A 72,089-nucleotide genomic window follows, 5' to 3' on the forward strand; every position below is an offset into this window, starting at 1 on the left:
TCACAAGAAAATCCCTTTTCTAAACCGAAGTATGTTAGAAAAGTTTTATGTTTGCATGTTAGTGCTTGTTATGAACAATTACAATACCAGTAAGATATATTTGTTGAATAAGAAAAATTAAAGATGAAGGCCAGAAGTAAATTGACTTGAATATTTCACAGTGTATTACACAATATGCTAGTCCCATAAAAATCCACAATATGACATTTGGCGTTATACTTTTAAGTTAACTATATCAATTAATGTACAAAAAAATAACACTAAACATTATTATTATGATATAATGTCAGTGTCTTAAGCCATGCGATTGACTGCATGGATGACAAAGGAATTTAAAGGTTAATGTATGTAATACAATGCTTTGTCACTTGGCCATGTCCGTCAAGAAGGCTCGGTTGGTCATTGTAGGTTTGTGGACAACTTAAAAGTACACCGGACACTCTTAAGTATACTACACTGTAACCCGGGTACAGAAAATACGCTTAAAGGGACCCGACCAATATTAGACTGTACCCTTGTTTTATTCCCTCCCTAGATAAAAAGCCGTAAAAAGCGCTAACAAAAACGAAAACACAATTCATTTTTAGTATAAGTTTTGATAATATACAGGCCATGTTTACAGAATATGGACATAAATATAAACATAATTTATTTGAAAGAATAAGCTGACAAAGACCTATGTGTTGCTAGTATTCCCTTGTATGTTTTCTGTACCCTGTATACATTCCTTATGAGTACCGAGGGTACATTTTATAAGTTCCGAACAGACCAATCGAGCGTCACTTAGACTGAAAACATCTTGGGAGGCATCTGTTATATGTGCAGATCAAGGAAAATCAATGGTATTAAATAAAAATAACCTAATCATATAATTATAAGTAAAATAATAAAGAAAACACATATCTTCCTTGATTACAGTTATTTCGGTTTGATATAAAAGACTGTATACATGCCTTAGCTGTAAATTGAATATTAAGTCTTGAAGAAAAAGCTAAATAACTCACATCTCGCGCATAGCATTTGTTGCTCTCTGTTATCGAAGTGCCATCTGTTATCAAATTGTCACCATAAACAGCTTGAGACTACACTATATTATACAGTGTTGTTAAAAGCAGTTTGCCTAACACAGATCCAGCTAAAACGGATTGGGAAAAATTACATGTATGTGAACATAGGAAGTTGCAAAATTACAACAGCTTGGGCAACAACTTTGTGTGAAGCGTGGCGTCAGCATGACACTAACAAAGATACTAATTGCCTTCATTTATTTTAATGATAATTTAATGAGATACTGCCATAATTGCTCAACAATTAACTACATTAAAATTGACAATTAATTGAATTCATATTGTTCACAGATTTTTTACTGAAATACTGCCACATCTGCTTAGCAGATACACTCATTCTCACAAAATCCATACAAATAGCTTCGCTTATACTCAAACTACATTAACTTTATTATTAATGTTCGCATATATACAAATACGCTTGCTATCAAAGTGAAACAAATATAATGTACATATGTATACATATAGGATCTGATATGTTCCTGTTGATAACACTGACGGATATTGTGTCTTTGATAGCACATGCATATGGATAAAATAGCATATGAAACTATTTAAGAAGCATCATAATGCATTGCAAACATATGGATGACAACTTGTATAATTATTTTGAAGTCGGCCATTTGATACATATACATTTTTATTACTGAATTGAAGCGGCATCTCATAACAAAACACTTATTCTCTATAAGCAATCGGGTTATCAAAAAAATAATTGTAGGTTCCCAAAAACCTACAGTAATGACGGTATTCAAAGAAAAACTGGACAATGTCCCAGCGGACAATGATATCATTAAATAAAGATTAATGAGAAAACGGAAAGGTGATACAGATACAGAGTGAAGGAAGGAATGGAAGTCTTGAGTGTATGGAGCAATCGACAAAAGAAACTATACCCGCCCAGCTCTCGAATAAATCCAGCATGTTGATTGGAATATAAACGATGAAAAACAGCTTAAACACTGTAGTTAAGTGTGTGGTTCAGAGATATTGAGCAAGATCTCAACTATGGTCATTAACACAATTACAAAATATCAGAATCAACAATGGGCACTGATATAATATACACAATAGTAAAGCGCATTGTTTAAAATGTAAGCCATTCACACTTTTTGACACGTCTTATTATCTTATCATAGTGATATTCGATTTAGTGAGTAGATGTAACAGCCGTTAGATTTGACCGCATCATGGCACTACTCTGAATGTGGCCATTACAAAGGCTCAGGCTATAACGAATTTGGAACCATAAAGACCAATGCAGGTAATGCCGTGAAACAAGGAATAGTTCTGATCAGAGACACACATTTGTTCTTTGTCTGGTGTGCTTTGCTTCACCCCATGGCAGTGCAATTAATTACGAATTGATGACAGACGGGGATGTTGGGACCAATAAAGATACAGTTGACCAAAAGAACCTGCCAAAGGTCCCATGAAGCTAAATGCTGTACTTGGGGCAGATTCGGGTAACAATGTATGGGTGCGCAATTCAAGTTGTGCTGGTACTGACTGTTTTGACGTATGATTTTTTAATGTCACATCAAACTGTACTTGGGAAAAACAATTATCGAAAAACAAACCGATACTGATCATTCCGATGATTTCACAATAGAAGCCGGAGAAAAACTTAATGTTGAGATAACCAAATATGGGCAATATCAACAGAGACACATACGGAATTAGAAAAATATTGATTAGATCAGTGTAGCTCAGCACACAGAAGCATTATATATAGGCTTGTGAAATTCATGATAATGGCAATATTTACCATACATGCAACCGTCATTATCAACAGTTGGAAATGTACTGATCGGTTGAACTGACCAATAAAGCAGAATAATAAGATTGGATAGAGCCTGAAGATATCATAAAACTAATTGTTGCCCCACAACCAACACGGAAAACCAACAGATGTTCTCTATTCCAAATGGCATGCTTGCCATGCTTAATGACTGAATATCTTTTTGAACATCATGATAAAATCAGTCTTTTAAAATTGTGTTATTGTATCGTTCCGGCTCAGCAAGCGCAGGTAATGCATTCTAATCAGGCAGGTCACTACTCATTAAGCGGGCTCCTTTCTAAATATTCATTGAATTATCATTCAACCGTACTTAAAGTCGAGAGGTATTTACTCTGACCAACATCTACATTAAACGCTTTTTGATATGTCGATACTTCACATGCATCCAAAAAAGATGTAATAATCATAATGTAGACTCATTTTTTCTCAAGCTTTACCTTAGCATATTGGTACGCATAAATTTGACAAAGGACGCTCATTGCAAACCAACAGAGTTCCCGGGACGCACTTTTTGTGCATGACTGCGTATAAAGCAATAAAACATTGCCTTGTATGGCTTTGCTTTCATTCTTATTTTAAATTCATTTGACCATTGTTTTTTATAAATTGATCTGACCTGCGCCGCCACATACGTCATCTTTATGCCACATCTACATACATTACCCTCATGCTCAACCCGCATATCTCACCCTCATGCTCAAACAACAGACTCTACCATCATTTCCCACCCAGAAATAATCATCGCATGCTAGACCCACATATAATATCCTTATACACTGTCGTGAATATTATATGAGATTTTAGACGTAACGTTGATTGGCGGTTGCCGCGTATTAGCGCGTTATTATTATTATTATTATTTGACGTCATATATATTTGTATTGTTGTTGACGGGCAGTTGAATTAAAGGATCGAACCTGAACAGTCGTGTTTTGCATATCAACTCAAAGTACACCATTATACCTTCGTGAAATTGGTGCCGTGACCAGGATTCGAACCTGGGTTGTCGCGGCACCAATTTCATCGCATGCTAGACCCACATATAATATCCTTATACACCACCCAAAGTCCACACTCTTGCACCACCCACACTAACTACTCTCATGCCAAGCCCAAATTATCCACCCATATAACACACCCTCATGCTCCACCCACATACCTTACCTACATAGACTGCCCTCATGCTCAACCCACATAATCCACCCTAATGCTCCACCCACATACCCAACACGTATACACTACCCGTATGCTTGGCAAGAAACATTGCTTTTAGCATTTGAATGACTATTTGTAATCAATAGCATTATAAGAAACCTATGCTTTTAAACAAGATGAACAATTGAAAAGTTTAGAACATGCACAATATTGACTTGCATATTTTAGGGACAATATATGCAAGAAACATTGTAGCATTTAGTGTCTGTTTTATAAACAATAACTTTATAAGTAAGCTTTATTTGTTTCTTAAGATTAACAGTAAAAAAATTAAGCACATAAGCATATTGACTTGCATATTTACACCTATAAATCCACATTGGAACAAGAAAATCACTAGTTTCTTACCAAAAGTATGCAATTAAGAATGTTTTCTGCATTTAAGAGACTGCTTATAAACACTTACTTTATAAGTAAACTATATATTTTTTAATGAGATGCATAGTAAAAAATGCATTTTTTACTTGCATATATAACAGCAAAAAGCCAGAGTTTAATAAGAAAGCAACACTCTTGCACCAAGGAAAAAGTACCGATTAACACACACAGTATTTACCTTAACATGTCTGGTTTTCCTATAACCAAGTAATATGTGTTGACAAATATGAACAGTAGGGAACACGTAGTGCATTATACGTTTGACTTGCATTTTTACGGCCGTATTGCCTGATTTTAATAACATAGAACTTTGTATACCTCGCGGTATGGAACAAACTTTGACTTAAGCCGTTTCAGGCCTGATTGTGACCATTAACATCGTAATTAAGCGTTCTGTGTTTAATAAGATTACCAGTTGATATTATTTAGCACATTAGAAGCTTGACTTGTAAATTTATGGCATAAAATCAACATTTAAACAACAACAAAAACTCACATAAAAATGTTGCAAGCTTTATATTACCAATGTAAAAACACACCATGCTATTTATACATACACTTAGGCGTGACGAATACTCGACGATTCCTAAAACAGATAGCTTGAGCTAAATTCAAAAGTCCAAAAAGAGTTATGTCCTACAATGAGTCGCCCCCAAATGTCCATGACTTTTTGTGACAACTCTTGTAGCTAAGAATATCGGCCCCATTCACAATCCTCATGTTTGATATTTTCCTCCAAATACTTACCAAAATCACTGTTAAGCACCATTAGGCTTGGTTTTTTACGGCTTGCATTTCTTACGGAGACTAGCGTAATTCACTAGACCGGAACCGGAACTTGTTGTTTTCCCGGGTCTTGCATATTGCACCGACACTCGTGAAATTCACTAGCATTTTACAAAGATTGCATTGAATGCTCCATATATTTACATTCAGGATTTGTTGTGCACGCTTTGCACGAGTTGTGTTCGGCGCTTACAGTATGTCTAGTGAGAAACGCTACAAATGATTAAAATCGCTTTGAGTACGTACGTAAAATTTCATGATTTTTCGTTACCTTATTCAATATATTTATGAATAAGGACCAATACCGGATTTATATTGGCGAGCAACAGGCTGTAATATAGCTTTTCATTTTAGTTCACATAATTGTATTAGTAAATGACATACCAAGACGGGCGGTAGGGCGGGTGGGCGTGCGGGTGCGTGGGGGTTGGTGGGCGGGCAGGCAGGCAGGCAGGCAGGCAGACAGGCAGGCAGGCAGACAGGCAGGCAGTAAGTTAGTAAGAAAGTAAGGATGCAGAAAGGTAAGTAAGTTTGAAGGTAAGATGGCACGTTAAGATGTAGGTGTTCAATTGTGTAGATAGGTGTCTTAGTACCCGGTAAGTATAAAATAACATGAACAAGTCTATAACAAGAAGACGAATAATTTAGTTTTTATAAAAAAAGATGTACATAAATGAGTGTATATACAAGCCCGTGTGAAACTGGCGATTTCTATACTATCGGATATACAAATGGTTTTATCAAGTGCTTCCACACCAATTTTGTCACACATTTCACATTTTATTGATTATTTTGTTTTGGCGATCGGAGGCTGGTACCAGTAGATGTTACTTTCTTGGCGTATGTGGTAGTTTCTTTCTTTGGCCACGGTTTGCTAAGCCAGTTTTGGTATTGTTTATAATTAAAAAGTTCACAGATCAAGCCTTTTCGACACGGTCCGGCTCTTTGAAACGTAGGGATACCAGCACCTCGGCGTTTGTTTTTTCCCAATCTTCGTTGATTTTAATGCCTGTTCCCTTTAATAGTTTTGCTCGCTTCATAAAATCATTTTTTGTTTGTCGACGAACAAATCACAGATATATTTTTGTTCAGGATATACTTTCCGAGCCTGTGAGCGATATAAAAGTCTTTGCATTCAAGCTGCACTGATAATAATATTGTTTTAGTATATTCAACGCGATCTGTCATACCATAGGAATATCAGACGTTTTAGGATCATCTGATAACATATGCATATTGAAGCCTTCACATAGTATATCAGTCTTCTCTTCGGTCGATTGTATTTGTTGTTGAATACGCCTGTTTCATTTTCAACAGCATACTTGTGGGAGATATGAATTTAGAGACGTATTTATGCTTTTAATTAATTACTCGTATATGTTTAAAGCACAATATATTATGATGAGGTTATCCATGAAAAGATGCAAGTGGAACTGAGTCAACAAGCTTAAAAACTCATAAATACTCAAAATCAACGAAAATTTCGAACACTATTTCGAAAAATAAGGTAAACAATAAACATAATAATGATCCATTTAGCAATAGCCAAACGTTCAACGCTAAATATGTTACCACGTAGATTTGATACAAAGTGCTCTTTTTTACTTTTTGTGGGACAATATATTCAACACATGTTCATGTACCATGATGGTGTTCGTGTTTTGTATAAATAGATATCTTTGCGGGAAATTAAATTGAAATATATTGTGCCACAAAAAATAAAAACTAGCATTCTGTATATCGTTAAACCTATGTTACCAGACCACATCTAGCACACAATCTGCATTATTTATCGGTATGATTCAGCAGATATAGTATGAGTCTATATTTCACATTTGATCGCCAGACAGTGCACTAAAATCATCGTATCTCATGAAAGGCAATGTTAATGTACATTAAAATCAGGATGTTAGAACACGCAATTGAACCATCCATGCGCCGGGATTCAAGTCCCGCGCCATGTTTATATAATTCTGTGTTATATATAACCAATATGCGCACGTATTCAATGATGAGTTTTGACATTAATAAAGTATGTTTTGACATTAATAAAATATGTTTTAACACTGAATTCACAATACAAATTAATTGAGTATATATGGTTGCCGTTATGTATTCATAAATCATCGGAACCAATTATGTAAATTTTTGCTGGACTTATTATGAATTTGTTTTTCTGTGTTGCATACATTTTTTTTTAAGTTAAGTTTAATACCTGTTACAAGCTATAAGCATTTCATTTTCTACTGAATTGTGCATGTTTACATGACAATTGACACTTTGATATACATGATCATTTACGAATTGCTGAAAGTAACAACCAGTATTTATTTGTATGTAATTGTATATGGTATTTAAATGCAATTTACTATATATCGTATGCGTAGCAGTAGATCTATATAGCACAACAATGATATTTTCAGACCAAACGATAGGTTATCACAGATATCCACACGTTTTATTTACGTCAAATCTTCAACTTTTAATTGTCATAGTGTTTTGTCTTCAACGAATAAAATAAACCACCCAAGTTCAGGACCAAGGTATTGTGTTTTTTTGGAATGTGCATTTTCACAAATATTAAACTTGGTGTGTTATTAAAGCAAGTTTTTTTAAGCAAAAAGACTTATTCCCTGTAAAAAAGCATTAATAATGCAAACATTTGGATTGTGTTTTCGACGTAAAACACATATTGTATAGATGAGAAAAGCACTCTCGTATTACTAAGTGAAACCCCGGTCGTAGATCCACAATTATAATAGAAACATGGCGAAGGAATTGTAACATAGCGCTTATGTGGCCAAGATGTCAAAACAAAGATGTGTGTTTGATGTGTGTTTGAAATAAGATGCGTTGGTAAACAAAGCAGTAAAATGCTTAATATTAATATAGAAAAATAAAGTTATTAGAAATTTATGTAATCAATAGTTATAATTGCATACTTTCTCGTAATAATATCATACAATCATATAACTTCCGCCACATTGCACACATTAGTGATGGTTGATTCAAATATTATTGTAATTTTAAATAATTTGAATCTTTATCTTCAACATGTTTTATTAGTATACCTCACTTTTATTCACAATGCTAAACTCCCATAGGTCATCGTGACATAGAAATACTGTCAGACCCAGCGGGAAAAAAGTACTGTCCAAATAATACTGTCGCCCGCTACATTAGCAATCACGTGCCACCAGCGGGGAAAAATTTACTGTCAAAAAAATACTCATTTTACTGTCGCCCGCTACCTTAGCAATCACGTGCGAAATGGTAAAAAAATATACTGTCCCATTCGCGCATGCGCAGAACGCAGTTTTGCATTTCCGTTGTATTTGGATAATTAAAATATCGATTGCAGCTGAAACTGTGCTGTAGAATAGATAAATGCCATTATTTAAGCTTTCACAGGAGTCATAAAAAATCAATTTAGTATAAACGACACGCTTACCTCAATGGCAACTTTAATTCAATGCTAATAACAATAAAGTTACAACGATGTACACTTCCAGTGTCTGTTCTTAAGGTTCATGGGGGGGATAAATTTCATTAAAACTTCTCTTTGGTTTTTCTTCATTGAATTTGGTACAATATGGTCAAACTATATATCATTTTAAAGCTTAAGACGGATAGAATAACATAAACACATTTTTGACATTCAATATTTGTGTGCTTTATTCATATTTTTGTTTAAAACCAATACATTTTTACACTAATTTACAAAATCTCAATCTAAAGTTAGGAAGGATATGCACTACCTTAAGTTGAATAAATACAAAGCTATATACATATACAAGGTCAAGTTAGCGACATTTCACAGAAAATAATTGCCATAAAACAACAAATGAGTTTTTATTCAACTGCCTTTTTTGGATAAATATCCTAAACAAAGTTCTAAAAATAACTAAAACGTAACTACTTTTTAAAAATCCAGGTACGGTGGATAATAAGAGTCACAATTATATTTCAAAGGCTTAACAATTTTGTTATTTACCTCTCAACCAAATTGCAAATTTTACACCATCTCAAATTGAAATACATTGCAGACGACATATAAAATTGTTAAGAAATAAAGAAATTGGCAAAACTATTGATTTTATAGTTCGATTCCTTCTACCCATTTTGAAAGCGTGGCCATCGCTGTGATCCGTAGAAAAACGTGCAAAACAAATCGGTCGAAACCACGTGCAGTGGTGAGAAAACCGGGTATGTGTATACACATACCTGAGAAAACACATGTACTTATTTTGACAATTGTGTGGTACTAGTAAAACAACTATTAACATTAATCAGCAAGAGATCGCACTAAATAACAGAAATGACCACGCAGAGATATCATCACTTACCCTATTGCAAATATTTTCCAGTTGAAAATTGTCCCCCACAAGACTTTTTTAGTTTATTTGTTTTGTTTTTCTGGAGCCGAAGTGCATCTTACAGAATATCCATCCAACTTCCGTTGTTTTCACTTTCGTTATTAAAAACTCCGTTTAAAAGAATTATTTCTACTTTTAGATTGTTAAAGCGATGTATTATTATATATTATTGATAGAATTGTATACCGTGATGAATTGAACGGAGTTATGTATCGATCTTTCTGTCAGTCTGTAAGCGTACTATTTTATGCGCAATAATATAAGTACAGTGATTCGACAACGATTGTAAACATTGGTGAAATGCTTCTTACATAGTTATTCTTTTGAGTGTTTATGAGGTCTGATCGTGCAGTTTGCAAACATCAAAGGAAAGATTACAATCCAATGCATTTGTCATCGTCAACCGTTTGGAATGTCAATTAGGCGATGAGTGAGTTTTTAGCATGTTTCTTTCTATTTTATTAATTTAAAAATGGCTGCCCCCATGGTGATGAAATGACATGTGTTCGAGTTTTGATATTTTTAGATATGTAAACTTTTTTTACTATTTAAGCGTAACTTGCCCTCGTCAATGTCGATATTATTCACTAGTTATATAATTTTCCGCCGAAATACGTGGAATAAACATGATTCAGATTTTTGAAAATAATGTATATTTTAGTGCTAAAATCGCTTTGTAGTTTGATTGACTTTGTGGATGTTATGATACGTTGTTGTACAAAATTGGTAGGAGTTTGAAGGAAAAACATCCTTTCAAGCATATATGTATACATTTTCAATGTGGCACTCTTCCTTTAGTCAAATTTGAGTTCAATGCTAGGGGTCCCACATTTTTCAAAATGAAGCCTCTACATGAACCTTAAGGTGTTATACAGGACAAACACACAATCCGAAATACGGTTTGGATTCGTTCGATGCTTTAAACAATTATTTTACTGTTAAAAAACCACCACGTCCAAATTGTTGACCCAAAATGTTTCATCACCGAAAAGACGTCACACAAGTACGTCATAAATTGCGTAATCAAGTGATGCAAATAAAATACGGAAAGCTGGTTCGGTTATATATTTTTAAAGAAATAATTGAAGACTAGGAAAATTGGTGGGATAAATCGATTACTAGGTCGGTTCCGAATAAAGCGAAGTTCATTTTGCTCGGCCCGAAAATCTGAACCACTCAACATATTAATGGTTGTTCATTGCTGAAATTAAATACAATAATTGAATATTAAAATTGTTCATGGCTCATATAAATTGTTCATATTTGAATAGTTTGTGCGGTATAATAAAATAAATATTGCATCTCTCACGACAAAGCAATTAATTATTAGCAGGGGAATTTAACAAGTAATAAAAAAATATATGTCTACCATCAGAAACACTGACTAAAGCAATTATCTTATTAACAAGTTAATACGTGGTTTGTTCTTGATAAACCATCGAGTTGACAGTATTTCCTCAAGGTGACAAATTAACTGTCACCCTGTCAGACATGTAATATTTATATACTATAAACCGATTAAGCAACAGCACTGATGCTACTATAGTATCATGATTAATTATAAGAAAGTAGATCAACATGATTTACGTGTTTAATTAACGTTTCAATTTCCTGTAGCATTATGTGATTCGGTAAGGCTTCTATTATTACCCGCGTATTTTGGGCGTCACACCGGACTGGCGTCCTTACGGCGACCTAAGACTGTGTTTCTGGAAATTTCTGATTGTCGTAGTAAGGACGCCAATGCCTGTTTCGGTACAAATGCAGTTTGTCGCGTTCCCGTCACACCAGCGTCCTGGTTTATGGCGTTCTGCGCGTCCTCACGGCGACCTTACCGCGTTCATACTGCGTCCTTACGGCGACCAAAGCCGCCCATACGGCGTCTGAGTGGCGTCCTTGGCGTTCTTACTGCGTTCTTATTGCGGCCATAGTCGTACTGAGGACGCAATAGACGTACAAAGGACGTACTAATGTCGCAATAAGGTCGCCGTACGGTCGCCTTGCAGTTAATGATCATTTTCTGTGGGTTTGAGCGGCGACCACACGACGACCATGGCGACTTTACTGCGACCCTACCACGTCCCTACTACGACTACTGCGTCTCTACGGCGTCCCTACGACGTCCTTAACAGAACGCCGTAGAACGCCGGACTTCGGCGACTACTTTGAACATGTTCAAAGTGGTCGCCGTGGGCTCGCGTTCTGAGCAATTTTCGGCGTTCTCACTGCGACCTCTTGCGTCCTTACTGCGTCCCTCTGGCGTCTATGGCGTCCTCCTTGCGAGCTGGGTCGCCGTAAGGACGAAGTAAGGACACAAGTCCGGTGTGACGGGGGTATTAAGGACGGATGCTTGTTTGTCTTTTTGAGAACACTGTTGTAGGTCATGCGAATTAAATTGACGTGTTGGAAGAATATTTGGTATGCAAGTTGCACAATTTGTATGGGGTTAACCAAAATATTACAGTGTGCGCAAACAAATGATATTTGGAAAGTACCGTTTGACGACGCTTGAAAACGTGTTTTGGGACACTCGTTCTCATTCAAGAAAAGGAAAGGGTCTCGTATCGCTCCTATCTTTACGTTCAGACAGTTACTAACAGTTGGTTTTCTTTCGATTGGTTGACATATATGCATTATGTGTCTGTCAAATGTTTATTCAATATGCCTCTTTTGTTTGTAAGGTCAAATCATGTTTTTGTGAGGAAAAATTCATGTTGTTTAGAGTTCTATGAATATATTTGGCACTTTTGTGTGGACGGTTATCTGGAAGACAATACATTTGAAACGTTTGAAAATTATATAAATTTGTTCTTTTGTCAGTTCTCTGACGTGATTATGGATCTATAGAATTGCTGCTGGGAAAGGACAATGTATAAATATTGTGAATACAATGATCTATTTTCAAAATGTATACAACTGTGGAAGTCACTGTCCTAAAAACAAAATTAACAAGAAACAAAATGAATCCTGGAAAGATACATTGAACTCGTTTGCTGAACTCAGTAAAAACCCAGTTTTTGCTTCAAAATCCATTATTTTACCCAGACATAACAATTGGTTACAAAAGAATGGCGACATATTTTTGGTATGCCTTTTCTGTCACACGGAATACGAATTTGCAGCGGTTGCAATACAGAATAACACATACAGAATTACACATAGAATCATAGGTACAAATTCCTTCTCATATGCAATTGGCTATGCCAACTCAGCCAACTGCACTTTGTGAAAAACTGAATGTGAAACAATTCAACATTAATTTTGGGAATGTAAGCTTGCCAATAAATTACTGGCAGAACTGTTTCTGTCTGTAATCATTTTTCGAACTGTCTAAACATGCCCTCTTTGATACTGGGACATGCGAATACAAAACAATTGGCACTTAAACCTTATATTTATTTTTATAAAAATGTATATTTATAAATAATAATAGTAATATGAACAAAACTAAACCCAAACTAAAGCAGCAAAATCGTACCTGTCTTTGCATTGCCTTGTACTAAATGAAATAATGATTCGAGGCAAAGTAAAGAATGGGAAACCGTGTCAAGACTTGTTAAGTAGTTGTAAATAGAAGTAATGTATTGTCAAATATTCCTTGAACAAATGCTGTTTATATTGTCACCACTTCTCAAGTAAATTATACAATAGACAGAAAAAGTCGTGTATTGTGAAATATTTCTTGAGCAATTGTAAACGTTATTGATGGTAAAATGTATAAGATGTGTTATAATATGTATATATTGCTTGTTAAATCCATACGATCCGTAGAGGGACGCCCTCGACACACACACACACACATATTCACGAGGTAAATAAACTGTATTGAACGGAAAAATATACCACTACTTAAGTGTTTGTCTCAAATACTTTTAACTATTTTCTAAATATTATAAATAAAGGAAACCATAACTCAGTTTTCTTTACGAGAAATGTAAAAATCGGACATTGTAATAAACACAAGCATTTAAGTAAAAACTACTAGACACAGGGTCGAAGCATTGACACAATATATCTGACTTTAAATCACACTTATATAAAGAAATGAATATCTTCTGAAAACGTACATCTGGAAAAATTTCCAATTATTCAGAACATAAGTCCACATAAAGTATCTTAATTTTCATCTAGATAAACAATTTACTGAACTCAATGAATTGCAGAAATGCCAGCTTTTAGACATAAATTTCATCAGAAAAGTATGAACGCAGGTGCGAAGAAAGAAAACGATATTTAGTTTCATTTGAATAAGCACATAATTCTGTATATACGATACTGTAAACGGGACACATTTTATTTGAAATATTTATTAAGAACAAATCTAAATATTTTGTATTTTGCTCTGTAATTATAACCATTTATCTCGTGATTACGGAAACGCACATGTACTATATTAGGTAAGGTAACACATGGCGGACATGCTAAATGTTAATACGCAACTTATGTATGTTCCATACAACCTATACCAAAGGTAATTGTAAACTCATCCGTCATTTGACTTAAATACACTATATGCGTTAAGTAGTATTAATATAACAAACAATACAATGTCATTTCATAAATGTCATTTAAACTACGTGTTTTTAATTTATAGAAAACCCCATGAATTGCTCAAAAGGTATTAAAGTACCGTTATATTCTCTTAAAAACGTCAATGTATGTTAATATTACATTTTAAAAACAATAGAATGTTTAATTAATTTTAATACCGACGTTGCTAATAAGTGTGTACCTGTTTTTCCCATATGTGGACGAAACGCGGACATTATACATTTTTAAGCGAATTCCATGTGTGTTAATAAGAAATTCAATGTAATATTAATACGTTAACACAGGTCTTATAGTGAATGTAATAACATCAATGAGTAGTTTTTGATAAACTTGAACGGTAAAGTAAATTTCAGGAACTGCTAATGAACTTCAAGTGTGATAAAAAAAAAAATACCACAATAACCAGTCTCGTTGACTCTTAACTCGAGCATAATGACAACGTGCAAAGTTCATACCAAAAAGGTTAAAAACCTCACCTCGTCGATATTTTAAAACACAACGAGGTTCCGCTGACGCCGAAATTCACTTTCCGGGTAAACTCTGTAACGGCGCCATTACCAAAATAATTTGATAATGAAACTCTGTATTTATGTTACACCGGTCTTATTTTCATTTTCGTTACCAGGCTATTGTGCTTATTTCCGCCATAAATATTAAAATCATCTAGGATCAATTTCGTGTAATCATGTAGATCACCCAATTGTTGTTTAGTAAAACATGTGACTGTAATTATATATAATTCAGTGAATTATATATGCTGGTCGATACACCTCGTTCGAAAACCACGTAAAATCCACTTCAAATGCAATACATTGTTGGCGCGTTGGAATAAACCACGAACAGACACAATAAATATCAACGAGGTCAACAATAAAATATAATTGATATTACATCAAAATCAATTGTTATAATGGACTTCACAGCAGTTACACAGAAACTCATTTATTTTAGACAATAACGATGAAGGCTCACGCAATACAATTAAGAACCCATCAATACTACTAATTAAATAAACAGTTTTCTAGACACGTTTCTCTGCTGATGTGTCTCTAAGGATTAAATATTCATCATAATCGTTTTTTGTTAAACAGTACACCATTTTACTTTTTATTATAATATGTTTACCTTATCGAAAACGATGTGTTTATAGTGGTTAATAACCTGAATGTAGGTTCACCTAATTGTATTACATTATTATTTTTTTAATTGTATACTCTGACGAAAAAAAGAGAATTTTCAATGATATACGTTGTAATACATACTAATAGCATAATGTATTCAAGTGTGTTTGTGTAAATTTCATGAAATTGTATTATCAAATATTATATTATTATCAATATGTATGACCATTCATGTATAAAATGTTCTTAATTGCAAACATTAAATTACATCGCACATACACATACAGAAATAGTTATTTCATTATTCGACTTGACCTCGAAAAAAGAAACAATGATTTTTGTGGTAGCTGAAATTTCATTTAAAAGCATTATTGTGACTGACAAAATGACACTAAATGAGATTTTAATTCCAAATTAAGTACTGGCAAAATAAATCATTTTAATCGCTTGCAAACATGTATATTAAATCTAGATATAATATGTAAGATTAAAAATTACATTAAATTCAAGTAAAACAAATCTTAAATTTTATTAATCTAAATCGATTTCAGAAATCAAACTTCCAAATATGGCAACAATCAATTGCTTATATTGCATTAGGAAATTGAAATCAGGAGGTTTGAGCAGGCATTACTTGAAAATGACATATCTACAGAGAATCATATCATTAATCTGTTGAATTCCATTTAATATTGTAACACTAAACACATACAGAGATCGTTATTCTGCTGAATTTATATAAATATAAGGAATGCATAACATTAAAAGCCCTTGTATAAGCTAGCATTAGCAAAAAAAAGTATTAGTCTTTTTGTAACACCTTTTTTTAGCACTTTAACACTTTTTGTCTCTACCACAACCATCCTCACCATCTCCCAACTACCCCACCCTCGCCCTCTCCCAACGATCCCCATCCTCAACCTCTCCAAACCACCCTCACCCTCTCCCAACCACACCTTCGCCCTCTCCCAACCACACCCTCATCCTCTCCCAACCACACCTTCAACCTCTCCCAACCAACCACACCTGCACCCTCTCACAACCACACCCTCACCCTGTCCCAACCACCCTCACCCTCTCACGACACCCTCAACCTCTCCCAACCACCCTAATCCTCTCCCAACCACACCCTCTCCGTCTACCAACCACACCCTCAACCTCTCCGAACCACCCTCACTCTCTCCCAACCACACCCTTACCCTCTCCCAACCACACCCTCAAACTATCAAAACCACCCCACCCTCAACCTCTCCGAACCACCCTCACCCTCTCCCAACCACACCCTCAACCTCTACAAACCACCTCCACCCTCAAACTCTCCCAACCACCCTAATCCTTACCCTCTCCCAACGAACCTCACCCTTACCTTCTCCCAACTAACATCACACTCTCCCAACCACCCTCACCCTCTCCCAACCTACCACACCCTCGCCCTCTCCCAACCACACCCTCAACCTCTCCCAACCACCCTCACCCTCTCCAAACCATCCCACCCTCACCCTTTCTCAACCACCCCCACCCTCACCCTCTCCAAACCACCCTCGCTCTCTCTCAACTACCCTCATCCTCTCCCAACCATCCCCACCCTCATCCTCTCCCAACCACCCCACCATCGCCCTCTCCCAACCACACCCTCAACCTCTCCCAACAACCCTCACCCTCTCCCAACAGCCCTCACCCTCTCTCAACCACCCTCATCCTCTCCCAACCACCCTCACCCTCATCCTCTCCCAACCACCCCCACCCTCGCCTTCTCCCAACCACACCCTTAACCTCTCCCAACAATCCTCACCCCCTCCCAACCACCCTTAACCTCTCCCAACCACCCTCATCCTCTCCCAACCACACTCACACTCTCCCAACCACCCTCAACCTCTCCCAACCACCCCCACCCTCGCCCATACTCAACCACCCTTATTCTTACCCTCTTCCGACGAACATCACCCTCATCCTCTCCCAACCAACCACACCCTCACCCTCTCCCAACCACCCTCACACTCTCCCAATCACCCTCACCCTCTCCCAACCAACCACACCCTCGCCCTTTCCCAACCACACCCTCAACCTCTCCCATCCATCCTCACCCTCTCCAAACCATCCCACCCTCACCCTCTCCCAACCACCCCACCCTCACCCTCTCCCAAACCACCCTCGCCCTCTCTCAACCACCCTCATACTTACCCTCTCCAACCACAAACACCCTCACCCTCTCCAAACCATCCCACCCTCAACCTCTCCCAACCACCCTCACCCTCTCCCAACCACCCTCACCCTCTCTTAACCACCCTCATACTTACCCTCTCCCATTCAACCCCACCCTCATCCTCCCCCAACCAACCACACCCTCACACTCTCTCAACCACCCCCACCCTCGCCCTCTCCCAACCACCCTCATACTTACCCTCTCCCAACCAACCAACCCCTCATCCTCTTCCAACCACACTCACCCTCTCCGAACCACCCTCACCCTCTCCCAACCTACCACACCCTCTGGTATTGCTTCATAACATAACTTTAATCATCACCGACGTTTGTAACGTTGCTGTCAAACTGCGAGATCATCAATTGAGACCATACTTGTCAATCGCTAATTAATTATCGAATATGACAAAGTGTTGATACGGAACACACAGATACAAAAATATCAGAATAACAAAAACTTATTAGCTTTGTAAAATGATTCCAATATGACGACACTTTTAGCACGTGGGCGAAACATGAACGCTTTTCATGCGTGGCGAATACTGCGTTTTGATTGGAGAACACTCATTTCTGCCAGGTAGACTCCACCAAGAGGAGGAGATAAGGGTAGACTGGCCTGATTTTCGGAATATTTTGCCGAATTTACATGTTTGAGATGCGCACACGCGGGCACTTGTTTCCGGTCGAGTCGCTTATTCCGTTTGTTTTGCGAGAAAATAATAATAGAAAATGTGTTTTCGCCACTAGTTTTCGCAAATTGACAGATTGTATCGCCACTCTTCTAGAACTTTCGAATTTGGCGACAATTGCGAATGGCAGCGGGAGCCCTGAACTGTCCCTCTCCCAACCACACTCATCAACACCCTCTCCAAACCAACCACACCCTCACAATCTCAACCACCCCTACCCTCGCCCTCTCCCAACCACCCTCAAACTTACCCTCTCCGAACCACCTCACCCTCTCTCAACCACCCTTACCCTCTCCCAACCACCCTGACCCTCTCCCAACCACCATGACCCTCTCCCAACCACCCTCACCCTCTCCCATCGACCCCCATCCTCAACCTCTCCCAACGACCCCCACCCTCGCCCTCTCCCAACCACCTCACCCTCACCCTCTCCCAACCCTCGCTCTCTCTCAACTACCCTCACCCTCTCCCAACCGACCCCCATCCTCCACCTCTCCCAACGACCCAAATCCTCAACCTCTCCAACCACCTCACCCTCACCCTCTCCCAACCACCCCCACCCATCGCCCTATCTCTGAACCACCCTCATACTTACCCTCTCCACAACCAACCCCCACCCTCATCCTACCCCAACCAACCACACCTTCACACTTTCTCAACCACCCTCACCCTCGCCCTCTCACAACCACCCTCATACTTACCCTCTCCCAAACAACCAACCCCTCATCCTCTTTCAAACCACCCCGCACCCTCTCCCAAACCACCCTCACCCTCTCCCAACGACCCCCATCCTCAACCTCTCCCCACAGACCCCCACTCTCGCCCTTTTCCCTACCATCTCACGCATTACCCTCTCCCAACCACCCGACCCTCACCCTCTCTCAACCGCCCTCACCCTCTCCCAAACCACCCTCACCCTTTCCAACAACCCACATCCTCAACCTCTCCCAACAACCTCACTATCACCCTTTCCCAACCACCCCAACCCTCGCCCGCTCTCAACCACCTTCATACTTACCCTCTCCCACCAACCTCAACACAACCCTCTCCGAACCACCCTACCCTCCCCCAACCCTCACCCTCTCCCAACCACCCTTACCCTTTCCCAACCATCCTCAACCTCTCCCAACCACCATAACCCTCTTCCAACCAACCACACCCTCAACCTCTCCCAACCACCCTCACCCTCGCCCAACCACCCTCAATCCCTCCCAACCACCACACCCTCAACCTCTCCTAACCACCCTCACCCTCTCCCAACCACCCTCACCCTCTCCCAACTACAAACACCCTCATCCTATCCCAACAACCCTCGCCATCTCCCAACCACCCTCATCCTCTCCCATTCAACCACACCCTCACCCTATCCCAACCACCCTCGCCATCTCCCAACCACCCTTATCATCTCCCAACCAACCACACCCTCACCCTATCCCAATCACCCTCGCCATCTTCCAACCACCCTCACCCTATCCCAACCAACCACACCCTCACCCTATCCAAACCACCCTCGCTGTCTCCCAACCACCCTTATCCTCTCGCAACCAACCACACCCTCACCTTATCCCAACCACCCTCATCCTCTCCCAACCAACCACACCCTCACCTTATCCCAACCATCCTCGCCATCTCCCAACCACCCTCAACCTTACTCTCTCCCAACCACCCTCAACCTCTCCCCACTATCCCCACTATCCCCACTCTCAGCCTCTCCTAACCACCCCCACCCTCTCCCTCTAACAACAACCCCCACCCTCTCCTTCTCTCAACCACCGCCACCCGCACCCTCTCCCAACCACCCTCTCTCTACTTCCACCACCATCACCCTCTCCCATCCCCTTCCCCCACCCTCCCTATTATACGCCAGTCTGCTCGCCCATGTATAATTTCGCAAGCAGGATAATGGTAAAATGGTTACATTTAAAATGGTAACATTCACGGAATCTTTGACAGAAATCTAATGAAGTCATAGGCCTTTACTAGTTATACATTATCGCAATATTTCTCGAGGTACGAATTAACTAACAAATAGAATAGTATTAAGACATACACAAACACAAGAAACTAGAACGTGTGCGTGTATCGGATAAAAAAAAAATATGTAAAAAGCGAATTTTTGTTTGAAGCTTATTCGTGGTTTTGAAGTTCCCAGTGCATTACTGATAATAGTGATACGCGTCTATGAATTATTTTAGTTAAGCTTTATTGTCAAACGTTCTCACAATACACCGCAAATGACATAAAAACACAGCTAGGTGTTATATACAATGTACTAAAGCTTGCAATTATTTATTAAGTACTCACCATATTATTTAAAATAACGGTATGTATTGTATAACACTAAACTCATTATTTAAACATAAGTAACTGACTAGCACGATTAAAATGAAGATCAAAAACATTGTCAACCTAAAGTTTAGTTTCTCTTACTTGAGGATGAAGACATGAATGATCTTACTAAGGATTGCATTAAATGCCGTTTACAGTTTGCAGTCTATTCTGTTTCAATAAATAAAAAAAGTTGATGTCCAACTATAAATGATTTAGATGACAATTGTGTCTTGTTCTGAGAAAACTAGGCATAATACATAGGCGTAAAGTGTCGTCTGTGCGGACTGCACAGGCTAAACAGGGACGACACTTTCCGCTTTTATGGTATTTTTAGTTTTAAGGAAGTCCCTCCTTACCGAAAATCAAGTGGACTGCACAGGCTAATCTGGGACGACACTTTACGCTCATGCATTATGCCCAGTTTTCTCAGAACACGACTCAATTGTACTTTTTTTAAATTAACCCTGTATCTTAACTTGTGTGATTTAGATACCAGACCTGGAATCGTTAGCAAACGCTTTGTCCCGGATCTGCGAGTATTTTTTACCCAATGTCAAAATGACAACTGGGATTTTGCATCCTGTTTCCTGGGTATATACAATTATCGGATTATATCTATATCATCGTCCGTCACATTCTTCCGTTTGAAAACCATCTGCAAATAAGGGGATTTAGACGTAAATGCCTTGATCCAAGGTGGGATTGGTACCCCAAAGTATTGTTTAATTATTTCCGGTCGAATAATAGGTGGAAAAACAGCATGAATGATGTGCTGGTATTTTGTTAAGACTTCAAAATACAAGTCAAGTCATTTCAAACACGATAGAAGAAACATATAAATACATACGGATTTTAAAATGTTTGATATGTATAAGTAAAGAAGCGTATTGATGTTTCAATTGATTTCATTTTCTAATCCGATTTGAATTATTTAAACGTCGGTTTGCCTTGTTTATTTATTTAATCATTGCAAAACAATAGTGTATGTGTTTGTTTAATTGTGAATAAGTAAACATAATAAACATTTAACTTAACGTTTTTAAACAATGCTGAAACTGCTATTATCGTAAATGCTCGTTACATATTCTCAAAAAATCGAAATCGTATACAAGTACGTGTTGGTTTGCTTTTAGTTTCGTTTTGGACGGTGTTTCGCGCACAGTCACTAGTACGGCAAATCGAAATTGAGATGGTAATATGCGAAGTGACCTTCCCTGTTTCCCTGCCGTCTCTAGTCATTACAGAGCTTCAATAGCAGCATATGTCTTTATATAGCTTCAATAGCAGCATATGTCATAAGAACAATTTTCACTCGACGCGGGTCAATTTGCTTCGACCATTATAACCACGCTTCCACGCGCTCCTTTTTTAATAGGGTGTACTGAATCAACAGGGAACCCACTCAGGCCCCGTATCACGACCTATTTGAGAACAATTTTAAAACATGTAAACACTGCTCTCTTGTTAAGACGGATTGTGATGACGAAATTTATATCAAGGTTGTAAGACCTGCATTTCTGCTTATTTTGTCCCGAAATATGAATAGTACATATTAAAAGATGCATGGCCCTCCTATGTAACCATACCTTCATGATGTTTAAGTTATACATATTCAAACAATATGCGCAATTTGCTTACGAAACAATAGAACAAAACGATGCACTAAAAATATACTTTTGCTGATGCCTTTTTAATGCATATTTTATGTTTCGTAAACATTTTACAACACAAGAATAACGAAGAAAATGTATAGATCAAATATTAAGAATCTGGACGCCTTGCAGCATATTATACATAAAGATAATTAAGTTATTAGCTATTGGAAATGCAATGTGCATACTGCTTGATTCTTTTCTTTCTGCTCTTTATTTGATGAAGTTTTACTAAACTAGTATGTATGTATAACTTATTTACGTAAACTTTGATTCCTATGATGTTGATTGGTTTTTCAACTGAAGTAAGGTACATTTATGTATTGTGTAAGACCATGTTATTACCCAAATGTGCTATAGATTTCTTGATTGTTTTCAATAAATCATCTTATGAAATGGAAGGAAATAATGATACATTATGATGCAAAACTTCTGTGCTTTTTACCTGCTTCTATTTTTCTTTCTTAATTTTATAACAATGTTTACACTGAAAACATCAAAAGTCAGTAACGCGCCACTTGAATAGTGTCAGACAGCTGTATTTAAGGGTTAATTACGTCAGCTGCTATATCATTAATTAAAATAATCAGGAGCCAACATTTGTTTACGAAACGGATCTCCCACTAGAAAAAACACACACAATAAAATGACTGTTGTATTTTTATTTCCTAAATGATACTCGCTGAATTTGTGCGATAAAGTTTAGCAAATTTTCTTTTTGATAATCATATAAGAAAGCTATTGTTATTTTCTTTCAAAAGAACTCTTTAAAATAAATAATGTCAACTTATCTCAGGACATTTCCATCAGATGGGTTACAAAAAACGTTATATCATTCGAGCGCGCTATCTGTTCGCCCCTGTAAAAACGCAATTAAGATAGCATATCCGGCGTTACGTCTGGATGGCGTTCTAGATCACTAAATAACGTTATAATAACGTAATGTAGGCGGTTTAGCCTGGTCTCGTTATAAGGTAATAAATGTTAGCAACTCTTTTCCAGATAGATAGCGGAGGTTTGTGAGAGAACTCGTAAGTTTGTTACTATAATAACGGATCTTAACAACAAACAAGACAGATAAACATCGAATTACGCAACTTGTTTATACAAAAAAAATATCTAGTAGGTGCTCTGAAAACCTCGAATATAAGAATATTATTTCATCTTTAAATACCGACAGAGACGTTTCTTGTTACAACTTTGAATAACAATTGGATTGACAAAGATTTATATGTTTTGGTGTATTCCAGACATCAATAAAGCTAAAGAATCCGGATGGTCTAGTTTCGAGTATTAAAATAGCATAAATCGATTCAATGTCTAATTGCACAAAATACAATTACGTGCCTTAAAAACGAGCAAATACCGCATTCATCTGCACATTATTACGAATTGTTTCTTTTGAAGTGACTTTTTATGGTTTAAATGTAACATGCATAATGAATTTACAGCTTATTTAATTGTTTTAGAAATTCGAATACGAGGCGTAGTTGGTGAAGTAACCAAGGAAGTAGTTTAGCAAACGAATCATTACATAGCAAACAATGAGGATCCAGAAACTATTTTAAGAGATAAATTCTTTATCGTATCAACTTCTGTTACAACAGAAAACGAACTATATGCACCAAATGATTAAAACTGGGAACACCACTCTTGAACGGTCAACGCAAAGCATGTAGGGATTTAAACCGGTTTGACGTCATGTGGTGTAAACGAAAGCCCAAATTAATTTATTCTGAATTGAACTTTTAATAGAAGTTTATCTTATCATAAAGGAAGCTCCATATCTCTCAAAAGCTTTCAATTGAAGTACAATATGAACCTTAATCGGTGCAAATCAATCTGTTTAGATATAAATCAACCCGAGAATTCGGCATAGCTTATTAGGTTTCACAATTTATGTAAGTCTTTAAGTTTTTGTTTCAATTATATACACTTACACTAACGCAACGCAAATTCTATGATCCGTTGATTTTCTACCATCGGAATTCGTAGAAATACGGAATACAAACACTCAAATATTAATTTAATATTTTCCAAAAAGTTAAATTGAATTGAATGACGAGTTGATGAAATATATATATATATATATATATATATATATATATATATATATATATATATAATGTCTATAAACGAGTAAAATCACTCAGAATAGAAGAGTCACGAAGCTCACAACCTAAACATAATCACATACATTGAAAAATATTTCGTTTATAACACATACCTTAAATATATTAAAGTCATAAACGAATGCGACCAACGAGTGAAGCGGAATACAAAATGACTCAGGATCGGTAGCTCTATGACTTTTGGCAATACAATAGTTGTCAACGTACTTAGCAGCTGGTGAATTTAATATTGCAATTTTCAATCCCATTATTGGTTTCATTTTACAATCGTGTGTAACGTCTTCCCCAATAAACCATATGTGTAAAATGTTAAATACCTATGCATTCATTTAAAATAGATCAGTGTAACTTTTGACACACGAGAATCGTGAAAAAAGGAAATAATTGTGCAAAGACTATATTCGAGAAAAAAATAGCGTGGCCATAACATAGAAAAAAGATTGATTCAAGAGGTATATTTCTATACGAAGTTTTTCTCGAGGGGAGAGAAATGTGCGAAATACTTATCAACGAGTTGCTTCCCTTATCACCTTAATTGCGCTATAGGTTTTGCACGTAACATCGTTAATAATGTCAACATGTTTATTTAATAATTTGATTTACATTTGGTTTTATCAGTCGATTTAATATACACGTTGTTGGAATTGCATTAAAAATGTCAGATGAACAGTGGCTTTAATGAAAACAAGCACGCACACGTAATTAATAATATTTTTCCTTTACGGTTTAACTTTACACTCGACTAGTTTCATTGTAATACCAAAAAGGACGAGTATCATGAGAATGCATTTGTTTTGATAAAAGGCGAGACGGTCAAGTCAACATGCGGTTAAAAGTTCATGATTTATGTCCTTTCACATGTACACTACTACCTATGTTCGTGAACGGAAATAGCGAGTTTAATTTCAGTTATATTTACATATAAAATATTCAAATATTATAGTATTTTCATACATATCATGAAAGAGAATATGCTAAATAACAGGATATCCGCACAAAAAGTGGACTGTAATGTTAATCATTTCCTGTATACTATAGTATTAAAAGTTATAATGGAATACATTATTTGTTGACAAGCACTTTAAGTGCTTTGAATATTTAATACATCGTATACATGAGTGTGCATTATAAAATATGTACGGTATAAAGTGTTGTAGAAGTAGCATTATACTATTAGTATTAGTGGTGGTAGTAGTAGTAGCGGTAGTAGTAACATAGTAACAAGAGTAGTAGTGGTAGTAGTAGTAGTAGTAGTAGTAGTAGTAGTAGTAGTAGTAGTAGTAGTAGTAGTAGTAGTAGTAGTAGTTGTTGTTGTAGTAGTAGTAGTAGTAGTAGTAGTAGTAGTAGAAGTAGTAGTAGTAGTAGTAGTAGTAGTAGTAGTAGTAGTAGTAGTAGTAGTAGTAGTAGTAGTAGTAGTAGTAGTAGTAGTAGTAGTAGTGGTGGTGGTAGTAGTAGTAGTTGTTGTTGTTATTGTTGTTGCTGTTGTTCCAGTAGCAGCAGTAGCATAAGCAGCAGTTGAAGTAAAAGAAGCAGTTACTGGCATAGTTGATTTTAATTATTCATCTAGCTATAAAAGCATAAAATATCGAAAATAATTACAAGATGTTTACTTTAAACCTTAACTGCATACCACACAGTGATTTGCATTTATCAGTTATCGATCTGATATCGAACTGTGATCACTGAATGCAGTGTGATTAAATACTTGATCACGTATGTACAGTTAATACACAACACATGAGACAGGTAAACACAACTCGTATTTTAAACGTGACTGCGATTTAACAGTAAATAACATATCGGATAATTAAGGGTAAGCAGCGTTATTTAAAGTTTATTTTGTTAAGTTAGTCCAAATACATGTGAGTATAAACACACTTGTAAACCAAGGCATTATCTACCAGAAATCTTTACGAGATTTGCTGCCATTGTTTGTAATGGAGTGATAGAAAATAAAAAGATAAAAAGTGCTTGTAATATGCATTAAGCAATATAGCAAAATCACAAAATTCTATTTTAACCGCCCCGTATTAGTGGGAAGAAAACAAAACAAAATAACTATATAATGTGTATTGTCCGAACATCAATTCTAAAAGAGCCTATTACTTATAATTTATTCATAATTTCCGCGCAATGTGTTAACGGGAGTTGAACGCACTTTGATAGTATTGGAAAAATCTTTTTGTAAATACCGTTCGCTTCCTCGCTATTGGCGAACGAATCACGTGACGTTTGTATTCACAAGCCCTCTATCTGAGTTAACAGACACACTGCTGTACTTTAATATATATACAGCGAGCGAGCGCAGAGCTTATTTATTGTATTGTGTATTGGAAAATACTAAGTCGTGATTCATTCGTACTAAATGGAATACTGGATTTACAAAACGGATTAATATATTTCAGCATTGGTTTAACGTAGGTGTCTGAATATAAGCAGTGTTTTCTTTTATGTGGATTTGTTAGTTTACGTCGGAACACAGAAAACATCAGAAATGCTCGCACATGTTGATTGACGTAAGGAATCATCTGTGTTTTGTTGTTATTGCGCGTGCGGTTATTTATAGAAAGTCAGTGATACAGCGGAATACGGAACCGTGAGTGAGATAGTTTGTGTATTAAATCGCAGAATTTTGTCATTATCTGCGTTGTAAAATGGAAGGAAACATGTCCGAAAAAAGGGAAAACGAAAATTTCCTCCCGCCAGCGAAGTTTGGCCAGGGAGGAAAGATTAATTCCTCGCCCGAGACAGTGGAATGTCTAGAAAGGCAGATTGAACAGTTAAGAAATTACATAAAAGGTCTTGCCTTGTTTTCGATACTGTCTACTTTAGTGCTCATTATTGTATTTTCGGTGCTCTATGCGAACATCAAATGGGATGTACGGAATCATGAACACCCGCCGAAAGTCGGCGCCCAGATCAATAAAATCCTTGAAAAGGAGGAACTATGCATGTTGTGCGCTGAAATTAGACTGGGTCCCAGCCCCGAAGAAGACCGGATGCTGGACCATTTCGTCCGGAAGCCGGGGACAGCGGGAAAAGGGGAGGAGTGTTGCGTAGAGACACCGAAACAACTTCTACAGCTTCTACAGCAGGTATTATTGTGTTAATGTATGGTATAAAACAGAATAATTATGTCTCAACTCTTAACAAATGAACGACGAAAATCATTGTTATCTAGACTGTTACTGTTTGATCTTTTGTATATGAGGCGCAAACGAGGTTGAGCTTATCGTGCTTTTTATTCGTCGACATCAGTGATGTTAATCCCCAAAAAATACAGCCCCTTATGGCTGCTTTCCTAATGCAAAAATCAAAACTTTTGCACAAAAGTCTGACCAAATTTAGAAAAAAAAAGATGCAGAACTTTTTCAATAAATTTAATAATTGGTTTCTTGAGTTTAGTATATAGGGATATAATTCTGTAACACTGGATAACTTAAATTTAGACGCAGTTAAACATTCACATATATTAAAATAATTGGAGTACTGAAATTTATAACCATATTAATAATGTCTCATTTTTTCCAATTGCATGGTTTATCGCTCTATTTTTCCCAATCTAAACGACAAAGGCTGTAAAACGTGAAGCAAAAAATCACTTGACATAGGAATGAAACCGTAATATAATTAGAATTGTAATTTTGAAAAAAATGCGATTTTATGGTGACGTTTAGATGTGAATATCCTAAGCGTATCCGTGTGTATTAAATTATAGAGGAGTTGAAAAACACTCCGGGTAGTGGTACGTTTGTGTTAGAAATGGAGCATAATATCAAATATTTTATTTGTAAAGCAAAATTATCTGAGTGATCAGATGTGTAATAAGCAACCCCAGTGTGTTCATTTTGCAGTGCCTTTTCCTGATCATGCTTAAGCATCCATATTGAATCATGAGGCCTAAATGGTATTTACACTTGATTTCAAAACAAATTTGTGGGCCGTGCTCTGTGAAAAATTGGTTTAATGCATGTGCGTAAGGTGCTGTTCCAGATTAGCCTCTGCAGTCCGCACAGGCTGTTTAAGGACGACACATTCCGCTTGTATGGTATTTTTCGTTTGAAGAAAGTATCTTCTTAGCCTAAATCAAGTTTAGACGAAAAGTGTCGTCCCTGATTATCCTGTGCGGACATATATATACGTCAAACAACGTTCGGTTCAACTCTCACGCAACATCATGTTTTTTTTTTGTTCCAAATTTTAATTTGCGCCGGGGAACTATGTGTTGCCTTTAAAGGGGCCTTTTCACAGATTTTGGCATTTTTTTAACTTATTCATTAAATGCTTTATATTGATAAATGTAAACATTGGATCATAAAAGCTCCAGTAAAAAATCAAGAAAAAAATTAAAAAAAGGAAAGGAACATTGCCCAGAGCAGGTTTCGAACCAGTGACCCCTGGAGTCCTGCCAGAGTCCTGAAGTAAAAACGCTTTAGCCTACTGAGCTATTCCGCCGGATATACATTCTTGACGTATTTTATACCTTATATAAGCAATCTTCGTAGTTTCACAAAATTTAACGACAAAACAGAACTCTCCAAATTATTCAATCGTTTCGCGTTGCAACGCTTTATAATTTTTAGGTTTTAAAATCGTCAAAAGATGCATATAATGGCTATATTAGAGCATGGTTAATGTTCAGTATTACTGTTTCCTCACAAATATCATAACTAAAACAAAAACTTACGAATCTGAAACAACTTTTTTCAATTTTGTCAATTTACCAAAGCGTGAAAAGATCCCTTTAAATGCATTTACACCCTTGAAAAAGCAAACGTACATACGCTGTTTAACACACTCGTACGTTTTAAGCGAAAATAGTATTATGATGTCACGTAAATATATGGTACACGTACATTACCAATGATTGATCGGCTCTTTATAATGTAAAGTCCACGAATTAAACATTTGATAATTCGATCCTAATTTTGTCGATCCGAATGTTGTTTGAATGGGCACTTTAGTTTAATGTTGTGTTTTAAGCAAAACATAAGATTTTCAAATGTTCAAGAAAATAACGTTGATGTAAGACGTTATTAATTTAAATTAAAGTCAATTAACGTGTTATTTAACTCTTTTTATTATGCATAGTATAAGGTCATATTGTAAATAGATAATGAAGTACTTGTGACTGTCAGTATTTGTTCGATCGCGTGAAGTATGACTGAGCACGTTCTGTTTGTAAACAATGGAAGATACTGTACTACAAAGGCCCATAGTTCAAGCTATACTAACTGAGTGGTACCCATACAATTGTTACTTCTTGTTAAACCCATTTGTTTCAAAATGTATTGAATAATCTTCTGGTATCTGATATATAGGTATTGATTTTATAAATAATACCAAATAATTACTGTATTTGTTAAATTATAGCGTTGTCGTTAGGTTTATCTGATATCACATCAAGAGTTCATGAAAGCATTTAATTGTAAACATTCCTCATTTAGGCGTCTGTAAACATTTTTTAAAAATTTATTTCATTACAGTACATTAACTTATCCTAATTTTAGGCCTTCAACCGTTCCTATTTTTTCCTACTTTTCCCACTTTTTCCTACTTTTTTATTTGCTTCCTATTTTTTCCTATTTTTGCACTAAAACCTCCTACTATTCCTAAATACTTGCCCTAGTCTGTAATAAAGAGTCCATAATTGTTCATGCCCGCTGAAAACATTTTAATAGCGCTTAGAGATACTCTCCTTTACTAATTTAAGGCTGTGTTTTACTCCCCGTTACGAAGTTAAGGTGGTATACTGGAAACAGCATTGACAGATGTCCTCCGTACGTCTGTCTTTCTCTCTGTGCGTAGATGCTCACTTGTCAGGAGAGGTTCTCCAGGGTTTTTTCTCCACTTTTTGGGAAGATAGCCCATGGCTTTGGAATTGGGAATTTTATCGGTATTTTCATGGAATTGGGAAAATAAATTTATTAGCCTTTTTTTCCACACGAAAAGTCCACTGATTAGGGAAATACTAAATTTGATTTAACTCTTTATAATCATTCAAATTAAAAGAAAAAATCATATAATACTTTATTAGATGTAATTGAATTAAAATTGAGATAAAATACACATAAGACTTCTTTCTAAAAAAAAAATAAATTTTTTTTTTTTTTTTTTTTTTTGGAAATTGGGAAATTTTTTCCACATTTTGGGAAAAAAGTATACTTTTTGGGATTGGGAACATAGCCGAATTTCGGCTATAAAATTGGGCCAAAAAAAACCCTGTTCTCCTCAACAGTAACGTAAACCATGCAACTTGCAGGAATTGTTTCTTGTTCTTATGATTATATTAAATATGAAGTTGTTAATTTGCGAGTTATAGTAGCGCACATTACACACATTTCACAAGTTACGTCCGTTGTGCAACGTTTACATTCTATGACTTTATTATTGCCAAGCAATTTAACATCTCCTAAAGGTTCACATGTTTTGTGTGTAACATCGTATATAAAAAGTCCTGTATGAAGTACATTTGTATTATACCTCAGGAGAAAACACGTGTTGCCGTAAGTACTGCGTGGTTATAAAAGTCGTGTAAAGCTAAAAAGCTTCAAGTATTTTTTCTGCAACTACAAGGCCAGAGATTTAACATATTATGTGCAACCTCGTAGTTTAGTCATGGATACAATTTATTCAAATCATGGCGTAGGGTCGAAAATGGCAACCCTCCGGCGGTCACATGATTTATGTATATAGAAGTATAGAAATATTTATAACCAAACAGGTAATCGTTGTAAATTGTTTCAATCATTGGAGCTATGTTAAGAAGAAACTTTCTAAACCGTCCATGATTATACTATTATAAAACCAAATATAATTCAAATGCGCATTTTAAACACAACCACGTGTTGACATATCTCATAAAAATTGTAAACATTCACTTATACTAGTTGCAATAACCCAACTCCCAGCTATTGACCCTTCGGGCTGTGCGTATGAACTTATAAATGCTCATAGCATTCAAGAAGAACTTGCACAGATACAGTGTTTAACCACCTCTGGGTGAAAGTTCGAGGTGGACTTCAGATGGGGAATTTTAAGACATTCAAGATTTCATTTTTTGTCCGTTAGGAAGATGACCTTTTAATAGTATACTTCATTATAGAACATTAATCAAATGCTTCGCTTCACATGCTAAATTTGTTACGTCAAACATGGTTTTATGACATACACAAAATCCCTCGAACTTCGACACATTTAGGAAAAACAAGTCCCCAAACCATTCTGACATTAAGACAGGAATTTTAAAGTAATTGCAGACGATAGATATATAATTTAAAAAGCGGGGAATGTGGTCGTATGTCCGACCAAATAAGAACTTAAAATCTCTGACATATGAACACATTCAGAAAGAATATAAAAAACATTATAATGTACGCATATATGTATCATCGATGAAAATAGTCATCTTATCATGTAGATTCAAAGAAGCTATAAGCTGGTATTAATACAAAAGAACGTCCAGCCATGATCATAAAAGCTAGAACATCAATTATGTCTCATGTATAAGAATTATGAATGTGTAACATTAACGAGCACGCGCGAATATATGTGAGGTGAAAACATTCGGCGTTGAACTTTTCACCGTGTCACCAACCTGCGAAATATACTTCGTACGCGCACGATGTTGAGCATAAAATGCATGTATATGTTATAATTGCTGGACTGAAAGATTTTTTTCACGATATATAGTGGTTGGAAATTTACATGGTTTATAAAATTCTGGGTTAAGGCAATCTTCCACGTGAATCAATATGCATACATGTTTTTCTATATTTTACGTTTTTCTTTACATGAACGTTCGCAATATTAAAGTGATATTATGGGCATTTTTCACTGTTGAATTGAGCTGAAAATAGTTAACAGGTCAAAAGAGTTAGTTAAAATGTGATTACTGACCAATTATCTGCAACTCATCTTGCTTCCAGTTGTTTATAAAAAATATATATTATATTCGATACTTTACATGACTCACCCAGTATTCTAAGCCGAAATGATCCGTAAAAAAAATTGTGTCTTTGTGTTGTATGAACGAATCAATCTGCACTAAAACTAAATTGAGATTCACATCGTACTACGAATCATTTCTGTCGTCAGTTGTCAAAATGAAAGTACAGTTGATATTCAAATGCATTATTTTTCTCTTTCCATGATATTGTTTTAGTATGTTGATGCTGCATTAACAAAAATGCATGTGTATGAAGTAAAAACACCAAAAATTAACAACGGTTGCGATAGACACCTATAAACTGTAAGATGCCCATAATATCGCTTTAAGCCAATCTTCTACGAATATGAATACATGAATATGTATGCATATATTATTTTGCTGTGAATGTTCTTTACACGAAAATTCGCAATATAAAAGCTAGCATCGTGCACCCATTATGTGCCCAAAATGTACACCATCACTGGTAAGAAACCCGTTTTTTTACAATCCGGAGCCACGGTCGATTCCGTTATTGCCGTTATTTCATAGCATGCCAGGGGAGTATTTCGTATAATCATTTTCCTGGAGAGCCAGTCAGCCTCGCGTGGAAACAGCTAAACACAATTAGGCCTAGCAATTTGTGTTGATTTTTTCTGTGATTAATGATAAAATCGCGTGTGCCAAAACGCTGGGTCGTACACGAATTCTCCTCGACTCCGATCTGTAATTGGGAACGATATTGGGCGCAATATGTTTCTCGTTCTCGGAAAATGGGGCTTAATGCATGTGCGGAAAGTTAGTGCAGCCCGTCCAGGCTAACCAGGAATAACACTATCCGCATGTTTGGAATATTTCGTTTAACCCTTAAAGCGCTGGAGCTGAATTTTAAAGGCCTTTGCAAACAGTTTGGATCCAGATGAGACGCCACAAAACGTGGCGTCTCATCTGGATCCAAACTGTTTGCTATTCTGATAGTATTCTTTGAAAAAAAATGAAGAAAATGCTTATTTTACAAATTCAGCAGACGACATTTTATCAGACGACAAATTTCCCAGCATGCAAAGGGTTAAAGGAAGTATCGTCTAAACAAAATCCAGTGTAGCCAGAAAGTGTTGTCCCTGTCTGTTGAGCCTGTGCGGACTGCACAGGCTACCGTTTATTAAGAATGGGACTTTGCGCACATGCATTAACATTTTTTGCCCAGAACGATGTGTTCCGTATATCTCTTTTTATTATCATAAAACCTATTTTCATATCCGTGGTTTGAATTTTTTGAAGCATTGAAAATGTTCTAACTGCCATGACATTACTTATTTTTCCCGACATACGAATAGAAACATCATAGTGTGCGTATTATTCTATGGAGTTTCTTTATAATAACCAATTGACCCGTTTTTACATGCTTAAACTAATCTAATTTTTTTATGATTGCTTACATAGTGTATTAAGCCGGCGTTCCAATATTTTGATGACCATTTGACAACATAATATGGTGTGTTGATTCATTCTTCTTATTTTCCGATTAATTTCATCCGTTTTAATGCGTCTTTTGTACAGCTACATCAATGAGTCCTTAACAAAAGGGATATGTATGTGAAGAGTCACATTTGAATACGTAAATATTGACTAATCATGCAGATATACTTAGATCGCAATCATATCGATCTGTTTTCTTTTAATCACATTCATAATATGCGTAATTAAATACTTCTCATTTTCAGCATAATCGGTCTATTGAAGCTAAATAATAACTCCGTTAATCGGATTCCCACTACAACATGTGCGCAGTTGGTTAAAGCTGGGATCGACTGTCACCTGGTGTATCAGTCATATTGGTTGATATTTTTTGTTTCGTGATTGTGTTTCATGTTACTAGTATCTTACATTAATCTTGTTTCTGTTTTCACATTGTAAGTTTTATGTATTTGCAAGGATTATAAAAATACCTAAAATTAAAGAGGAACGTTCATGTAGTTAGCGAAGAACATGAAATAGGCAAACAAATGAACATTGAGTATATTTCATGTTAAATGTATGAAAAGCACCTGTCTGATATCTTTACTCTTAAAATAAACCAGATAACACATTGTTACCAGAACATAATGAAGTTATTTTATTTGGGAGATTTATTGCTCATTTATCTTACCAACAAATCGGTGTATGTTAAGTTTTCTACAACGAGTTATCGAGCAGACGAGAGGTATCGTTTAAGTGTTCTCTTATATGGAAAAGATATAGACATACTATTTTGGAAGAAGTACAATTTACCATATTTAAGTTAATTTACATGGTTTTTGTGATAATGGAGCAATCTTTTATTAAAACAAGGAAATGCTTTTTACAAAACGCTCAATACGATTTTCAAGACCTCGTTTTCCTATTAACTTCGCATATTGTACACGGTACTTATACGATACAAAACAAGACACGTTTCATTTTTATTTGTGAGCGTAAATAATGCAGACGCAATTTTGCAACTCAGTATGCCTTTGGTACGGTAGGAATCGTAACCCGTGACTGCATGTGTGGATAACTCCATTAAATTTAAGCAGAGAATGCTAAAAGCGTCTGCTCTTACCAGTGGTAACTTACCACTGCATCTGCCTGTTCTCAATGGTACACTACATAGTGTGTATAACAGCTTGTAAGACAACGTTGGCCAGTCTAGTGTTTATCATTGAAATCTGTACATATTGGCTGCTTTCAGGGAAAACGGGGCTAAATGCATGTCAAATAAGATTAGCATGTGCACACTGATAATCTGTAACAATGATTTGAAAAAAACACACAAATCTCGACCTGTGTTTTAAGACACACTGTTTATAAATTCGAATGGGTTGTGGTCATTTCAAACTTGCGATATAAAAAGCTATAACATAATTTTGAAAACTGAGTTGCGTCTAAGATTATACAACAGCGAACAAATTCAGTGCCTTCGGCGCTTTGATAAACTTAGTAATATTGACGTGCTCCATTCGTGATTTGCATTTGTTATTCAACTTGTATTTTTTCTTCTTTGATCGTAATGTTATGACACGACTTACGAATCCCAAGTGAAACTGTGCCAAGTCACTGTTCAGCAGACGACACAAAGGTGCAGATGTTAACTGGCGCGTGCCGACCTGCTTGCTTGAGGGAAGATGTCAGTCAGTGAAGGGATTAGATTATTATCGATTAAAACAGTTGCTAAGCGTTGCGTTCGAATAGAAGTGTTACAAAGATTAACTTTTTAAATTGTTAGGTGGTATTTATTTTTAACTGCTATTTAAATTTCTGTTTAGGAAGGAAACGTTTAAAATGTAAAATGTTTTCTTAAATATATATTCAATAGATCAATGAATGACCATGTTTAACCCGAATTCGTGAATCAAGACAGTGATATAGTTAAGGCTCTGCACATTGTTTTCTACCGATAGCATACACATGTTTGCTTCTTTAAACAGTACACGTCGGAAAGTGAGATATAATTATTTTGAAACATGATTAATGCATGAGTTCTCGCTTCGTATTTGATAATTTCACCGTGGTGAAAGCTTATCACAGGAAGTTCGCGTTACGTGACCTTAAACGCCTATTTCTTGAGGTAAAATCCACTACTATGCCTATTCATATTGCACGCAACTTAATTTGTCTTTCTATTGTTACATTTAAAAAAAATCGAAATTTCATTCTTATTGCATTTTTATGAGTAGTATAATGACAGTTTATTGTCACTTATCTAATCCTTATACCAATGTTTCCAGTCTGCTAGAATGAATTTTTGTTGTGATCCTCGTAACAATTCGTCGAGGAAATAAAAAACAGATCCTGTGACTAAACTTAAACAACATTCCTCTACGTGTGAGCAGTTTGTGTACTACTATGCACGAGCATGTCCAATTTAGGATGCACACCTCGCTGCGTGTTCGCGTTTCATCCCCTCCCTCTGGTGATGTTTTTAGATGGGGAGGTAGGAGCACTTTTAGAATGCTTTTGGTTTTCTGTTTGATATAATCGAGCTTCATTTATTCATGACATTATTTCAAATCTAAGCCCTGTTATTATGAAAGAAGTACCGAATGCGCGTTAATCGTATAACTCATTAGATGATGCTACTTTGCTTTTTCCAGTAGCCATTCTATACAGGGTCTTGCATATTTCAGATAAGTAATATCATGTTACCAAGTGGCTTATAGAAATGTACCAAAATGCCATTGTTCTAACAGTATACATAGGTTTTTACTATTTCGAAACCTTTAAGCGAACAAACGATGCTACTTAGGCGCTTCCATAATACATTATTTGTGTTTATATGAAGAGAAAAACACACATTATTTTAGTACACATACACATTGGAGTGCGCAGGGTTAAACACACGGATAATACTTAATATAAAGCCTAAAATAACAATTTGTTACCATTAACCAATAAGTTAACCCGACCGATCATATTTTTGTGCCGACCCTTATCTTGTATTTTATTATTCCATATTGCGTTTTTACTAACGTCGATCATATTAACGAAATTCATTATTGAGTTTGTGATAATTTTGCTACATTTGATCTTATTTGCTTGGTTATTTTTTTTTTAAACAACTATTAACTGAAACACAATATTCGAGATTTGAAAGAATTTTGCATGTAATTGCTCATTCATATTTAAGTGGGGACTCGTAAAAAGTTCACGGACACCACACGTTTAGCCAACCTTCCTACCTTAATGCTTTTGGTATTTTTTTAGAAACAATTGACATGTTCTCTTTAGCCTCGTGCTCAGGTCATACAACACGTTATTTTATTAGATACAGATCTAACAAGTGTGGGGTTTATTTCGCGGTGTTAACGATACGTGCTAATATATTCAGAGGGGCTCAGTCGGTAGCGGAAAGCATATCTTCGGATCGATAGTGTTTGATGTAACCCGCGAAGACATTTTGGTGAGAGTTATAAAAGATAAAATCGATCCTTTTATCTGCATTGATTTCTATTGTATACCGTACTGATTTTGCTTAGACAAATTTACTTAATTTCGTTTATTTGTCAAATGCGATGCATTTTAATTTCGTGTATAATGAATGTTATGTAGTGTCCTTTTAATTTAAGAAAAGCGTACTGCACATTGGGATAATTTCCAAAGATCATTAAGGTTTTATTGAAATGATAAAATTGTTTAAAAACCTGCTAAAAACCTATTTTAGAGAAGAAGCATGCTAAATGCGTGTAAGCGATCGATTTGTTGTATTGAAAAATGGATTGAACATGTATCCAAATAAGTTAAGAAATTCAATCTGCTACATTTGAATAGACGTAGGTATTTGTATGAATAAACGCATTGATAGTTGAGGGCATGCCTAGTTCGCCTTTTGTGTGGTTAACCGCTATTGAACCGGTATTTCCAAAAACTTCCGATACCAGAGGGCAGCGGCCATTTATTGCGTTTAGACCAGGCGTCGCATGACACAGATAGCGGGCAACTTGCGACAATGCATAAAATGGCACCCGACTCTCCCGTTCCTATGACTATTCCCGCACATGGTAGTAACTATGACGCGACGGGTACTTTTTTACCACCCCATTTCGTCTTGCAAGCCCGTTGACCCGTTGCACCGGTTAGTAGACTAGTTGCAAATGTCAGTAAAATATATTGAGAAGTCGGTAATTCCGATTATTTTAATGTTCTTCAGTAAAGCACTGTTATTTGAAAAGATCACAAATATGCTAATACTATCAAATGAAAATTTCGACACGGTTATAACTCAGTTTATTTAACTAACATATGATGTTTCATTTCAGATACGTTTTAAATAAATGGACACAACTCACTTCAGATTCGAAATACTTTGTTATTTGATGAAACAATACAAGCGGTATATAGGACGTTGTCTGACTGTAAGCATTATAAAAACGATTTATCAAATGTAAATATAATGCTATTTTAACATAAAAGGTGACATATGGTCAAAGCAAAGCAATCTGCTAAAACTAATTTTTGTATCGCAAATTAAAACACTATCAATCTTGAGTATATAAAATCAAACGACATTGAAAAAATACATAAAAAACATTTTGGTTTAAAAACGTTTGGAACATGGTGTGAATAACGAGGCGGTGGCAGGTCATTTGCACCATTTATCTAATTCTACTTACCCGAGCTGTTTCAATTATTATTGGACCAGTACAGGATATAAAACTCTACACATCTATTAGTTAGATAGCCCTATTTTCAGTTTTAGGAATATATATAAACGATATCAAAGCATAAACGACATAACAGTCAAGACATATTTAGTAATGTTGCCGATTGTTTTATTGTAAAGAGTTTATTTAAGAATATCTGGTTAAATGTTTATATCCCCATTGCCATTGGTAATGGGGGCTATATAGGAGTCACTTTGTCGGTCTGTCGGTCGGTCTGTCGGTCTGTCCCGATATTTCATCCGATCTTCACCAGACATGGTCACAAGTTGTATATTGATGATGTATAGGTCAATTTGAATATGGTTCATGCCGGGTCAAAAACTAGGTCACCGGGTCACTTAGTGTGTTTTAAACCGAAAGTTTGTCCGGACCATAACTATGGCATTTATTGTTAGATTTTAAATAACTTGGTACAATTGTTCACCATCATGGGCCGATGTGTCGCGTGAAAAAAGTACGTCAATATCTCCAAGGTCAAGGTAACACTTGGAGTTCAAGGGTCAAATGCTTGTCCGTGCCATAACTTTATCATTTATTGAGAGATTTTAAAATCATTTGGCAAATTTGTTCACCATCATGGGACGGTGTGTCGCGCGAAAGAATTACGTCAATATCTCAAAGGTCAAGGTCACACTTTGAGTTCAAAAATTAAAAATGGCCATAAATGAACTTGTCTGGGCAAAAACTATGTCGTTCATTGTGAGATTTTAAAATCATTTGGCACATTTGTTCACCATTATTTGACGGTGTGTCGCGCGAAAGAATTTCGTCGATATCTCCAAGGACATGGTCATACTTTGAGTTCAAAGGTCAAAAATGGCCATAAATGAGCTTGTCCGGGCCATAACTATGTTGTTCATTGTGAGATTTTAAATCATTTGGCACATTTGTTCGCCGTTATTGGACGGTGTGTCGCGCGAAAGAATTATGTCGATAACTCCAAGGTCTAGGTCACACTTGGAGTTCAAAAGTAAAAAAAAATGGCCATAAATTTGGACGGAATGTCATGCAAAAGAATTCAAGAGTTCAAAGGTCGAAATGGTAATGGCATTATAATTCTTAAAAATCGCCATAAATTTGATTCTCTTGTTTTGTGAAGACAGCATGCAATGGGGAGGCGGAAAACTACAACGGGCGAGGCATGGTATGGTATTGCGCAAGGGGGGGGGGGGGTTAGAGGGTTAGGGTTAGGGTTTGGGTTAGTGTTAGGGGTCGGGTTAGGTTTTGGGTTAGCCTAACCCCAACCCTTACCCTAACCCGACCCCTAACCCTAACCCTTACCCTAACCCTTTTTTGGGGTTATCACCCCTGACCATGCCTCGCCCGTTGTAGTTTTCCGCCTCCCGTGTCAATGTGGCACGAGCGGGTATACGTCACGTTTGTGACAAAGCTCTAGTTCAATTATGTTTTTTATAATTGTTTTGTTAATACATTATTTGAATTTACCTGTCAATTAATATGCCTATTTGAATAGGTAAATAGCTCGTGCATCGTAAACATCTTAATGAAATAAAACGGTTTTAACCGACCCACAACCTATTTTTAGACGCTGGTGGATAGTTGGTACTGTTTCCGGCCTTACTTAAAATTCTCCTGTTTGCAATAGAATTGTTTGTAATTATATTCATCAAAGCAGTTCTGTTCTTTAAGTTTATATTTATGCCCCCCTTCGAAGAAGAGGGGGTATATTGCTTTGCTCATGTCGGTCTGTCGGTCGGTCTGTCCGTCCACCAGGTGGTTGTCAGACGATAACTCAAGAACGCTAGGGCCTAGGATCATGAAACGTCATAGGTACATTGATCATGACTCGCAGATGACCCCTATTGATTTTGAGGTCACTAGGTCAAAGGTCAAGGTCACGGTGACCCAAAATAGTAAAATGGTTTTTGAATGATAACTCAAGAACCCAAACGCCTAGGATCATGAAACGTCATGGGTAGATTGATCATGACTTGCAGATGACCCTTATTGATTTTGAGGTCGCTAGGTCAAATGTCAAGGTCACGGTGACCCGAAATAGTAAAATGGTTTCCGGATGATAACTCAAGAATGCATACGCCTAGGATCATGAAACTTCATGGGTAGATTGATCATGACTCGCAGATGACCTCTAGTGATTTTGAGGTCACTAGGTCAAAGGTCAAGGTCACGGTGACCCGAACTATTAAAATGGTTTTCGGATGATAACTCAAGAACGCATATACCTAGGATCATGAAATTTCACAGGTAGATTGATCATGACTCGCAGATGACCCCTATTGATTTTGAGGTCACAAGGTCAAAGGTCAAGGTCACAGTGACCCGAAATAGTAAAATGATTTTCGGATGATAACTCAAGAACGCTTTGGCCTAGGATCATGACACTTCATAGGTACATTGATCGTGACTCGCAGATGACCCCTATTGATTTTCAGGTCGCTAGGTCAAAGGTCAAGGTCACAGTGACAAAAAACGTATTCACACAATGGCTGCCACTACAACGGACAGCCCATATGGGGGGCATGCATGTTTTACAAACAGCCCTTGTTTATAATACAACCTTCTTTTGAATGGATTATATGAGGTAATATTGTGGGTGTTGACATCAAAGACTTTCAAAAGATACCGAATATGAAGAGTAGCTTACATGGAAACATGCAACACAGAAAATAATCACACATTCCAATTTTATTTAGTATTTCATACAGTAGTAATCAAATAGAATTAAGCAGATTTTCGTAATGAAGTGTTTGATTCGGCTAACAGTCAGGGTACGCTGCAATCGTCAATATTGGTAATGGATGTTTGTGTGTCGTGCTAATTTATTTCCACCATAAGCTGAAACGAATTCATTTAAGGCTAATAACAGTCGTACTAAACTCTGAACTTAAAGCTTTGAAAGCCATAAATCTTAATATACATACATTCTTCTGGTTTTAGGTAATGATAAGGACAACATTACATTGTTAGCTCTCTTGTCATGTTTGTTCAAACAGAATTACACAATTAGTTAATCTCAAATGTAAACACTGACAGTCGATGTGAGTACACGTAATTCAACATGTCATTCGAACACGACTGAGGTCATAATTTCAGAGCATGACGAACACATTTAATATCATGATGCTGTTTCTGTTTGTGATAATAGATGTGATTATATGGTGATGATGGAAATAATGGTTATGATCATCGTGTGATGATGATTATGAAGATGCTAACGACTACGACGACGAATCGACGATGATGATTATGATAATGCTATCGCTTCTTCTAATGAACATTTTAATAGTAGTGACGAAAATGAAACATGTAATGTATAGTTTGATAATGATAATGACGATATTGATTATTATGATGATAATAACGCTTATGGTGGCCATAAATGCCTGATATAATGAGGATGATAACGAGGATATAGTGATGATTATGATGAGGACAATAATGATGAAAACAATCCTTTTGACTTAATGATGTTCTGTAAAAATAGATGATAATGATGATAATGATGATGACAATGGTGGTGTTGATGCTGATGATGATGATGATGATGGTGGTGGTGGTGATGATGATGATGATGATGATGATGATGATGATGATGATGATGATGATGATGATGATGATGATATTATGATGATGATGATGATGATGATGATGATGATGATGATGATGATGATGATGATGATGATGATAATGATGATGATGACGATGGTGATGATGATGATGATGACAACGATGATGATGATGATGATGATGATGATGATGATGAAAGATTATGCGACATTATGGAAGATGAATAAGATGATGATTATGATCATGCTGATGATGATAATAGTATATGTTGGTAATATGGTGTTATTTTTTCTTAAGAACCAGCGATATTTTCCTTCCTTATAAAGTACCGGAAACGGCAATATCCCAATTAGGAAAACACTACAAATTTCCCAATTGCTGTCCCAAAAACTTCGCGCAAACTTTTCCCAATTGTGCTGATACCGGTTCTTTTCCCAATTGGGCAAAAAATCGCTGACAGCATATCGCTTTTAAGCATTAATGTATAGATATTCACATGTACATAGACCTATTACAGCAGACGTTCACAATAGACTGTTGTCGATTTTTATTTCTCATAAACTAATTACATGCAGTGAGATCTTTATTACTGACGTTATTTCATGTAAAATTAATTCTGGCGCTTTGAAATTGAGTTTGCCTGATAATAGAAGGGAGCATAATTGCATTACAATGAGAAACTATCGAGAAACATATTCTATGGGTAAATTGACGTTACACGTATTAAATGCAATAATCAGTCCATTGTGTGTAAGAAATGCATTCAGTTATTTGTTGGATTTCTATTACTGATTACGCGTTCCTTACGTTAGGAAATCGAAATATTTTATCCGGACTGAATGAACATTGGAACATAAAAATGCGAACGCCTAATTCTTATAATTGTGTTGGGTTTTTATTGTGTGAATTAATGCACGTCGCGCAATTTACTATAGATGCACATATAAGTTGCCACTTATTGTGTTACAAAATTAAGACCGCATCATGCAATCTGCCGTGATGTATAATATAAGAGTACATTTTTTATAACGTATCAAATGTTCAAAATTGTTTATGCGACGTAGGGTTGGTGAAGTCAGAAATTCCAACGGAGATGGTTTCACAAATTTAAAAGACAATTTTGATATTCCTGTTGCGTTCCGTTTGTGTAAGGTCAAATACAGAATGTGATTATTATGACGTTGATAATTTTTCATTAATATTCACGTACGAAATGCAAACTAGTCAAAGCACCGGTGTACATTTACAGAAATGCGCAGTGTGATACCAACTGTGGTTATTTGCGTTGTCAACCATAGTATAAACGTAACTATGTTTATCAACTTAAAATCCGGCAAAAATGACAGACTATATTTTGTCTTGTTTATACTGTTTATACAACACATTCTGATTGCTTGTACAATATACTAAACCCACCAGAAACCGGCCATCTTGTTTCACACGAAAATTTAAAATCCAGAGATTTTTAAATCCGGGTCTGTGTGTGCAATTATACGCCATTGATTGTTCCTAGCCACCATTCAAAATCGATTACATTGACATCTCAAACAACAAGTTGTACCTATGAGTAATCCCTTTTTAAACACTCTTCGACCATTTACTAATCTTTAAGGTGGTTCGCATTTTAAGGAGCTTTTATCTTTGTTGATTTCTTGTTGAAGAAAACTTATGTGCGTTTTCATTTTGCGCCATCGTGAGTATAGGCTACTTTATACATTGCTTTTTCTCGGTTTCAAATGGCTCAGACATATTCGTTATACCTTTTAGTAGGGCCAATAGCAGTCAAAAACATTTTAATCACGGGAAATTATTATTGAAATCTTAAATTATCGCTCGAAATTTGATTTCTGAACATGATTTCGTCTTTAGTACGCTTCGGTGAAAAATAGTACATGCCTGTAACGTCATGAAAACTATAAGTATGAAAATAAACAATCAAGCGCATTAAATGGAAAGAAAATGTTTGCTATCGTGGTGAAACCTTGCGTTTTTCGTTTTTAGTAAAGTTAGACAATTATTATTTCCTCGAGCGCTTGTGTGAGATTAAATATACAAGTCCAACCTATATCCTCCATTTGTTGCATACTTCATCTTTTATTTATAAAACCTTGTGCGCCATATGTTCTAGCAATTATTAATTTCAATATGGCAGGCTAAATATGTTTCAATTGCCAATAAACAGCAACGTAGCAGTTGGTTTATGTGGATTTAATTGGGATGCATAAAAAAGGTCTTGTTAACAAAACAGTTGTTTTAGTGATTGACACGGAATTCGATTTTGTAATTGGAAACATAAATGTTCAGTTTATGTTACATGTCTATTACTAAAGTGTCGTAAATAATGTTGCCTTGAGCACACAATGCAAAGATTAAACGCGTTAATAAGGGCGAGCTTTACAAGAATGTAAAGTCAGGTTATTTACTCAAGCCTAAGGTTCAATGAACGAAGATTACTATGGCGGAAAGCGTTTAATGCGCGATCTGAAGCATCTGATTTTATTAAATATTTGTTTTGAGCTCAGCTGAGGTTTTAGTTTAGTTTAAGCATTTATTTTAGCTCGATTGCATAAAAACCAAAGGCTTATTTGAAACGCTATCGAGTCCGTTTTCTGGGACTAGAACCAATAGATGGTGTCTATGGTGGAAATCTTAAGAACGTTCCCACAGTGGGGATCGAACCCATGACCTCCCGATCGCGAGGCGGACACCATATCCACTATATCACTGCGACATATTAAACATAGCTGAGCTTTTGTGGTCACCTTTTGTCGTCTTCCGTCGACTGTTATCAACATTTACTATGTGAAAACTATTGAAGTCACACTTTTTGCTTACTATTCAAGAAACTGGTTATGTGTCCTTACAACTAAGGTCGAAACTGTATCGGGTTTGGTCGAGAACCAGGTCGCGTGGACATATTTAAGAGACATCTTTCCTACCAAATTCGGTAGGAATTCTTATTAAGTATTATATTATGAAAAGTAGTATCTTTTTCTTGAATATTTTGCAAATGGTGTATACGTTTAGGTTCATAATAAAAATAAATTAGCGTAATGAAAGGAAAGTTAAAGGGGCCTTTTCACAGATTTTGGCATTTTTTTAACTTATTCATTAAATGCTTTATATTGATAAATGTAAACATTGGATCATAAAAGCTCCAGTAAAAAATCAAGAAAAAAAAAATAAAAAAAGGAAAAGAACATTGCCCGGAGCAGGTTTCGAACCAGTGACCCCTGGAGTCCTGCCAGAGTCCTGAAGTAAAAACGCTTTAGCCTACTGAGCTATTCCGCCAAGTACACATTGTTGACGTATTTTATACCTTATATAAGCATTCTTCGTAGTTTCACAAAATTTAACGACAAAAACAGAACTCTCCAAATTATTCAATCGTTTCGCGTTGCAACGCTTTATAATTTTTAGCCGGATTTTTATCGAAAAAATCTCGGCTTATAGATTGATGTTGTCGGGCGGGCGGGGGGGGGGGGGGCGGGCGGGCGGGCGGGCGGGGTGGCGGCGTGCTCGAAAATGTTAAAGTTCTTATTTCATGGTATAACTTTGGTATGCTTGGACCTAGAGTCTTCAAACTTGACATGAAGGTTGGCCAGGATTAACAGATGACCACTGGTCATTTCAAGGTCATTCATTTGAAGGTCAAGGTCACTGTGACCTTCAATATAAAAAATGTTAAAGTTCTTATAACTTTGGTATGCTTGGACCTAGAGTCTTGAAACTTGACATGAAGGTTGGCCATAACTAGTTAGTAACCACTGGTCATTTCAAGGTCATTCATTTGAAGGTCAAGGTCACTGTGACCTTGAATGTAAAAATGTTAAAGTTCTTATTTCATGGTATAACTTTGGTATGCTTGGACCTAGAGTCTTCAAACTTGACATGAAGGTTGGCCAGGATTAACAGATGACCACTGGTCATTTCAAGGTCATTCATTTGAAGGTGAAGGTCACTGTGACCTTCAATATAAAAATGTTAAAGTTGTTATAACTTTGGTATGCTTGGACCTAGAGTCTTGAAACTTGACATGAAGGTTGGCCAGAACTAGTAAGTAACCACTGGACATTTCAAGGTCATTCATTTGAAGGTCAAGGTCACTGTGACCTTGAATGTAAAAATGTTAAAGTTGTTATAACTTTGGTATGCTTGGACCTAGAGTCTTGAAACTTGACATGAAGGTTGGCCAGAACTAGTAAGTAACCACTGGACATTTCAAGGTCATTCATTTGAAGGTCAAGGTCACTGTGACCTTGAATGTAAAAATGTTAAAGTTCTTATTTCATGTTATAACTTTGGTATGCTTGTACCTAGAGTCTTCAAACTTGAAATAAAGATTGGCCAGTACTAGAAGATGACCACTGGTCATTTCAATGTCATTCATTTGAAGGTCAAGGTCACTGTGACCTTCAATGTTAAAATGTTAAAATTGTTATAACTTTGGTATGCTTGGACCTAGAATCTCAAACTTGACGTAAAGGTTTGCAAGCACACTTAGATGACCACTGGTCATTTCAAGGTCATTCATTTCAATGTCATTCATTTGAAGGTCAAGGTCACTGTGAACTTAAATGTTAAAATGTTAAAATTGTTGTAACTTTGGTATGCTTGGACCTAGAATCTCAAACTTTGCTCATGCCTTGAAAAGTACTTACATTTCATTTTGACCTTTGAACAATATTTCAGTAATTTAAGTATTGCATTGACAAAAACACGAAAGGTACTTTCCTGTCATTTAAATCAAAAATCCGGCTTCAATGCGGTCATCTCCGACCGCGGAACTCTTGTTAGGTTTTAAAATCGTCAAAAGATGCATATAATGGCTACATTAGAGCATGGTTAATGTTCAGTATTACTGTTTCCTCACAAATATCATAACTAAAACGAAAACTTACGAATCTGAAACAATTTTTTTCAATTTTGTCAATTTACCAAAGCGTGAAAAGATCCCTTTAAACTATCAACGGGAAAATTAGTATATCACGTGGCTCGGCTATCATCACGTGGTTGGTTATGAAGGCAGCTAAGCTGGTTCTAGTCAATTCTCTGCGCGGAGGTTGATTATATTATTGATACATATTTATAGTATTTACAGGAAAAGAGGGGCTTTATATTGTTTTGTTAAATGACGTTTTCTAAGAAAATACCGTCGATATGCCCCTTTACGCTCAGTAATAACAACATTGTTTGCGTAAAAAGCAAACAAATATGAACATCAACAGTGTGCATCGACTCAGACAACGTTTTTCTCGATGTTATTCAAGTTAATTCTGATCGTGCATTGTCGATATTTTCCCCACAAAGTTAATGACTAAAATAACACCACGGGATTCATTGCGATCAATTCGGAAAACAAATCAGGTTCCTTTAATGGATAAAAATAATAGCTCTGTTTGATATAATCAATATGTTTTATGCCCCTCTCATAAAAGGAAATCAAAGTCATATTTGAAAGATCGATTATTTTGTCAGTGTTCCTTCTGATTATTTCGGATCCAACGCTGAAACCGCTTTTGGAGAGCAAACACTGTAATTACTTGTTTGATACACGACTCTGTATTTAAACAGTACTAATGGAAGCGGTCTAAGCTAATTGTAGATATTGTTATAATAGCTTTTAGTCCCATTCAGTTAGGCCTATATCTTCTGAGTGGTATTGAGCTGGTGTTACTGAGTAGCGTGTGACACTTATTCGCATCGTGAATGTTGAAAAGCGAAACAAAGGATGCACAAAAGTTGCAGCAATTTTATCAGCCGCGTGTGTATGATACTTCATTTAGCATGTAGCTTGCAGCGAAAAAAAACGCAACTTGTATCTACAACAACAACAGCAGGAGTGTTACTTATATGCTTATAAGTTACACTGAAATTTTAACTGCATCAACTAATACCACAACAACAACAACAACTATTAACAACTACTATTACTAGCGCTGCTTCATTTGATTCCGCGCCTGCTAAAACATTGTTCTTTCAGGATTTGATGTATATATAGCCAAATGCATACAATCATTACCCTTGTAGCTATATACTCTGTTAACATGCAATATAAAACGATCTTTGTTCAATTACATGTAAAGTCCATCCATTACTATTTTATAAAATTTCTGGTAAATCCACTTACTATATTCATGTTTTTTATATAAATATTTTGTTTAACACTAGTAACTGTACAGTTTATGTGTAATAAAATTATGTTCTGTTCTGTTCGTAAATTGCCCCCTATGACATGTACATGTAATGTCAACGCACTTCAATCGTGAAAGTTCTCCGAATGATCTTAAGTCCTCTGCTATGTTGGACATACTGCCGCTGCAAGATAATGAAACGGCCGTTTGAAGTTTGTTTCAGATTGTTTAACGTACTGTATGCTATCAGAAATCATATATGTGGTATTTACATTTTCCCATCAGTGTTTTTGTCGTTATTTTGTAATTTTGTGTTATGATCGTTTTGCTGGAACAAACGATGCGTCTAATTTGATTTCCGGAAAAAAGTGATATCTTTGTCATTATTATTTATTACCGATAAAGCGTCACGCCTCCTATGATTTTGTTTCCCGTAGAAAAATGATGGTTAATTTTGTACTTTCTTCGTGCGATATTTATCACACCAAGACAGTTATTTCCCAGGTAATCGAAAGTTTTCATATCAAAATGAATAATTTAAACCATCTGAATACGATATATATGTACATGTTATAATTTGACAGATTTTAAAAATTGTTTCGATGGACCACGGTACTCGTTTAGTTGCTTTACTCAAATGTAAATGTTTGTTTGTTCAATACCAAACGTGTTATCTTTAAACCCCCAGAAGTTTGCGTTTATGATTTGATTTGTGAAGATGAATACAATTTCCGGCTTCCGCAGTCCCCCCTTACTTATTTGGGGTCTTTAAAGTGATCTGCATCAATTAAGAATTCGGCGTATGGCTATTTACAAGACGGGACAAAATAATCTGAAAAACAGATCAGGCCAAATTCATTTGACAGATTTGTTTTTGAGGCGGGCTTTGGGAAAACCGCCGAAATTGGAATTTCGATTGGCAGAGACTTCATTTAACGAAAAATTCCATGGAAGCGGAAAGACCCTTTACACTAAGATCCTGATTACACTAATTTTAGAAGACTTTCCGCACATGCATTAATGCCAGTTTTTTTTTCCAGAGCGCAGCTTTTATGTTGTGTCATTCACATTTATCCGCGTAATCCTGTCTAGATACTTGAACTTACATCTCACAGTTTGCGTAAAATGTTCTTCACCCTGTCAGGTTTGTTGACCAACTTTCGTGATAAATGTTTGAACATATACTCGGTTTTGTTATTTTCAATCGCGGCTCTTTTCAACTGGCGTCAAGCATTTGTCAACAAGTAAATGGTGGTCACTGATCTCTTCACTTTGCGTTTGACAGAATAAATGATTTGGGTGAACTTCGACAGAAAAAAATATTTCACCGCTTTTCACAGGAGGGTTTTTACTGTTGGTTGTTGCTAAATTGCGATTTCTTAATTTCTTGCTTCATTTGTACTGAATGTTTTATAAATAACACATCCATAATGAACGTAATAAAAGCTATGATTTATATGTTGTTTCGGTGTTATTTTATTACTTTAAATTATTATGCCCCCCTTCGAAGAAGAGGGGTTATATTGCTTTGCTCATGTCGGTCTGTCGGTCGGTCGGTCTGTCGGTCGGTCGGTCTGTCGGTCCGTCCACCAGGTGGTTGTCAGACGATAACTCAATAATGCTTAGGCCTAGGATCATGAAACTGCATAGGTACATTGATCATGACTCACAGATGACCCCTATTGTATTTGAGGTCACTAGGTCAAAGGTCAAGGTCACTGTGACCCGAAATAGTAAAATGGTTTCCGGATGATAATTAGAGAACGCTTATGCCTAGGATCATGAAACTTCATAGGTAGATTGATCATGACTAGCAGATGACCCCTATTGATTTTCAGGTCACTAGGTCAAAGGTCAAGGACACGGTTACCCGAAATAGTAAAATGGTTTCCGGATGATAATTCAAGAACCCTTATGCCTAGGATCATGAAACTTGATAGGTAGATTGATCATGACTAGCAGATGACCCCTAGTGATTTTCAGGTCACTAGGTCAAAGGTCAAGGTCACGGTGACCCGAAATAGTAAAATGGTTTCCGGATGATAACTCAAGAATGCTTATGCCTAGGATCATGAAACTTGATAGGTACATTGATCATGACTGGCAGATGAACCCTATTGATTTTCACTAGGTCAAAGGTCAAGGTCACAGTGACCCGAAATAGTAAAATGGTTTCCTGATGATAACTCAGGAAAGCTTATGGCTAGGATCATGAAACTTCATAGGTTCATTGATCATGACTTGCAGATGACTCCTATTGATTGTCAGGTCACTAGGTCAAAGGTCAAGGTCACAGTGACAAAAAACATATTTACAAAATGGCTGTCACTACAACTTAGAGCCCAAATGGGGGGCATGCATGTTTTACAAACAGCCCTTGTTTCTTTTATTGCTAAATATGCTTTGTGTAATTTAAGTATTTTAAAAATGCATATTAATTAATAATATTGACACTACTTTTATCTGTTGTATGTTGAGTTTATGTCCATTAACGTTATTTTTCCTGAACACTGCGTGTAAATTAGTACTTAAAAGGCTGGTTTCTTGTATGGCCTCTAACTCGACTGGTTAAAACACCTTTTTTTAGGAATCAAAACCAATGGCTGAATGTGACTCTTTACACTCATTACAAATTCAAAGTCTCGTGCTATACACATGTTTGCACAATTGCTATACATATGCTGTTTTTGTGTTGTCGTTTATGCAGCATAAGATGCTTAAGGCATATATCACCTATGCGTTTATTGTTAGGCTGCTTCAAATAAGTTGGTATGTATTTGTACTTTCAGTTCGTAGAAAAGAAATATAGAACAGAGCTGGCAAAGGGTAAGTTGCTTTTTTACACAAATGAATGATCATGATGATGAAATTACTATAAATTACATTTTGCGTTTATTGCGAAACTATATTGTATATCTGATAAGTTTAAGATTTATTAATTACTATTATCAGTTACCTCTTAATTACATGAGTGCATATAGCAACACATTAGGTAGCTAATTATTGTTTCGGTGCACTTATTACTACTACCTCGATAGGCGTGTAGCAATAACGCACACGTGCCGATAACATCTTCAATACATCTTCAAGCTATTAGTTTCCATTTATTTAAACAATAATTATACTAATGCATAGAACGGTAGTTTTAATTGACGATAAACGGTAACATAGAACACATACAAATGTAACATACATCTAGTGGAAGCCCTTGTGCTTATCGTGCATTATCTCATATCCTTCACCGAGAGATTTTGCTGTGTCTTTACGCGTTATAATGATATTCTTTCTATCTGAACAATTGCTAATAATCCTGGAAACGCCTTTGGAGTAAAACGAATGTAACGCCTAACAACACCATGTCTGTACGTTTGTTCTTCACAGCTAACGCAGACGTTTCGCGAAGAGCAACAAAGCAAATACGATTCACAGCGTCGCTTTAGTTCTTATAATTATTGCTTTCTGGCATTATGTTTGTATTTCGTAGTAATGTTCATTTAGGATGATAGCTTGATTGAAGTTAACAACTTTATGAATTGAGGATTATTTCATAAGATGTATGAATACAATGTACAGGTCCTTTAAAAAACATATCACGATCACATTAAACAGAGTGAGGAAATATGTTCTATACAACATACCTTGTTAAATGTTGCCACACTTTTTATCAAGACGACATACAGTTGTATACAATATCTTTGTTTGATTACAAAGAAACGTCGTTTCCGAATTTCTGCTCGACTAACTACACTTTCTAATATTTATGCCCCTCTTCGAAGAAGAGAGGGTATATTGCTTTGCACATGTCTGTCCGCCGGTCGGTCCTAGGATCATGGAAATTCATAGGTACATTGAGCATGACTGGCAGATGACCCCTATTGATTTTCAGGTCACTAGGTCAAATGTCAAGGTCACAGGGACTCAAAACAATAAAATGGTTTCTGGATGATAACTCAACAATGCTTAGGCCTAGGATCATGAAACGTCATAGGTATATTGATCATAGCTGGCAGATGACCCCTATTGATTTTCAGGTCACTAGGTCAAAGGTCAAGGTCACAGTGACCTGAAGCAGTGAAATGGTTTCTAACGTATTCACACAAAGACTACCACTACAACTGACATCCCATTTGGGGGCATGCGTGTTTTACAAACAGCCCTTGTTCTCCTTCTAAAGCCACCATTCTCGTATGCAACCAATAGCTCTACGTCTTACTGTCAATTACCGGCCTGTGAATATGTGTGACAACACAACATCAATGTTTGGTTTTCATATTGACAATTTGTAAAATGTTACTATTGGCCTTGCGCGGAAAGAACGGCCGACGTATGTGTATGTCTGTTATTGAATATAGAAAAGAACTCGCTGGATACGGTAATTAGAGCGGAAATAATAAACCGTTTTGTCATAGAAAGGATTCCATTGATAACCTACGACGACCTTTTCTCTGTAACGGTTGAAATATAAACTCAAGAATAGCATTTATGTTTTTAATGAAATTAAAATCGTATAATTAATTGACCGTTTTTAAATTTGTTTGACTCGTTGTAATAATTCGATTTCCTCTACACAAGTAACAGAGTGAGTGATTTAAGTTTTGTCTGAACTTCTCTTTTAACATACTTTCGATCCTTTATTGCATTGTTGTTTAAAGGTGCTTCAATGAGACACACGAACGATTCTGTTTTATTGGAATTCGTTGTTTGAATATATGCCAACGTATCTAACATTTATAAGTTAAACTTTAAAACGGTAAATGTCAAATTAGTTAAATTGCATATGGAATGTTGACAAATTGTGTCATGCTTGTATAACATATCGCCTGCGACTGACTCTCAAATATTTACTTAACTAAATACAAAAGATTTTTTCAAGCAGCCATTACACCAACGTCATCAGAATTCCTGTCTCGGACTTATCTTTGCCATATACTGTTAAATGTTTTAATTGCTTGGCACCAAAGTAAACTTGAATACGGCATGTAACACTCATATCCGTACCTCAAAGGTCAGTCTTGTTTAAAGGTAAAATGTCTACTTGAGTCACAAACACATCTTGACTTAACTTTCACTTGGTCTGTCATGATGCACTTTTAAGATTACTTACCATTAATGACCACATTAAGAAGACTGTGTATAACGTGTAACACCCGTCTTTCTACCTATAAGATCAAGGTCACACTAAGAAGTCAAAGGTAAAATTTAGCTATATAACAACTGTCCGAACTTTAATTATGTCATTCATCGTGCGGTTTTTAAATAAATTACTTCAAATTACCACCACGAGGAGTCGGCGTTTCTTGTCTATCCCTTCATAAAAGTTCAGGGTCAAAATTAAGAGGTCAAAAGTCGGATTCGGACATGAATTAGCTTCTTACTGACATACGTGTGGTTTTGATACTAAAGTAAAAGGTTGGCGCATCTGTGTCCTATGTATACGTGTCTTATATTATATTTTCTATATCGCCATGCTACTTCTTACTAAATGCGCCGTTCGGGGACTACACTTCGTTTTACCTTGGTAGCCACATTTTTAAATGTTCCTTACTTGTTGTTTCATTGTTTTACAAAATTTAATGTGCATGTAGTTATTACTAAGGCCGGTGTGATAAGGCATACTTTAAACCAATACACAATAATAACTTTACAGTATAAACATCATACATTTAAAATGGATATATTTTATGTTTTATCTTGATCAGTTAAATGTTTCATTCCGAAAGGTTAAACGTGTTTCCAGCGGACAAAGCGGTGAACAAAACTGAATGTTAGACTGATAATAGATAGTTGGTGTATACTTTTATTCAAACATTAACCCAAAATATCGCTTTGATCGGCAAGATGCTCGCAGGTCCTTAAGCAATGTGTGTGTTCTTTGTGTCACAGCTTATATGGATGGGACAATAAATGCATTACTATTAAACGTTTTATAGATAGTCATCGTCGCTCGCGCGTTATCCGACAGTGTCCACCTTTATTCTCGTCGAGCTGATAAAAAAGGCGAATTCCCAAACCTATCAACTAAACATGCGTGTTATTGCTTTAAACATAACATCTTTCGACATAATATTAAAATGAGGTATGCATTTAGATTTTATTAATAGTTCATGTATCATTAGTTTAAGTTTATCTGCCATGTATGATACATCCACCGCAACTGGAACCTCGCCTTGAAACAATATAGCGGCTGACACCTCGTCTTATATGGCGCTAGTGGAAAAGTACACGTGCCGTTCAATTTCATTTATTTTTATCCCTCTCGCATCGACTTGCAGGTAACATCAAGATTGAGACCAGCTCCGCTACCGCGCCCAGTGACTCGCACCCGGCTGCCCATCTGATGGGGACCGCACAAAGGCATGACCAGCCCACAGGTACGCTACAACTTGTGCTTTGTGACCGTCGCTCTGGGAAAACGGGGCTTATTGCATGTGCCTAAAATATCGACCCAGATAAGCGTGTTAAGTCCGCACCGGCTTAGATGGGACTTTATTTTCCGCTTTTGTGGTATTTTTCGTTTAAAGGAAGTCTCTTCTTAGCGAAAATCCAGTCAAGGTGGAAATGGTCGTCCCTGATTGGCTTGCAGATTTCACACGATTCATTGACGAATCGTTACGCACATTTATTAAATCCCGTTTTCAAAGACCAAGGCTCAAATCTTGTTCACTTTCTCTTTTGAAAACAGTGGTAAACACTATTTTATTTTGCCAGCTACTGAATAATTACTTTCAGGCATAACAGTGCACACCTGTTATATTCTCTCTGCTGACATTAAATGATTTACCTGAACTTTGAATATCACTTTTGAATCATGTTTCTTCCTATGAATAACGTTTAACCAGGTCTTTAGGTTTTCCTTGTTATGGTTTGTTTTTGTCCGGATATTTTGTTTGGATTGGTCGGGTCAATGTCACTCTTACTAAGTACATTCTGAGGTAAATATTTAAAATCTGCGTCCGTGACATTGCCTTGTTTATTTTATTAAATCGCACTTTATAGAGTCATGTACGCTTCGAATTTGTCTTTCTGCAAACCATGGTGTTGCCACAATTAAATTTCTTTGACTGGACTTCTTTTGTATGTATGTATTTATTTTGACCTTGCGGTCAAGGATAACCCATGAAAGTGCAAGCACTTATTTCCAATGGGGTCCTTTGGTTTTTGCTGAAGAGACAGCAAGCAGAAGAGACAGTATTGGGATACAAGGAATCCGGGTGCGATACCCTAGCTCTTTGCGAATAGATACCTTGGTTCTTTTACGTGCTCAGTGTATAGCACCGATACACGCGAGAATTACCTGGGTTTCATACCAGTACATCTCTAGTTGGGTGGGAAACACTTGAAGCATTTCTGATATTTCCAGTGCCCCGGCCGGGATTTGAACCGGGGACCTCTGGAATGGTAGACCAGAGTGTTACCACTCGACCACCGCACCACCCTTTTGTGTAGCGTCATGATTTATCCATGTGACAGTGGCGTCATGATTTATTCGTGTGTCGTCATGCTTTATCCGCGTGACGTCATGATTTATTCGTGTGTCGTCCTTATTTATTTTTGGCGTCATGATTTATTCGTTTCTCATCAGGATATATCCGTGGGTCGTTATGATTTATCCGTGAGACGTCATTATTTAACCTTGTGACGTCATGATTTTACCGTGTGTCCATAATTTCAGTTCCGGGCGGACTGTTCGCGATCTCGCTGTACATCTGGAACGAGGACCTGGCGTTTACCAACAAGGTGCAGTATCGTCACGGTCGCATCGTGATCCTTGAGCCCGGCCTCTACTATGTCTACAGCCAGGTTAGGAATTTTTTGTCCCAAATAACAACCTCTTACAGGCTGTTTTTTAATGGCAAAAAGTAGCATTTTTGCCCAAAAATCTTTCTAAACTTTTCCAAAAAAGATGCCAAAATTTGCAAATAAATTGAAAAGTTGGTTTTATAAGTTTAATATACAACATTATAATTCTGTAGCATTTTATAATAGTAATTTAAAAATGCAGTAAAACATGCACATGTAAACAATTAGAATATTGTTATTAATAATCATAATTATACTTGAAATGTTACCCAATTTCATTGTTTATCGCGCTTTTTTTCCCAATCCATAAGACACAGGCTGTAAAATATATAGCAATTAAACAATCATTGCAGGTTTCCTTTTTGGAGTATTTCGACAACCCGTCCAACGTCGAGACCGGTCCGCGCTCGCTGTCCCACTACATCTACCGGTATAACATCATATATCCGGATGGAGGCGAAGAATCGATGATACAGAACTCAATGACCAAATGTTGGGCCCAGAATAAAGCCTTCGGCGAGTACACGAGCTATTTAGGGGCTGTTTTCCATCTTAGACAGGGAGATGAAATCTTTGTGAAGGTTTCCAATTTGACGATGCTTGTCTTGGAACCTAAATTGCGTTATTTTGGGTTGTTCAAGGTTTAATACTTTTTGAAAGCATAACGGTTACTTTTGCCTTTTCACTGAATCTCGATTTAGATCAAAATAATTAGAACACCTAACCATCGCTGTCTTATTAGCGTATTTTGCAAATACTAACAACTGCTGTAAGCGTGTTAAGTTGCCATTTTGAACACAGTTACCATAAAAGCATATATTGTATGTTATTAAATATAATTAAGCGAATCCAATATACATGTATTATACTACTTTAAATCTTTAAAAACGGATTACATCTCTACAGTATGCAACATGTTTGTGCAACTGCACATTTGTAAAGGGCCATATTTCCAGTCATACATGGAGAATAATAACTCCCTAAATGATATGTTTTCATTTTGTGAATATGGAGATTTAAAATATGGAAAAAAAACATTCACATCTTCGTTTGGTTCAGTTTTCTTCGATTTACATTGGTTTATTTCACCGATCGGGGACATTTAAAAGAATGTGCTTTGTAAACAAGTGGACGGTAAACATCAACCAGCATGAAACTTGGGAATTCATATACTGAACTTGAAGGTCGAATATACCCGTTGACATTTTGAACATACTCTCGTGTTGTGAGCGAACATTCTTCCGATGTTGTTAGCATAATTTGTACCTACGGTTTCAAGCTTGAAATAAGTTGTCGTTAAAATACGAACATACATGTATATATTCGTCCATACCTGCCGTGGTGGTGTATGTCATATTATCTGTTGTTTTTGTACTGACAGTGATTGTCATTAAATATTGTCCATTCCAATTAGGGATTCGAGTATTGTTACTTGTATTTGATTAACTATTGTTAATTGTATTTGAATATTTGGCGATATATGTTTTGGCATTGATACACATCTTTGTGTAAATAATACTGGAAGTATTTCCCTTTTTATCGAACATTATTGAACCTCTGCTTGGCGTTGTGTATGGAGCCTCTTTAACGCTCAAAATCAACGAAAATTTCGTATTTTGTTAAATCAATTTAACACCAAAACAATCAATGTTCCTTATAGCAATGGCCTCAATTTCAACGCTAGATGTGGTATGATTACATATATTTTTGTAGATACCAAATGCTCGTTTTTATTTATTTGTGACAGAATTCCATTTTAATTTCCCGCGAATATATCTATTCATACGACACACGAACACTAAAATAATACCATGTTAGTGTTCATGTATCGTATGAATAGATATCGTTGCGGGTAATTAAAGTGGAATTAAATATGTAAAACAATAAAAAAAACGATAATTGCGTATCTACAAACATCTATTTTACAAGACGTCATCCGGCGTTGAAATTTGGCAATCGCCATAAGGAACTCTGATTTTTAATTTGTTAAACTTTATTTTACGAAATACTGTACGAAATTGCCGTTGATTTTGAGTTGTAATGTGGCTTTAAAGCAAATTTTATATACGTAGTTGAAATCAATCATTGACGTTGTCCTTAATACAAATTTAATATTGTCCTTTATTATAGGTCGCGTTATATTAATGTTTCAAAAACGCCTGCAAAGTGGAACTAAGTAAGCTTTCGTAGCATAATTTTGGCTTTTAGATGATTTGTTGCTGGAGTTAAGTTTGTGTTCATAATATCTTAACACGGTTTCTCCTCAAATCCACTATTTTTTATGTAACTTCATAGGAATGCCACCTGGGCGTGTGTATGATGTGAAGTTTATTTACAGGTCTCGTGTAGACACCTGTCTGTTGTAAAGAGGTCCCGGAAGCTAAAAATAGGGTTTTTGAAATATTGTTTGTTGTGGCATCTCCAATACCGCTGAATGGAATATTTTTAACTTGTTCTTAAATACATTTAAAATCGACGCCAATAACGTCATATTAAATTTTAAAACATTAGTAATGTTGAACCAGGTAAAAAGGAACAGTCCAGAGAGGCCTTTGTTTGATTAATTTTCTTGAAAAGTAGATGGTATGTTTATAAATAATTGCTACTTCTAAACTAGTCAACACGTTTAGCGTTAATGTATTACCGCGACATTCAAATCGCTATCGTTTATTTGATATATTGAATCACGAAGTTAATTTACCGCGATGTATTCTTGTTCTTGTATAAGATTCATAGTTATGGTAAGGTTTACAATATGTATATGTCTTTGTGTTTGTTTTTAAAGAGTTGTACCTATTTGTCAGAAGTCTCTGTATTAAGATGCTCTTTGTGTTTATGTTATAAATTAATTTGTCCATTTTGCATAATGTGCTACTCAGTTTTGATATCTGCGTGCGGTATACCTGTTTACAGGTGCCAAAATACTAGTACTTTGCATGAGCTGTTGTTGTATATTTGATGAGTAAATTGTTCTTGTTTCCATTAGTCGCTGATGTACAGTGATTTTGCTCTGGACACAAGCGGGTAATGCATGTATACATAATACATATTACATTGAACCTTTTTAGATCTTTATTTAAAGCATTACTTTTAAAAGTATATGATTTTATATCTGCTAAGCTGTATATTTGTTATTTCATTCAAGTTTGATTTAAGATAGCATGTAAAATAGTTTTATACGTAGGTCGACAAGTTGAAATTAATTAATTGTTATTGCATCTTGTGAACACTGAACATATACGTTAATCTGCACTCTTTGGTTACAATTAATCAGTAAAGGTTACAATAATCAGTTAACAACATCCCGAATAAATATCGTCATGATACGTGATTTCCTTAAAATTTTACATCATCGTGGATATAGTTATTTGTGATTATATCAAAAGCTGTTTGATGTACATAGTATGTACGATGCAGTTAACATTACAATAACAATAATAACTATTTAAGCATCGCTCTGAGAAAACGGGGCTTAATGCATGTGTGTCTCACGTGTTGTCTCAGATTAGTCTGGGCCGTCCACACCGGATAATCAGGGATGACCGTTTCCGCCTTCACTGGATTTTCGCTTAGAAGAGAGACTGTCTGAAAGCATAAAATACCACACAAGATGAAAGTGTCGACCCTGTGCAGACATCGTATGCTTATCTTGGTTGAAACTTTAGGCCCATGCATGAAGTCCGGTTTTCACCGAGCGATGTTCATTGCTATAGTTAAGACACTCCACGCAGTCCGCCATATCTTCAAAAAATCGGATTCCACTGTCAGTTTCTATTTGACTGTAATGAACCTGATTATTTCTAATCTACATGTATATTAAAATAATATTAGTTTTGTTTGCGTTTCATTGTTAACATGTTCTTATTTCTTCTAGATTTTGTATTGCTTGTTTTTGTAGGAATGAAACTGATGTTTGCCCATGAGTCAGTTTGTATGTGACGTCCAAACTTTTGTAATTCATTGCGCAATCTGTTGCAATGTGATATTTTTATAACAAAATGTGATATTCAAATAAATGGTATTTACCTTAACATGTTTAGTTGTTGTTTTCGTATGGCGGCATGCTTCTCCATTACTTGTACATCCATTCTCAAAGAGGTTTCACCTACGGTAAAATTGTTTAACCAAACATGATACAAGAAACCCCACACACAACACACCACCGTCGAGAACCGTTACTTCATGATGATGAGGATGAATGTGATATTACCGATGATGATGATGATGATGATGATGATGATGATGATGATGATGATAATGATGATGATGATAATTAGGATGATGATGATGATGATGAAGATGATGATGATGATGATGATGATGATGATGATGATGATGATGATGATGATGATGATGATGATGATGATGATGAAAAGAAGAAGAAGATGATGATCATGATCGAAGTGAAGTAGAATGTTTAAAAGAAGATGTTGGTCGTTATGGTGGTTATGGTGATATTGATTTTTAATTATATGACTATGAAACTTTGCCAGGTTCTCAATTAATGAACATATTTGTTGATATATCAGTACATTATTATAACAAAATAATCTGCACGATTTCAGTTAAATTTAGACGAGACGGAGTAAAAATTGCATTCTATATAACTCTGTCTGAAAGTTAAACCATCTTAGTTAATATAGCAAATGAATTTGAGCGTCGCCCTGTGAAAAGAGGGTTAAATGCATGTGCGTAAAGTGTAGTCCCAGATTAGCCTGTGCAGTCTGCAATGGCTAATCAGGGACGAATCTTTCCGCCTTACCTTGATTTTCATCAAGAAAGATTTTCATTTAAAAAAAAAAGCGGAAAATGTTGTCCCTGATTAGCCTTTTCGGACTTCACAGGATAATCTGGGACGACACTTTACGCATGTGCATTAAACCCTTTTTCACAGAGCCAGGCTCGTTTATTTGTTGTTGAAATTCAAGTAACGTTAACGCGTAAAGCAGTAGAGTTATCAATTGAGTTATAGTGAATGAGACTAAGGACACGAAAATGTGATCGTTTCTTTCGAACGATAGGGTGGGGATAGGGGAAATATGGGTCGGTTGAGTAAGTTAATTGTACGAATTAATTATCACTGTTTGTTACTTACATTTATAAGAGTTGTGTTCGCTAAAAGACTACATCATACAGTATAAATTATTGTTTGCGTTGTGTATGAATTTAGAGCATTTGAATAAAGTATAAAATATGTAAATATGAAGTGACGTAGTCTGAATTTCAAATACTCATTAATGAAATCTCAATTTTTGGCGTTCCGGGTACTTCCGTTCATAAAAAGTTACATTTTAATATACATTTAGCAACAAAAGTATCTAAAAAAACAGTGTACAATTACAGACGTGCGCTGTTTGATGCCAATTTATTTTCATTTCATTTCATATTATACATGCGGATTTAACATTCGAAAAAAATGAAGGGTCAGATTTCAATTTTAATCTTGACACCGTGTAATAATGTTAGAATGTATCATTATTTTCCTTTATGTATTATTTTCCCCTGTTGAACGAAGCGTTACAAATACTTGTCATGCTATGAATTATAACATTGATCATAATATATTTGTAATACCGTTAAGATGTATTTTGCACAATAGTATTATTTAAGCATAAGATTTTTAAGAATACACTTAAAATGTTACGTGTATTAAGCTTTACAAACTTTGACACTCAAATGGATCCTTTTGATCTGTATGCTTTACGCTATTGCTTACACATAATCTTAAGTCACAATAATTGAATTGAACAAATAAAAAAATAAAAAATAACTTTATTTCACGAAGATATATAGAATACTAGGTCGGTGCCGAATAAAGCGAAGTTTATTTTTCGAGGCTTAGAAAATCTGAACCACGAGCCTTGGATTTACAACTTATCAAGGAAACTAGCATCATTTAATATGTAACGACACTTGACGATAATCGACATGGGACGATTATAACGTGTATCAGCAACACGCCAGTTTATTTGTTCTTTGTAGATAACACATACATTTCACGAAGAGCAATCAAGCGAAAACTATTTGCCGCGCCACTGTATTAATAATTACTTGAACAAATTTATAACACAACATAAAGGATGTTACAATGTAAGTACCACGTACTGTTGAACTAATATTTTCGTTTTCCTTCCTCGCAGCAAACACATTTCTGATATTTCGCTCGACATACAGACCTTTCTTTCTTTCCCCATCTTAACCCATGTATGCCTAGTGGACTCTCCCATCCTTCTAAATTTGATGAATTTATTTCCAAATTTAGGAATGTCTAGTATATTTATTTCTTTGTTTAGTATATTTCTTCCAGAAATTCATTTAAGCAAACAGCGCAGACCCTGATGAGACGCCGCATCATGTGGCGTCTCATCTGGGTCTTCGCTATTTGCCAAGGCGTTTTTTTCTAGAAGCTAGGCATAAATGGGTTAAACCCTCAACTCTGCTCTCAAACCAATAAAGTCGTCAATTAGCGGCCCGTGATTATATGTTAAAAGACGCCGTCATTAAGTGGTTTTCATGTTGACACGTGTAACTATTATCTCTCATCGGAAAACGTATGGCAACGTCTGTGTTGATCCTTGTTGCATCAAAGAGGATACATACATGTATACTAATAGGCTTGTTTCCAATATAGAAGTTATTTAGTTGGTTAGGTTTGGAAAACATAAACCACGGGGCTTGGTAAGGTGTTCGTTTTACCAGGCCGAGTAAAAAGTGTTTCTAGATGTATTTTCACTGAAAGGTGCACGTATCATGAGTTTAAGTGGCCGCTCTTATCCCTTCGTCATACGTAAAATGGCATTTCTTTATACCCCACAAATCCAATTGTTACCCCACACACTTTCCGCATGTTTGCAATATTTCGTTTAATATAAGTATCGTCTAAACAAAATCCAATGTAGTCAAAAAGTGTCGTCCCTCTCTGATAAGCCTGTGTAAACTGCACAAGCTACCGTTTATCTGGAATGACAGTCAACGCACATGGATTAAGATTTTTGCCCAGACCGATGTGTTCCGTATATCTCTTTTTATTATCATAAAACACACACCTATTTTCATATCAGTATTTTGGATTTCTTTGAAGCATATGAAATGTTCTAACTGCCATGACGTGACTTATTATTCCTGAGATACGAATAGAAACTTCATAGTTTACGTATTAGTCTATGGAGTTACTTTATAATAAACAATTGACCCCGTTTTTACATGCTTAAACTAATCCAGATTTTCTATGCATGCTTAAATAGTGTATTTAGATGGCGTACTAATATTTTGAAAAGCTATTAATGTTCAATGACCATTTGACAACATAATATGGTGTATTGATTCATACACTGATATCTTCTTATTTTCCGATTAACTTCATCCTTTTTAATGCGTCTTTTGTTCAGCTGCATAAATGAGACAAAATGTATAGGTATATGAAAAGTCACATTTGAAGACGTAAATATTGAGTAATCATGCAGATATACTTAGATCGCAATCATATCGATCTGTTATGTTTTAATCACATTCATAATATGCGTAATTAAAGACTTCTCATTTTCCGCATAATCGGTCTATTGAAGCTAAATAATAACTTTATTCATCGGATTCCCACTACAGCATGTGCGCAGTTTGGCAAAGCTGGGATCGGCTGTCATCACGATGTATCAGTCATATTCGTTGATATTGTGTTTTTCTAGTATCTTACATTAATATTGATTCTGTTTTAAGTATTATGTATTTGCGAGGACTATAAAGATACCTAAAATTAACGAGGAACGTTCATGTAAGTAGCGAAGAACATGAAGTAGGCAAACAAATGAACATTGAGTATAATTTATGTTAAATGTATGAAAAGCACCTGTCTGATATCTTTACACTAAAAATAAACCAGATAGCACATTGTTACCAGAACATACTGAAGTTATTTTATTTGGGAGATTTATTGCTCATTTATCTTACCAACAAATCGGTGTATGTTAAGTTTTCTACAACGAGTTATCGAGCAGACGAGAGGTATCATGTACGTGCTCTCTTATATGGAAAAGATATAGACATACTATTTTGGAAGAAGTACAATTTGCCATTTTTAGTTTGATTTACATGGTTTTAGTAATAATGGACCAATCGTTGATTAAAAAAGGAAATGCTTTTTACAAAACGCTCAATACGATTTTCAAGACCTCGTTTCCTATTAACTTCGTATATTGTACACGGTACTTATACGATAAAAAACTAGACACGTTTCATTTTTAGTTGGTCGCGTAAGCGGCCGACTAAATTTACAGAGCATATTTTGCAAATCAGTATGTGCTTAGAAGCCTTAGCTACGGTAAGAACCGCAACTCACTGCTAGGGACGCCTGTCTGCAGCAGACGACAAATGATTCTGCTTTAGCAGTGAGTGTATGTACCAGCTTGTAAGACGACATTGACCAGTCTAGTGTTTATCATTGAACTCTGTACATATTGGCTGCTTTCAGGGAAAACGGGGCTTAATGAACGTCAAATAGGATTAGCCTGTGCACACTGATTAGCCTGTGCAATGCGCACAAGCTAATCAAGGACGACAACAGCGAACAACTTCAGTGCCTTCAGCGCTTTGATTAACTTAGTAATACTGACGTTCTCCATTCGTAATTTGCCTTTGTTATTCAACTTGTATTTTACTTCCTTGAACGTAATGATATGACACGACTTACGAACCCCAAGTGAAACTGTGCCAAGTCACTGTTCAGCAGACGACACAAAGGCGCAGATGTTAACGGGCGCATGCCGACCTGCTTGCTTGAGGGAAGATGTCAGTCAGTGTAGGGATTAGTTTAATCGATTAAAACAGTTGCTAAGCGTTCGAATAGAAGTGTTACAATGAATTATTTTTTAAATTGTTAGAGCGAAGTGGTGGTATTTATTTTTAAATGCTATTTAATTTTCTGTTTAGGTAGGAAACGTTTAAAATGTGAACTGTTTTCTTAATTATAGATTCAATATACCAATGAATAACTATGTTTAACCCGAATTCGTGAATCAAGACACATTATTGAACATAGTTAAGGCTCTGCAAATTGTTTTCTACAGATTGCAAATCAATGTTTGCTTTTTTAAACAGTACATATCGGAAGGTTAGATATAATTGTTTTGAAACACGATTAATGCATGAGTTCTCGCTTCGTACTACGTGGTGAAAGCTTATCACGGGAAGTTCGCGTTATGTGACCTTAAACGCTTATTTCTGGAGGTAACACCCACTACTATGCAAATTCATATTTTACGCAACTTTATTTCTCTTTCTATTGTTACATTAAAAACAACGAAATTTTATTTTTATTGGATTGTATTAGTAGTATAATGACAGTTTACTGGCGCTTATCTTATCATTATACCAATGTTTCTAGTCTGCTGGAATGAATTTTTGTTGCGATCCTCATAACATTTCGTCAAGGAAATAAAAACATAGCCTCAGGCTACACTTAAACAACATTCCTCTACGTGTGAGCAGTTTGTAAAAAACTATTCATGAGCATGTCCAATATAAGATGCAGACCTCGCTGCGTGTTCGCGTTTCATTCCCTCCCTCTGGTGATGTTTTTAGACGGAAGGCTGGGTACTTTTAGAATGGTTCTGTTAAACTGTTTTGATATAATCGAGCTTTATTTATTCAAGACATTATTTTAAATGTAAGCCCTGTAAATATGAAAGAAGTACCGAATGCGCGTTAGGGGTCTTATTCATTAGATGATGCTACTTTGCTTTTTCTTCAGTCAACGTTTTATACAAGGTCTTTCATATTTCAGATTAGTAATATCATGTTACTAAGTGGCTTATAGACATACCAAAATGTTATTGTTCTTACAGTACACACGTTGTAATGGTTTTTATTATTTCGAAACCTTAAAGCGAACAAACGATGCTAATTAGGCGCTTCCACAATACATGTTTTGTGTTTATACGAACAGAACCAAACATAATGTTATTATACATACACTTCACAGTGTCTAGGAGTAAACAAACGGATAATACCTAAATGAAGCCTTAAATAACAATTTGTTGCCATTAACCAATAAGTCAACCCGACCGACCATATTTTTGTGCCGACCCTTATCATGTATTTTATTATTCCAGGTTGCGTTTTTATTGACGTTGATTTTATTCACGAAATTCATTATTGTGTGTGTGATAATTTTGCTACATTTGATCTAATTTGCTTGGTCATTTTTTTTAAACAACTATTAACTGAAACACAATGAGCGAGATTGGAAATAATTTTGAATGTAATTGCTCATTCACATTTAAGTGGGGACTCGTAAAAAGTTCACGGACACAGCACGTTTAGCCAACCTTCCTACCCTAATGCCTTTGGCATTGTTATTAAAAACAATTGAAAGTTTCTCTTTGGTCTCACACCAAATGCATGCAACACCTTATTTTATTAGATACATATCGAACAATTGAGGGCTTTATTTCGCGGTGTTAACGATACGTGCTAATATATTCAGAGGGCTCAGTCGGTGGCGGAATTAGCATATCTTCGGATCGAAAGTGTTTAATGTAACCCGCTAAGACATACAGTTGAGAGTTATAAACGATTAATTCGATCCTTTTATCTGCATGAATTTCTATTTGTATACCGTACTGATTTTGCATAAATAAATTTACTTTATTTCGTTTATTTGTCAAATGCGACGTATTTCAATTTCGTGCATAATGGATGTTATGTATTGTCCTTTAAATTTTAGAATAGCGTAGTTACTGCACATAAGGATTATTTCTAAAGTTCATTCAGATATTATTGAAATAAAAAAATTGTTTTTGTTTTAAACCTGCCCAAAACCTATTTTTGGGAAGTAGCATGGTATATGCATGTAAACGATCGATTTGTTGTATTGAAGAATCATGAATGGATCGAACATATATCCAAATCAGTAAAGAAATTCAATCTGCAACATTTGAATAGACGTAGGTATTTGTATGAATAAACGCATTGATAGATGAGGGCATGCCTAGTTCGCCTTTTGTGTGGTTACCCGCTATTGAACCGGTATTTCCAAAAACTTCCGATACCAGTGGGCAGCGGCCATTTATTGCGTTATGACCAGGCGTCGCATGACACAGATAGAGGGCAGTATGCGAACATTCTTTAAATGGCACCCAGCCCCATTCCTACGACTATTCCCACATATGGTAATAATTTTACCGTGCTTGGGCAACTTTTTAACCACCCCATTTCCAGTGTATTGCAAGCCCGTTGACTCCTGTACTACGGCTAGTAGACTAGTTGCAAATGTGTCTGTCAGTAAAATATCGTGAGAAGACGGTAATTCCGATTATTTTAATACTCTACCGTAAAACACTGTAATTTGAAAAGATGATGAATAAAGTAATGCTATCAAATGAAAATTTAGACACGAGTATAAATCAGTTTTTTTAACTGATATATGATGTTTCATTTCAGATACGTATTATAGAGCAAATGAACAAAACCCAATTAAGATTAGAAATACTTTCATCTGATTAAAAAATACAAGCGGTATAAAAGACGTCTGACTGTAAGAACACTTATAATCAAAGCGCTGAAGGCACTGAATTTGTTCGCTGTTGTATAATCTTAGACGCAACTCAGTTTTCAAAATTATGTTATAGCTTTTAATATCGCATGTTTGAAATGATCACAACCCATTCAAATTTATAAAGAGTGTGTCTTAAAACACAGGACAAGATGTGTGTGTTTTTTTCAAATCATTGATACAGCTAATCAGTGTGCACAGGCTACATTTACATGATTGCATCAAACTGTCATGGCTTGACATTTCTTTGACGGTGCATGGCTAATCTTATTTGACATGCATTAAACACCAGAGAAGCAGGATAAAAGGGCCACAAACTCACACAATGTCTACTTTTCAGTTGTACACTGGTGTGTAAACAGCAGAAAACAAAAACGATTTTTTTCATGATATTTAAGTTTGTATTTAATATTTTCCAATGAAATTTGGCATACATATACTTTAGTATACAAACAATATGTATGTGTAATTTGGTGGTTGAAAGTTATATATTTATTGACTTACAGATTTTTTTTGTTTCTCCTTGAAACTCAAATTTCCCTGTAAATGCCAAGAACCGCTACTTGAAAGGTTATGAACTTCTCTCAGTCAGTAGCTAGCGAATGACTCAAATCAAGTTTACATGTAAATACAGATTCGACAGTATACCAAATGCTGTCTGCTCAAACACGTGTTTCTATTTATAAACACTCTAAAGTTAGCAGCAAATCACTGGCAGATAAACCCAGCCTACTGGTTAATGTTGGTTAATATTTTACCACCGCAAAATCAAGCAAGTGAGATCTGGCTTTTAAAACCCCGTTTTCCCTAAAAGCAGACAATATGTACAGATTTCAATGATAAACACAAGACTGGCCAACGTTGTCTTACTACAAGTTGTTAAATACACTCTATGTGCTGTACCAGTGAGAACAGGAACATGCGGTGATTAAAGCAGACGCTTTTAGCATTGTCGTCTGCTAAAGTTTACTGGAGTTAACAACACAGGCAGTCACGGGTTACGGTTCCTGCTGTACCTAAGCCCATACTGATCCATACTGATTTGCAAAATTGCGTCTGCATTCTTTGTGAGCTTCGCTCATAAATAACGAGAGCGCCGATGGCGCTGAAAGCATAGTTGCAAGATACAGGGAAGTTGCTGCTGAAGTAAATGTTTAGGTCAAAATATACTGAATAGTTTCCTTATATGTTTCGATGTAAAAGCGACAACTTTGAGCGAAAATAAATACAACATTGTGCAAGCGAAAATAAATATAACATTTTGCACATAGAGACCCCCATAACCATACCTTTTCTTGACGGGCATTCTTAGCTGAATCGATTTAAGCAATAAAAAAGATATGTCATGTTCAAACCAAAAAAGAATTCGACTCAAATCAAAATCGACTGTTTTTGTGCCTTTTTTTTCGGCCGTTTTCTAGTGGATTGTTACCTTTTGCAGTGCCATTTTTTACTTTAATCTCCAACTTTATCCAATTTCAGGGATTTAGTAGTGAACACCTATGCTGACCCTATCAATATCTCTAAACGATAAAACCAGAACAACAGTCTAAGTGTATAACATGCCTTCGAGGAAAATATGATGATCTGTTTAGAAAGTACAGCCCTTCATGACTCGATTATTTAGTATATTGTAACCTTAACGATTGCTGACATCACGAGTCGCCCCCCTTGTTACCAACTTGTTCTATTTTTAGAAACGGGAATTCCAAATAGTGACGAATGTGAATGGTTACAAAATGACATAACTATGAAAATAAATACGTAGAATTACATTATTTCACGCATACCATTATGCAACCATCCGTTTTCTTTTCCGACTTGATAAATTTCCAGCTTTCCATTTAATATTTTACAGACACAACACTCGTCCAGAATTCGCGCGAATCCATTAAATCCGATGCCACATTTAAACCGTTAGCTCTACTCGTAACGTTAATTTCTAGCTCAAAGTAAATCATTTTAACTTCAATTAACACATCTCTATTACTTTTAAACTCTACTTCATCAAATCCATAGAAAGGCAGGTCAGAATCCATGTCATAAATCAGAAAACATTCATCGTACTCCGCCATTTTTTACACATTTTCAAAGAATAAAAGTGCTTTATGCCCCACTTCCTGCTGAGAATATGTTTTAATATCTATTTATAATTAACCTATGAAATGTTACATATCTTAAAACCAGGGCCTTATGAATTCAGTTATGTAAACATTTGACCTCTAACAGAACAGTAAACAACAGAAATATAAATTAGGCGTGAGGTCACTATCAACAAGAACAGACTTGTTTTACGAACGAAATTTGTTTTAGTTTCTAAGAAGGTTTTTTCACGTAAAACGGTCTTAGAAAAATTCACTAAAAACGGTGTCAGCAATATTATTGGAAGAAAACGTAAGAAAAACGTTTCCAAAAAAAAAAATTGTAAGAATTACCATATACTAAATTAAATAGATATTTCGTCTGATTTTTGATCATGTAAGGCTTCATAATGGGCAACCGATCGATGTGGATTTTCGAAATGTGGTATATACCATAAGCATAGGTGCAAGCACCTATGCTGAAAACGATTTATGAAATGAAAATATAATGCTATTTTAACAGAAAAGATGACATTGGTAAAAGCAAAGCAATCTGCTAAAACAAAGTTTTGTATCACAAATTAAAACACTATCAATCTTGAGTATACAAAATCCAGCGACATTGTGAAAATGCATAAATACATGTAGGTTAAAGAAAACGTTTGGAACATGGTGTGAATAACGAAGCGGTGGCAAGTCATTTGGACCATTAATCTAATACACCTTATCCGAGCTCTTTCAATTATTATCGGAACGGGGCAAGAAATGAAACTCTCCACATCAGTTAGATAGTCCATTAATCGTTCTAGAAATACGAAAGACTTTAAAGTCAAGACATGTGTAATAATGTTGCATATTGTTTTATTGTAAAGATTTTATTTCTAAAGATCTGGTTAAATTTTTCAATTATGTTTAAAAAAATAAATAATTGGTTTGATATTTTTATTTTTTTTGACTTTACCTGTCAATTAATATCCCTATTTGAATAGGTAAATAACTCGTGCATGGTAAACATCTTGATGAAATAAAACGGTTTTAGCCGACCCACAACCTAATTTTTAGACGCTGGTGGATAGTTGGTACTGTTTCCGGCCTTAATTAAAATTCTCCTGTTTGCAATAGAACTGTTTGTAATTATTTTCATCATATCAGTTCTGTTATTTAAGTTTATATTTTATAATACAGCCTGCTTTTGAATGGATTATATATGGGATAATTTTATGGATGTTGACATCAAAGACTTTCAAAAGAGACCGAATATGAAGAGTAGCTTACATGGAAACACGCAACATAGAAAATAATCACACATTCCAATTTTATTTCGTATTTCATACAATAGTAATCAGATACAATTAAGCAGATTTTCGTAATTAAGTTTTTTTTGCTTACAGTTTGGGTTCGCTGCAACCGTCGACATTGTAAATGGATGTTTGTGTGTCGTGCTAATTTAATCCCACCATTTGCTTAAACAAATTTATTAAAGGCTAATAACAGTCGTTCTAAAATTTGAACTTAAAGCTTTGAAAGCCATACATCTTAATATACATACTATCTTCTTGTTTTAGGTAATGATAAGAGCACCATTACATTGTTAGCCTTCTTGTCATGTTTGTTCAATCAGAATTACACAATAAGTTCATCTCAAATGTAAACACTGACAGCCGATGTGAGTGAGCCAAATTAAACATGTCATGCGAACACGACTGAGGTCATAATTTCAGAGCATGACGAACACATTTTAATATCATGATGCTGCTTCTATGTATGATAGTAGATGTGATCATATGGTGATTATGGTAATAATGTATGCTACTCGTGTGATGATGATTATGGTGATGATAACGAAGACGACGACGATGCGACGATGGTGAATATTATTATGTTATCGCTTCTTCTTATGAGCATTGCAATAGTTGTGAAGAAAATGAAGTAAGCATGTTATGTATAGTTTGATCATGATAATGACGATTTTATTATTATGATGATAATAACGCTTATGGTGGCCTTAAATGCCTGATATAATGAGGATGATAACAAGGATATAATGATGACTATAATGAGGACAATAATGATGAAAACAATCCTTTTGACTTAATGATGCTCTGTAAAAAAAGATGATGATTTTTTATAAATTTCATAGCAGCAATAATGTTCAGACATTTAATACAAGATATGCTAATAATTATTTGCGCGATTTAACGCTTTCTAGCTAATTGCAGTAACTGTCCGTCAAACTTCGTAAATCATTCGCACCAAATAGTTCCTCTACGTTCACCTTTCGTTATAATATTACACAATGCAACCCATTTTTAACAATTTCGGTAAGAATTCGCTAGAATTCATAAATTTACCCTTTTCGCCAGGCTTCGTCATATGGATTCGTCTATGTGTGAGGAGGCTTTTAAGGTACAAGCACATTGAACGAAGAGTTAAAGATTAACTATCTTACTATGGTGGAAAGCGCTTAATGCCCTATCTTAATCATCTGATTTCATTAAATATTAGTTTTGAGCTTTGCTGAGCTTTTTTGATCACATTTTGTCATCTTCCGTCGAGCGTTGTCAACATTT

At 35.9% G+C, this 72,089-nt stretch overlaps 3 protein-coding genes across 3 annotated transcripts; all 3 read left to right on the forward strand.

The window, feature by feature from the left end:
- The first annotated feature begins 8,016 nt into the window (after positions 1 to 8,016).
- On the forward strand, positions 8,017 to 17,579 carry LOC127835629 (uncharacterized). Its single transcript, XM_052362065.1, has 3 exons — positions 8,017 to 8,030; positions 16,129 to 16,434; positions 16,970 to 17,579. Exons 1-3 carry the CDS (start codon positions 8,017 to 8,019, stop codon positions 17,577 to 17,579), a joined length of 930 nt encoding a protein of 309 aa, XP_052218025.1.
- A 733-nt stretch (positions 17,580 to 18,312) lies between these two features.
- Positions 18,313 to 19,929, forward strand: LOC127835631 (uncharacterized). The gene has a single exon (XM_052362066.1). The coding sequence runs from the start codon at positions 18,313 to 18,315 to the stop codon at positions 19,927 to 19,929; it is 1,617 nt and encodes a 538-aa protein (XP_052218026.1).
- Positions 19,930 to 26,487: 6,558 nt separating this feature from the next.
- LOC127834493 (tumor necrosis factor ligand superfamily member 10-like) lies at positions 26,488 to 59,924 on the forward strand. The gene is made up of 5 exons (XM_052360360.1): positions 26,488 to 27,399; positions 50,883 to 50,919; positions 54,366 to 54,464; positions 55,766 to 55,893; positions 56,247 to 59,924. Exons 1-5 carry the CDS (start codon positions 26,959 to 26,961, stop codon positions 56,538 to 56,540), a joined length of 999 nt encoding a protein of 332 aa, XP_052216320.1. The 5' UTR covers positions 26,488 to 26,958; the 3' UTR covers positions 56,541 to 59,924.
- The last annotated feature ends 12,165 nt before the right edge of the window (positions 59,925 to 72,089 follow it).

The sequence above is a fragment of the Dreissena polymorpha genome, chromosome 6 (genome assembly GCF_020536995.1).
Source record: "Dreissena polymorpha isolate Duluth1 chromosome 6, UMN_Dpol_1.0, whole genome shotgun sequence".
NCBI classification, from domain to species: domain Eukaryota; kingdom Metazoa; phylum Mollusca; class Bivalvia; order Myida; family Dreissenidae; genus Dreissena; species Dreissena polymorpha.

What these genes read in the sequence shown, in the direction of transcription:
- LOC127835629 (XM_052362065.1), top strand. An exon ending in CTCCCAACCACACCCTCTCC is followed by an intron (nt 16,435 to 16,969) that starts GTCTACCAACCA and finishes CTCTCCCAACAG; the next exon opens with CCCTCACCCTCTCTCAACCA.
- LOC127835631 (XM_052362066.1), top strand. Translation starts at nt 18,313, where the DNA reads ATGGCAGCGGGAGCCCTGAACTGTCCCTCTCCCAACCACACTCATCAA.
- LOC127834493 (XM_052360360.1), top strand. Translation starts at nt 26,959, where the DNA reads ATGGAAGGAAACATGTCCGAAAAAAGGGAAAACGAAAATTTCCTCCCG. An exon ending in AAGGCATGACCAGCCCACAG is followed by an intron (nt 54,465 to 55,765) that starts GTACGCTACAAC and finishes CCATAATTTCAG; the next exon opens with TTCCGGGCGGACTGTTCGCG. An exon ending in TCTACTATGTCTACAGCCAG is followed by an intron (nt 55,894 to 56,246) that starts GTTAGGAATTTT and finishes CAATCATTGCAG; the next exon opens with GTTTCCTTTTTGGAGTATTT.